General features: G+C 31.4%; 4 protein-coding genes and 1 long non-coding RNA gene across 5 annotated transcripts; all 5 read right to left on the bottom strand.

Moving 5' to 3' along the window:
• Positions 1–15067: 15067 nt before the first annotated feature.
• LOC112791482 (VQ motif-containing protein 4) lies at positions 15068–16123 on the bottom strand. Its single transcript, XM_025834335.3, has one exon. It carries the CDS (start codon positions 15975–15977, stop codon positions 15255–15257), a length of 723 nt encoding a protein of 240 aa, XP_025690120.1. The 5' UTR covers positions 15978–16123; the 3' UTR covers positions 15068–15254.
• A 22056-nt stretch (positions 16124–38179) lies between these two features.
• On the bottom strand, positions 38180–41369 carry LOC140181833 (uncharacterized). Its single transcript, XR_011877337.1, has 3 exons — positions 41026–41369; positions 40120–40185; positions 38180–39401 (listed from the first exon to the last, which is right to left on the bottom strand). It is a non-coding gene; the product is annotated as an uncharacterized lncRNA (long non-coding RNA).
• A 556-nt stretch (positions 41370–41925) lies between these two features.
• Positions 41926–43577, bottom strand: LOC112791481 (non-classical arabinogalactan protein 30). Its single transcript, XM_025834334.3, has 2 exons — positions 43013–43577; positions 41926–42434 (listed from the first exon to the last, which is right to left on the bottom strand). Exons 1-2 carry the CDS (start codon positions 43470–43472, stop codon positions 42139–42141), a joined length of 756 nt encoding a protein of 251 aa, XP_025690119.1. The 5' UTR covers positions 43473–43577; the 3' UTR covers positions 41926–42138.
• Positions 43578–49314: 5737 nt separating this feature from the next.
• Positions 49315–49956, bottom strand: LOC112782290 (protein MAIN-LIKE 1-like). The gene has a single exon (XM_025824638.1). It carries the CDS (start codon positions 49954–49956, stop codon positions 49315–49317), a length of 642 nt encoding a protein of 213 aa, XP_025680423.1.
• Positions 49957–61940: 11984 nt separating this feature from the next.
• On the bottom strand, positions 61941–66009 carry LOC112791480 (serine/threonine/tyrosine-protein kinase HT1). Its single transcript, XM_025834333.3, has 4 exons — positions 65772–66009; positions 64168–65380; positions 63430–63885; positions 61941–62569 (listed from the first exon to the last, which is right to left on the bottom strand). Exons 2-4 carry the CDS (start codon positions 64969–64971, stop codon positions 62297–62299), a joined length of 1533 nt encoding a protein of 510 aa, XP_025690118.1. The 5' UTR covers positions 64972–65380; positions 65772–66009; the 3' UTR covers positions 61941–62296.
• Positions 66010–72089: the final 6080 nt, after the last annotated feature.

Here is a 72089-nt window from a genome sequence, read left to right as displayed (position 1 = left end):
CTGGTCGAGTTGTTCCAATATCATTTTGGATTAGGATGAGATCATTCTCTGTAAAACTTCTCGGCACTACCCTTTGATTATATCTGGAAGCCATTCGGCGCTTTAGAGCTTCTTCCCTGATCCGAGCTCTTTCTTGGATTTCGGGTAACAAGTCGAGCTCTTCTATCTGAAGTTGGGAGTTTGCTTCCACATTGTAGTGAACTACTCTAAGCGACCCTTCCTCAATCTCTACTGGAATCATTGCCTCTATTCCGTATGCTAATCGGAAGGGGGATTCCTTCGTGGTGGAATGTGGCGTTGTTCGATATGCCCATAGGACTTGTGGAAGCTCCTCCGCCCAGGCTCTCTTTGCATCTTGTAATCTCCGTTTTAATCCGGCCAATATGACTTTGTTAGCAGCTTCAGCCTGTCCATTGGCTTGTGGATGTTCAACGGAGGTGTACTGGTGCTTTATATTCAAGTCAGCTACTAGTTTTCTGAAGCCTGTATCTGTGAATTGAGTGCCATTGTCTATGGTTATTGAATATGGAACCCCGAACCTTGTGACAATGTTTCTATATAAGAATTTCCGGCTTCTCTGAGCGGTGGCATTGGCTAGGGGCTCTGCCTCGATCCACTTTGTAAAGTAATCTGCCCCTACTATGAGGAATTTAACTTGTCATGATCCCTGTGGGAAGGGGCCAAGAAGATCGAGTCCCCATTTTGCAAACGGCCAAGGCAAGGTCACGCTAATGAGCTCTTCTGGCGGGGCGATGTGAAAGTTGGCATGTTTCTGGCATGGTAGACATGTCTTTACAAATTTTGTAGCTTTTTTCTGTAGAGTTGGCCAATAAAATCCCGTCCGGAGTACTTTTTTGGCGAGAGCTCGTGCTCCGAGATGATTGCCACAAATGCCGCCGTGTATTTCTTCTAGCACTTCCCTTGTGTTGGAGGTCGGCACGTATTTTAGTAAAGGTGTTGAGATTCCTCTTTTGTACAGGATGTTGTTTATGATGGTGTAGTACTGTGCCTCCCTTTTTAACCTCATTTCCTCCTTTTCTTCTGCGGGGAGCGTTCCTGTTTTGAGGTAGTTGATTATGGGGGTCATCCATCCTTAGTCCTGACTTGTTATAGTCAGGGCTTTTTCTTCTTCCGAGATTGACGGGTTTTGCAATATTTCCTGGATGAGGCTCCTATTGTTGCCCCCTAGTTTGGTGCTAGCTAGTTTCGAGAGTGCATCAGCTCGGGTATTTTGTTCGCGGGGTATGTGGCAGATTTTATACTCCCCGATTTGTCCAAGCTGCTCCTTGGTTTTGTCCAAATATTTTTTCATGATTGGATCTTTGGCTTGGTAACTCCCTGTTATTTGTGATGTGACCACTTGTGAATCACTGTAAATGTTGAGTTTTTGAGCTCCGACCTCTGTAGCCAGCTTCAAGCCAGCTAATAATACTTCATATTCTGCCTGGTTGTTTGAGGCCGGGAACCCAAACTTGAGGGAGAGCTCGACTTGGGTTCCTTGGTTGCTTTCTATTATCACGCCTGCGCCGTTTCCAGTTTTATTTGAAGAACCGTCCACGTAAAGATTCCATTCTGTGGGGGTTTCTAGGGCATCTGTGAATTCTGCAATAAAGTCGGCCAGATACTGTGATTTGATGGCCGTCCGAGCTTCATAATGGAGGTCAAATTCAGACAACTCGACTGCCCATTGTAGAATTCTGCCTGCCAGATCTGTTTTCTGCAATATTCCTTTTATGGGCTGGTAAGTTCGAACCTTAATGGTGTGAGTCTGGAAGTACAGGAAGAGTTGTCGAGATGTTAGAATGAGGGTATAGGCAAATTTTTCTATTTTCTGGTAGTTCAGCTCGGATCCCTGCAGCGCTTTGCTAATAAAGTAGACGGGTTGTTGCCCATGTTCGTCTTCTCTGACTAGTGCTGAGGCTATTGCCCGGCTCCCTACTGTGAGGTATAATATGAGCGGTTCTCCTTCTCGTGGTCGAGATAGGATAGGTGGCCGTCCTAAGAACTCCTTGAAGTCTTGGAAGGCTTGCTCATATTTCGTCGTCCATTTGAACTGTTTTCCCTTTCTTAAAGTATCATAGAAGGGGAGAGATCTTATCGCAGCTCCTGCTAAGAATCGGGATAGGGCGGCCAACCTCCCGTTGAGTTGTTGTACTTCTTTGACACAAGTTGGGCTCTTCATGTTGAGTATGGCTTGACATTTGTCTGGGTTTGCTTCAATTCCCCTTTGTGTGAGCATGAAGCCTAAGAATTTGCCTGCTTCTACTGCGAAGGTGCATTTTGCGGGATTGAGCCGCATGTTGTGCTTCCTTATAGTGTAAAACACTTGAGTCAGGTCGGATAATAATGTATCTTCGCTTTGTGTCTTTACCAACATGTCGTCCACATAAACTTCCATGATTTTTCCGATGTGATCTGAGAAGACTTTATTCATTAGCCTTTGATAAGTAGCTCCTGCGTTCTTGAGACCGAAAGGCATCACAATGTAGCAGTAGTTTGCTTTCGGTGTTAGGAACGAGGTCTTTTCTTGATCTGGTGGGTACATGGGGATTTGATTGTACCCCGAGTATGCGTCCATAAGCGAGAGACATTTGTACCCGGAGGAAGCATCTACTAGAGCGTCAATACTTGGGAGTGGGTATGGATCTTTAAGACAAGCCTTGTTGAGATCGGTGTAATCGGTGCACATTCGCCACTTTCCATTTGATTTTTTCACCAAGACCACGTTGGCTAGCCATAGCGGGTATTTGTCTTCTCTTATGAATCCGGCTTCCAGTAGTGCCTGTACTTGCTCGTCCACGGCTTGGGATCGCTCTGGCCCAAGTTTTCTTTGTCTCTGCTGCACCGGTCGAGATCCTGGGTAGACCGCCAACTTGTGACACATTAGCTTAGGGTCGATACCTGACATGTCTGCGGCTTTCCACGCGAAGAGATCGATGTTGTCTCGCAAGAATTGTATTAGTAATTCTTTTAAATCTCCTTTTAGGATTGTGCCGATATTGGTTGTTTTTTCCGAGGTGTCCCCGATCTGAATCTTTTCTATCTCGCCTTCTGGCTGGGGACGAAGTTCTTCTCGTCGATGAACTCCGCCCAGCTCGATTGCGTGGAACTCTTCTCCTTTGCCTCTAAGGTTTAGGCTTTCGTTATAACAGCGACGTGCCGTCTTTTGATCTGCTTTTATCGTGGCTATCCCTTTTGGGGTTGGGAACTTCATACATAGGTGTGGGGTCGAGACTATTGCGCCGAGTTGGTTGAGTGTTGTCCGTCCTATGAGAGCGTTGTAAGCTGAACTTACAACGACTACGATGTAGTCTATTTTGAGGGTCCTGGATTGGTCTCCTTTTCCGAAGATTGTATGTAGTGGTATGTATTCGAGTGGTCGAACCGGGGTATCTCCTTTTTGCTTCATACTATTGATTGTTTCTTTTTTTTCCCTCATCTCCTTGACTTTGCAATTTATACAAATGAATGCAATGTAGTTTGTTAGCTTGATGAGGTCACATTTTGTGACCGTTGGTCTGTTACTCAGATTCTCAAGTGGATGCATTAGTATTTTACTATTTTCCCCCTCAAAAAGCTTCAAAATTGCTTTTGAAAGAAGAAAAATAATTTAGAGATAAAGTTCAAAGTTTGAAAACACGTTTTTTGAGGAGCTTTTTTCAAATATGACTTTTCTGGCACTCTTTAGAATCGTATATTTGACATGAGTAAAGAAGTGCTTTGTACTTTAATTTTTTACTCAAGGAATTGGCAATAGTAAACTAGTTTAGCTCTACCTTTGTTGAAGCTTTCTAATTCATCAAGTTACTTATGTCTAGCTTTGTTTGACTGTGAACTTGATCTATTTATACTTTATGCTGGGAGGATAATCCCTTGAGAGCAAGTTGGAAACTCCAATCAGTAGAGTTTGGGATGTTGACATCCAAGTTGCAATCGAGGATCTAGATATATTTTTCTTTTAGCAATGCCAATGATAGTGCTTGCTCTTATGAAATGGTGTGTTGTTTTAATTGATACTTTTCTTTTTGCAATTTTTTCTAACTGCAGTGACTTGCATAGGATTTTCTTTCAAGCTTTGTGTTTCTGGCTGTTGGAAGGGTTGGTTCAAAGAAAATAAATCACAAAAGATTTCCTCTGCTTTGTTTTGTTCAATTCAGGTTTTTTCTTTCAACTATTTTCCCTCTTCTATTCGATTGGATGCTCCAGTAAATAATAAATACAACTATTTGTAGAATATAAATTTTGTTCCTCTAATTTCATCTATTATGATGTAGCTAACATAGTGCTTCATTTCTCACTCGATCATTTGTTTATTATGTAGGTGTACTATAATTTTCAATTGAGGAATAAAAGAAATAAAGGTAATAATTCTCTTAAATATGTTCCTATTATTATATCCAAGTACTTCTTCAAAGAGGAGCAAAGCTACAGATTTTCAGAATTTGAAATTTTTTCTTTTCTCTTAGCTAAGCTTTTTATGTGTAGTTTAAATACTAAATGTGCTTTTTATATTGTAATTCACACTGCAGGTGAAGGAAAAATCGTCTGTTGGAAAGGTGGATATTGATGAAATTGCTGAATTCATTAGAGAATCTTATCCAAATAATGAATCAGGAATTGTATATTGCTTCTCTATGAAGGAATGTGATCAAGTACCTCTGATTTTACTTTCTTTTTCTAACATACATTTCATATATTTCAAATGTCAAATTTTGCTGTCAAGAAAACATAATGTGCTCATTTCAAGAGTTTCTAAGATTGAGTAGTATTTACCCTTAGAATGGATTTCACTAGAAAAATTTTTTTCTCAACGGTGTTTTTCACTTATCCTTTACATTAGAGGCGATTTTGTGGTAAATATAAAGTGTTGAGTTATTTATTATAACTACTATAAAGTATTGAATGATTTGGTGCTTGTTTCCATTTGAACTACTACTTTGGTATGAGTTTATAAATGTGATTTTTTAAAGCTCATGTATGAAATTGCGGCAGATCAAAACCATCACATTTTTTTTTAAAACAAAACCTCACATAGATTTGCAGTGGTTTTAAAACCGCCGCAATTTTTTTAAAATACACTGACCAAATAGCGGCGGTTTTGAAACTGCTGCAAAATTAGTTATTTGATTTGCTGTGGTTGTGCCAGCGGTTTCTTAGAACCGTCGCAAAATTAAATCTCCACCCCATAACACACAATTAGGGGTGTACAAGGCCTGATCCGGCCTAAGCCCGAAGGATTTTGGGGCATGTTGGACCGGACCCGAAGTGGCCCAGGGCTGACCCGAGAAAAAAAAATGAAACCAAACGGAGGAATGAAACCGGGACTGGACCATGGCTCGGGTCACCCGCCCCGGCCCGGTGGGGATCATAATTTCTAATTTTCTATTTTCTAGCTAGGGCACGCATTCACTTCACGCAAGCTTCACTGCCTCTGTGCCTCACAAGCCCTCTTTCAAGCACCTTGACCCTGCCACAGTGCCACCCTGAAAGCCCAGTCCCCTCTCAACCCTTCCCCTCATGCCCTGATGGTGCCGCCGCCAGCCCGTCGCAACCCTCTCTATGCCTCTCACCAACCATCGCACTCTTTCCCTCTCTGCCCTCTCTTTGTCTCTCAACAGCCACCATGATGGCGCCAGTCACCGATCCCTATCCTCAGAGTCACAACAGTGGTGCACTGCTTCTCGGTTCCCAGTGACGACATCTCTCGACGACGACGGCAACTGCAAACGGCGACGGAGCTTCTCTGACCCTCAAGGCTTGAATAACGATGGTGACAATGACTGCTTCTGCTGCTGGTCTTCTTCTTCTTCTCTTCTCTAGCCCCTGCTCAAGTTCAGTTCAGGTAAATAATTTTTGTTTTGAATTTCTGATTAGGGATTTGGTTATTAGAATTTCTGATTAGGGATTTGACTATTGGAAGTTATGATTAGGGATTTAAGATTTTGATTATTAGAAATTTAAAATTTCTAATTAAGAATTTTGATAATTGTTCTGATTTTGTTCTTCCTGTTAGTGTTTTGATTAAGTCTTTATTATTCTTTCTGTTATTGGAATTTCTGATTAAAAAATTTGATTATTGAAATTTATGATTTTGATAGGATAGAAAACATAGGAACATTGAGATGGTGTTGACTGAAAAATTATGTGTTATTGTGTATATTTGTCTTGTTTTCAAAACAGATTTGTGTCTTGTAATGTGTATAGAAGTGTTTGGATTTTGGAGTGGAAGAACACTAGAACTTAAGGACAGTGGATATAGATAGTTTAGAGGTTTAAAATTTGGTGGAGAATTCATAAGTTGATAGTAAAAAAACTTTTATATATCAATTTAATCGAATATGTCAAATTACTTATAGATTTTTAACTATTAACCTCTAATGAAGATGCATATGATTTTTTACCTTAAAATTAGGAGATTCTAATTAAATATTGATTTTATTTGTTTAAGATACGAATAATGGGAGGAGAAGATAATTGTGTTCCTCTACCAATCATCGAAGAGAACAAAACAATGGAAATTGAAGCTGAAAATCATGCTATTCCTACTCCTGTTATTGATGCCTCCACAATCACCGAAGATAATTGTGTTCCTTCACCTAATGCACCACAACTAGATGAAGAAAACAAAGATGCAAACAATGAATATCTAGAAGTTATTCGTAAGGGGAAAAATCATATGTTTGGCAGAATTTTACTGAACTTCCGTTGATTGAGACAAAGGGACAACATCAGGCTAAATGTAATCATTGCCAGGAAAATATAGTTATCACCCTGCTAAATAATCTCTTGTATGAAAATGTGTAATTTTATATGTTTTGTAATTTTTAGGTTTTACTAATGTATCCATATCACAAGGAACAAGTTGACAACATTAATAGCAATTGATGGATCATGACTATTCTTCTGTGGTTAATGTTTTGTGTTATAAAGACTATGAATTAAAGTTCTATGTTTAGGAAGTACAAGACTTTAGCATAATATTTTGTGTTATTTGTATGTGACTTAACTATTTGGTCTTATTAGACAATATTAGTATTGATTGTGGTTATGCTTTAATTTTAGATAATGGTTGGTTCTGTTATAATTTTTTAAGTGAATTTTACTATGTGCTTGTGAAATAATGATTGAAAATTTAGAAATTTTTACATGCTAAAGACTCGGTTTTCACCCGGCTCGAATGTGTGTAGGTTTCATTGGGTCTAGGCTCGGATTAGAGTCTAAAAATTAGACCCGGTATATTTTCGGGTCGGGTCTAAATGAGGCCAAACCTGGTGTGGCCCGGCCCATATACATCCCTACCCGCAACGTTTCTGAAAACGTTGATATGTCATTTTGTGACGGTTTAAAACCGCCGCAAATTCATAAAAAAATGTCGCTATTCAACGTGTCTCGCTTAAATTTTATTCATTAGAAAAGTATACAGAACAGGTAGAATCTGCTAAGTTTTACCAACAACAATTAATTATTAATTTTAAAAAGAAAATTTAAATAATTAGTATTAAATAGAATTTGAAAGATAAGGATTAGGCAAATAGTAACCGCCCCATAAACGTCTCCACTCCTTCTCATCGCAACTTCAGAAGTGCCTTGGCTTCCATCGTGCAGACCACTGCATCGCCACCTCTGTAGTGCGCTGTGCACGTCACCACTCTCCTGTCACACCGCTAGCTAATTTGTGTCACTCGCATCCACGCCGCTCGCCTGTCGCATCCTCGCCGCTCGCGGCTTGCATACCCAAGGCCAAGCCCGCATAAGCGCCACTAGATAGGGTGTAGAACCATTCTTTAGCCTTGTCCTCAAGAGAGAAAGGGAAAGCAAACAACCATGTGGCAACCTCATCGGACCCTTCCCGTCTAGTAGTTGAACATATGCGATGGAAGTCCTTGAGATGTCGAATAGGGTCTTGTGCGGGAAGCCCATGAAACTTAGGTAGGAGGTTGATTAAAGCAGTCTTCAATTCAAAGTTAGCATTCAAGTTGGGGTGAGTTACGTGAAGGGGTTGAAGGACATAATCCGGTGCACCCGCTTCCTTGATGGTAACTCTCCTCGGAGCATCCATGGTATTAGTACCTAGAACAAAAGAAGATTTGTTAGTGAGATTGATGGGAGTAGGATTAATGCCTTCTTTGAGTGACGGTTCAATGTTCACTTCTAGTAAGGTGGTTGAGGTGGTGAAAGCCTCTTCCCCTTTTCCAAACTTAAGCCGCCTCCGAGCTTGTCTAATATGAAACAAAGTTCGTTCTATTTCCGGATCAAAAGGGACTAAGCTCGGATTCGGTTGTGAACGCGTCATGCAATGAAGGGGAAATGAAATTCATTGTAACGAATGAGGGGTTAGTCGATTGAGCAATTTACAATGAAGTGCAACTATGTACATATATACATGCTTAATCCAAACAATAACATGGCACACTAAGCAAATTCCCCGGCAACGGCGCCATTTTGACGAATGAATTTTTGCCGGTATAGAATTTATCAAGTGATCAATCGTAGTATAGTCTAAACCAACGCAAAATCCATCATCAAACAAATCTACAATCTATATTCGAGAGCACTAGTCTCCCGAGTCGTTCTCCCTTGGAATTGCCAAAGTGTGCATCTTATTGATTTAGTAAGCCTTGTTGGAATTCTTTGAAGGTTTTAGCAAGGTAATGAGAAACAAACAATCAATTATCAAAAGACTTGGCTTAGGGTTGGCATTAGAAATTCTATCCTTATAATAGTCCATTCAATGTTGACAACAATTAGGCCTTGCTTCATTTAGTTATCCCCTAAGTATGGAGGAAAATCAAATGAAAACAATCAACTTGAGTCACAAGTCCTAGCTTCACCTCGTGGGAATCTAGCTTTAGTGCACTCCAAGCCAACTAGCAATCCCTAATTCCAAATCAACTATTGATACAACTATTCAACTTCTTCTAATGACCAAACCCTATGCCAAGTGTAAAAATTCTACTCCATAGCTAGTGTTGACATTTTATCAAACATGTGATGGGCAAAAAGGAAAGTCATAGTAGAAATGAGAAGAAAAAGAGAATTGAAAGTATTGCAACATAAGAATCTAACAACAAGCCTCAAAGAGTAGCAATGGAAAACAAATTCTCAAAGAGTTGAGGAAATTCAAAATTGCAACATTAAATTCTAGATCTATAAGAGTTGATCAATTACAACTACTTGAATTTGGAGAAGAAAAATCTATGACATGAATAGGATGGAATGAGAATTGTAATGGATCTCACCAAACTTGATTGAAAATTCAGAAAATTGGTAGAGGATAAACCCTAGTGAAAAGCTTGGAATCTTCTCCTCTTCTTCTCTCCTACAAAAGTGAAAACTAACTCTCCTCCCCAAAAATATCTAAAAAATCTAGCAAAATGAACTCCGTGTGTTTAACCCTTCCTCCCTTGGTCTTTTTAAGCCTTTTCCCGCCAAGGCATTTCCCCAAAAGTGGGATTCTCAACTGCCTCCACGCCTAAGTCACGTGACTTCTTAAAAGAAACATATTCGCAATTCGGCGCGCACGCGCAAGGTACGCGTACGCGCTGTTGAGGCGTCTTGTAATGTGCGCGGAGGCGTGATGTACGCGTGCGCGTCCATGAGGATCCTGGCTTAGCCGCTACTCAAGCCGGCTCGTGGCTTGGCTCTTACTCTCGGCTTCATGTTGCTCTTATCCGCGCGGGCGCGCCAGGTGCGCGCACGCGCCCATGCGGGAATTCCCAAAGCTCAATTCTCACGCTTCCTTCCCTTGCACCCGTCTTCCTTCTCTTTTCCTGTCCATTCCTATTCTATATCCTGAAACCACTTAACACACAAGTCACGGCATCGAATGGCATCAAGAGAAGATTAGAAATGTATCTATTTTAGTGCAAAATGAGCATGTTTTCATTCATGAGGCAAAATTAGGAAAGGAATGCAAACTCCTCTATTCTCATATAGAAAGTGTGTGGAATCATTGATAAAACCCCTGAAATCAGCACAAGATAAACCTTCAAAATGGGGTTTGTCATTTAGTTTCATGAATCGTGAACTTTGGGTTGTAGTCAATTATGTTCAGATTATATGACAAATCATTATTTATTTCTTATTTATTTTTGTGGTCTTGATCAAAAGTTGGTCCGCTTTGCTAAAGGTAGGAGTTTGTATTCAAATATTAGATTAGGTGCACCAGAACGAATTAAATCTTACCTGATTTTAAGTAGTTACGAAATTAATGACATATCCAATCAAATTTTAAACAAAAGACACATCCATCACAAAGAAGTTTAAAACACAAGACACATCTATTAAGGACACATCTAACAATTAAAGACACATCCAAACATTAGTCGGTTAAAACAAAACAAGTGTTTAACAAATACAAAAAGACATATCAATGTCTTAACAGAGAAGGCACATTCACACTTAAATTTTTTTTACAAGAGATAACCAAAGAAATTTCACAAGTCTTAAAAAGCAACATCGAAGTTCTAAACAGAGGACACATCCATTAAAAACACATTGAAATAAGTTTTAAACAGAAGACACATCTATTAAAGACACTTCCAATAGAAGACACATTCATTAAAGACATATCCAAACAAATTTTAAACAGACGACACATCCAACAGAAGACACATCCAAGTATAAACCGGCTAAAACAAAACAAGTGTTTAACAAAAGCAAAAAGATATCATCTGGAGAAGCATCTTTAACATATCAAAAAAATTAAATATCTTTGCCGTCTTCATTTCTAACAACTTCTCCTTGTATGCTAATTAATCAAACAAAGCATCTTAAGAAACTACAATAGAATAATTTAACTAAAAATAATGAATCTACTAAGCTAGTACAATTTCTGCCTAAATGAAATCAAAGGAAACAAGGGAATGTTATGACATTCTACTTTTCGTTCCGAAGAACATACAAGTTGGCTTTCAACAAGTTTTTTTAGCATCTAATTATTTGTAAGAACCGGTGAGGCAAGGGTCTTATCAAAAGAATTCTCTATACTGCACAAGCTTTTGTTTCTTCTCCATCTATGCATCTCCCGGAAAATTAGAACAAGCTTCCATGTGATCAATCATTTACAAGTTCTGACTTTGCTCCTAAATCAACAACAGAATAAATTTTCCATAGTTATAAACAAAGACTAGCCATTCATAACTAATTCAACATCTCGTCATAAGCATATAGAGCATATAAGCATACTCTGCAAGTGGATCAATTAGGTAGATATTAGCAATAAAGCTTTCCAAAACAAATAACTTGAACCTTAACTCAAATTGACACATCCCAATAGTCTAAACTAAGCTGCTAGATACTTATCATGATTCATGGTGGTCATTACTTCTCCTTGAATGGTGATGCCATTCAATTTGAATAATACCCAAAAGTTTTCCAGAGAACTTACTCGGAGAAATGTATTCATATGATCCAGCAACCTGGACATGGCACCGGCACCAACACCAGCACCTCTGTCACCCGCCTCACGCTACAAGGTCTTAGCAAGCCCAAAATTTGCTACATGAGGCCTAAACTCATGATCAAGCAATATGTTATTGCTCTTTACATCCGTATGAACTATAGCAGGCACACAATCATAGGAAATTAGTGTTTAGTAATGATAGATTTTCGGTAAATTCAATTCTATGTTGTTTCCATTATAGCATATAACTAATAAAAAGACAATAAACTCATCATAGCATATAGCTAAAAATAGCAAAGTTACACTAAACATACATATAACCAAGTAACAAACACATAGTGGCAAATAAAAATTAAACGAAATTACACGATATGAAAGTCCAGAATCAAAATTCGACCTTAAAATCAATATACATCATTATATTCCCATTAAAATAAGCATGAACTAAAGGAGCTCAATGAACTGCAATTCAGAAAAAAGTTACAAGAAAATTATATGAAACTATCTCAGAAGAAACATCCAACTAAAATCAATGAAAAATTCATGAATCCAACAAAAATCAAGACCATCACATAAGAACCATGAATACCAAAATCGAAACAGCTATTGTTACTTAAAACCCTAATAATATACTAACCAATTGGAGAACACCGGGATGATTGCAGAGAGCAGTGTGCGACGGTCGGCGGCTAAACGTGGCGGAGTGGCGTGGACACAGAGGTTGTTGTTGTTGCAGCCTGGAGGAGGCAATGCGTCGTCGACGCCTTCAGACGAGAAGGACGCCCGCAACAACATCAACCTCCGTGAGAACTAGCATCGGCGGCGTCGACCTCTGTGAGTAGTAGCATCGGCGGGGTTGTGTTGTGGTGTTGAAGACGACGGCGTCCTCGCGGGTGGGCGGAGCAACTCGGGCTGCGCATGTGGCAGGCAGAGGCAGCGCCGAGGAGACCTATCGACAGGGCTGATGGGTATGCGGCACTGGAAAAGGATATGGGGGTTGGAGCTATAGTGTGTCCATGGTAACAACAAAAGAGTATAGGGTAAATTAGAGTTAGTGTGGTAAACTAGTGAAATTAGAATTAATTTGGATTAATTGAGGATGTGACTTTTGAAATTAAGTGAGTTTAGAGTCCAGTCCAATTAATGAGAAGGGTAGTCGATTATGTTGATGATTTTGTTAGGGGAAGGCAAATTATCGCATGCGACAACAAAACAAATTAAACTATACTTCATTTATTGATAGGTAATGAACCCGTATCAATCAATATTGTTATAAATGTAATATACATTGTTTAAAATGTAATTTTATAAATAAATAGGGTATTATTTATAATCAAAATATTATAGAAATCCGTAATGAGTTCTATAAGAAGAAAGGGGGTGGGTACGTCGATAATGGCATAATGCGACCAAGGGCTTCAGAGCAGTGCACATGTTAAGTTTCAAATTCCCAATAAATGTAGCACCAACCAAGAGTTGCAAAGTCCACAAAAATCATGTAACCCTCGGAACCAAACAAACGAACAAACAAACAACAAACACAAAGTTGTCACGTCAATGCCATGTTTTCTGGCTTTCCCATTTCTATCTTTTTCTTTCCTTTCATGATCACAATTTGTAGTCCCACTCGATTCCTCTGATCTTCTTCGCCTTTGAGTAAAAAAATACTGAATCCGAGGGCGGAAAAAAAAAGGAACTATCTATCTTTGCATCATTGCTTTTTACGGCTGCTCAACCTTTTTCCTACTACACCCTGACTCAAATGAAATGGGGTCCCTACTCCCTTCCACAGACGATAAAACAAAATAAAATAAAAATTTCAACGCCCCTTCATCGCTAGATATATTTATGGGTACTAGTAATCATCATTTCATATCTCACACAATCAGGAAGAATAATCCAAACATACTACTCTTCCATATTAAACAGTCATTTACTAAACTTTTAAATGATTTTCCTTTTAAGGATTTAAGTGAATAAATTTTATACACGTATTTAATTATGTATTATTACGAGAATATGTTGAGTCGGAGGGAATTTTAAGTGGTTTACTGTTAATTTGTGATGAAATAATGTTTAAAATGAGTCGTTGTCATAAAGGAGAATTTTGGTCGATTGTTGAAAGGATTTTACTAAAAATAATTTCAATTATACTTTTTGTGGTGTATAAAGTTCATACAAGAGAAGAGAAATTTGCGGTATGGGAGAAATTGAGTTATATTGCAGAGTTATAGGAGATTTCAACGAAATTGTGCAGGTGGAGGGAGAAAGGATGCTGTCAGATTAACAGAGTTTTAGTAAGAATTAGATAAAAAAAATATGCAACTGGTGCACTTCTGTTTTAACGATCTTGCAATTGGATTGACAGAATTTTAGTAAGATTAGAGTGATTAAAGATATTTCCATGAATACAAAATTAGGAGTACAAAATCAAGAATACACTATAAAAAAGAGGAACACAAAAAATGGTTGATGAGTTTTTTTTGTAATTTTTTTAATTTTTTTATTTGCTTGTTCTTCTTGCTCCACTTATTATGTTGAGCTCTCTTGTTAAAAAAATACTTATTTAACATAATGTATCAATTTTTTAATTTTTAAAATAAGCTATACATATTTCTTCATTCTTTTCATATAAAAATCTCTTTATTATTATAAAATTGTCCACATTATTAGTGGGGAGAAACTCATAAAAATTATTAGAGTTCTTTTCGGACAAAGATACAAGTTCAATGACACACATACATGTACTATGTTGCAGTATGCTAAAAAAACTGATTTATTTTTTAGGAGTGATTTATTAAATCAAATTAAACTAATCAATTTTTTTTCATATTACAACTAAATCCTTCTTAAAAAAAACATTTTTTTAGTTAAAGTGTAACATGATAGGTATCAATCGTTGAGCCTATATTTTTACGTTAAAAAATTCTTACTATAAAAAGTCACTTTATTAATTTGTAAGAATCGTTGCAATGCTGAATTATGTACACAAACTACGTTGTATATTAAAAAATAGTGGATGACTCTATTGATTGAAATGAAAACCAGTTTGATTCTCTTTCTCTGTGAACGAAAACCGCCCTGCGCTTTGTTATAACATTCATTATTGTTATATTTATTGTTGCCAATTATTGATGCGTGCCCTCAGATTGAAGCAACCACAGAGACAGAGTTGAATCGCAGAAGAAGAAATTCAAACACGCCCATTAATGCATGCAAACATTTCATCACGCACACTAGTGTAAATTTAAAGTCCCTCTGAATTTCATAGCCACCCTGCACGACCTACATTCAAGAGGCTAGAGAAAGAGAAACCAATTTATGATCGTTGTTTATTTCAAACATTGTCTCTTACAATATTAATTTCCGATTCATCACCATGGCTTCAAATAATAATTATGTGTGTGTTAATTATGGGAATATTATATCATTAATCAGTTTCATATTTTTAAACGAGAACTTGCCTTTGTATTTGTTTTTCTGCATGCCCATTTAAAGAAGGATATAAAAAGAGTCAAAGTTGGGTTCTGCTTTCTCTTTCACTCACTCATTCACTCAGAACAGAGCAGTAAACAGAGCAAAAGAAAGTAAAGAAAATAAAAGGAAACCTAGAGTACTATTTTGCAAATACAATTAATTGCATAATAATAATAATAATAATAATAATAATAATAATAATAATAATTTATTTGATTATCGATCGGCAATGTAAAATAACTCCCCCATTACAATTTTAATCTCTCACCCTGTCTCCTCAGTCCTCGTCCTCATCAATGCCATTGATATAAAAGTCTTAAACAAAATCTAAAGGAGAAACGAAACCCAAAAAGAAATTTAAGAGAGAGGGAATCTAAGGCGATGAAGGAGAAGCTGCAGTTGGGAAGAGAGGGAGGAGGCGGGGTTGAGCCTCCCTAGGAGTGATTGCCGGAGAAGGATGGAGGTAAAACCCTTTCTCGTTTATGGCCCTCTCTTCAGCCTCCCTATCCAAAACAGGAGTGGCGGCGGCGGGGGAAGAGGAACGACCAAACGGGTCCGGATTGAGTGGAGTGACAGGGCTAAGAACCAGAGCAGGGAAATCGAGGATGCTCGGTGACAGCAATTCATGATGATGATGGTGGTGGTGATGATGGTGATGATGATTCCGAGGAGAAATAACGTTAATAACGTTAATGTTGTTATTGGATGAAGCTCGACCAGCTGGGGGGAGCAGAGGATTCAGCTTGAGATTGTTCCTCCTTTCGTAGAGCTTGAAACCCGATTGCTGCTGCTTCTTGTTGGGAAATGTCTTCATCGGAGGGATATGGTGCTGGTGGCAGCTCTTGCTTCCGCTGGGGGTGGCGTCCTTGCGACCGGTTAGCATCTGAACAACGTGCTTGAAGGAATTACGGTCAGCCTGAATGAATGTTGTCGGGAAAGAACTTGCCGGTTCGGATCTCCCGAGGTTCCTCTGAAATGGCGGCAGAGGGGGTGGCGTTGGCGGCAGTTGGAGGAGGGCATTGCTGTTGTTGCTGCTTGTGCTGCTGTTAGGGCTGCCATGGTGGTGGTGGGTGTAGTACCTTCTTGGAGAATCCATAGCTTAAGGTTAAACTCAAACTAACAAAAGAGAGAAAAAAGAGTGTGTTTTGTTTTTGGTTTGGTAAGAAATGTTTTCGTAATCGCAAGGGGTGTAGGGCCCTCTCCTCTATTTTTTTTTTCTTTTTCTTTTTCGCTCTCACTCACTCTGTTCACGAGAATTTTTCTACGCGCCTTTTATAGCGTCACTGCCTCACTGCTGCTAGCTCACCCTTACTCAGCGTTGAACTCATTAAATTTTATTTTTAATTTCTCCTCATTTTCAAATTTAATTCATGGATCTTCCTTCCAATTTTTTCTTCTCCTATTTAATGATCTCTTTGGATTTTTCTTTTCTTCTTTTGACTTCAAAATTAAATCACTCTCTCTCCCCTCCCTCCTATGTTATATATGAATAAATTTAGATCTTTTAAATTTTAAATTTTATTTTAAAAAATAAAATATAATTTTTCATCATTTATTTCATAAGTGAGATAAAAAAATATAAGAGAAATTATATTTTATCAAATAAAAATTTAAAATTCAAATAATCTAAATTCAATATAAATAATATTTGAGATTCATAATTTATTTTTTTAGCTTTTTTTTAAATATATTTATTTTTTATATTTTTTAATTATTGATAAAATAAATGAATAATTTTAGAGGCTACAAAATTTGGAAATAAAATTAGGATGAGTGTTATATACCTTAATATGGTAATTTTGTATGTTTTTTAAAATTATAGGAGGTACAGTGTTTAAAAAATTTTAAAATTTTGATTTGTGTTTAAAAAATAAAAAATTATGGAGTACACAAGATGGTCCGATCTGTGTACTCCAAAATTTTTTTTATTTCTTAAACACAAATCGAACGGTCCGATTTGTACTCCGTAAATTAAATCATCCCACATTTTAAAAAAATTACTACGGTAGATCACAATTTAAAAAAACACCATTATTAACCTAATATTAAAAATAAAAATGTGAATTTTAGAAGTAATAAATATGTAAATTCTAAATGTTATATACAAAGAATAGTATTTGAATCAACAGACCGAATTTCTCAATCATCGAGCATCTTTTAAAAGTTAAAATGCAATAAAAGAAATTATTATTATTATTATTATTATTATTATTATTATTATTATTATTATTATTATTATTATAGGATGATTAAACTCAACAAATATATTAGCAACTAATTACTATTTTTAAAATAACAATATAAAAAAATCAAACAAAGGTTTTTTTTAACTAATAATTTTAATTAGTATAGTTTGGAGAGAGATTTAGATAATATATAATATTTATGAGATTATAAGTTCAAAATTCATTATTGTCGGTCATATAAAAAACAGTTTTCTACTTGAACCAAAATCTATACAGGCAACTAAAATTAAGATGAATTTAATTTTTTTTAGGAAAACAAACTTTGATTATGTTATACAAGAAATTAATAATTTTTTTTACGAAAATATTATTCTTATAACAAAATTATTTATTAAAATCAGCTATCAATGTATTTATATATAAATATGTAATTTAATTTATTTTTTAATGTATATTTATATTCTAATATATATTTTATACTGACAACTAATTTGAAAAACTGACTTTGATATGTATGTAACATAGTAGTCTTTTTATGATAAAGAGGAACATTCTATTATAATATTAATATAGCAGGTAAACAAGATTAATTTCTTTTTCGCTCGCACTCTCTTTACGAGCAAGATAGTAAAAATCTTAGAAGGTTGTCGCCGCCATCTCAACTTACAAGGCGCCGGCAGCCTTCCGTAGTTTCATTTTTTTCCCTCTTACTCTTTCTTTCTTTTATTGTTTCTATCTTTTTTATCTCACTTTTTTTTCTTGTCCTCTCTTTTTTCTTTTTTGTTTTTTTTGTTATTCCTTTCTTTTTTTTCTTTTTTTTTCATTTTCTCTTCTTTCTCCTCTTCCTTTGGTTCATTTGTTTACCGTTCTAGTCTTAGTTTTATGTCCTATAGGTTTTAAATTTAATAATTTTTTTATAATTCATTTGTTTACCGTTCTGGTCTTAGTTTTATGTCGTATAGGTTTTAAATTTAATAATTTTTTTATAGTATATTTCTCTTTTTTGTGAGTTAAGTCCTACTTTAGTACTTGAGATTAGTAAGTTGCATTGATTTAATCCCTACCTTTTCAATTGCTATAATTTGGTTCACTAAATTCAAAAAAGTGCACCAATGTAGTTCCTTGTGTATTTTTCATCGTCGAAATTCAATGCCGTTAGTGATGTGGCTCACACCTTACCATGTTAAACATATTAAAACGACATCGTACGCGTTTTGGCGCTAAAGATGGCACTAAACGACTTCGTTTTAGGGTTTGAATAATATTAAAACGTTACACCCCACTCTTTTGAACAATACTAATTGTTCAAACCCTCAAACAATGCTGTTTAGTGCATTTTTTAGGGCCAAAATGTGTACAACATTGTTTTAATATGTCCAACGTGAAAAGGCTTGAGCCACGTCACTAACAGCGTTAAGTTCTAACGACGGAAAATATATAATGGACTAAATTGGTGCACTTTTTGAATCTGGAGAACTAAATTATAATAATTAAAAAGTTAGGGACTAAATCAGTGCAACTTACCAATCTAAGAGACTAAATTGGGACTTAACTCCCCTTTTGTAGAATTTTTATTTTCATCTATAGATAATTTTGATATGGTTGTACATATCTCTTCAGATCCGAGAGAAAGATATAGTGAGAAATAATATTTTTCTTGCATGAAAATATTTATATATCAAAAAAATGTTCAAATTTATTCGTGTTAGAATTTATGATACTCAAGAGTAATAAACTTGATAATCATATGCTCTTCAAATATGAGATAAGATACCACCTATGTATAGGTGATGAACAATCGAAAAACAATTATATAATAAATATTAATGCCTAATAAATTCATAAACGTACAGATAAGTCAAACAATTATTTAAGCGCATACTGTGTGTTACGAGTTAGAAGTCAATGTCTTAAAACAAATTCCTTTTGAAAATAATGTTTGTAGTGATGACAAAAAGTAACATTATTACATTTAATGAAAACGACTTATATTGGAATAGAATGTAATAAATTTTACATTTAAATTTGTTGGAGAATAATAAAAATGATGCTTTTTGTTTTAGACAAAAAGTTCTTTATTTACCACTTTAATAAAAACTAACATGAATTACATAAATAATCATTACGTTCTAATTTTATAAAATTGCATATGAAATCAAAAGATGAAGTTTTGTTTTTTCATTTTTACAAATAGTGCCAGCGACATTGGATGATTTTTTTCATTTTTGTTTTTTTAATTTTATTTATATCCCTTGTTTGTAAAAATGGCGTGAATTTTATTTCTCATTTTCACAAACTTTATTTATTTCAATGTATGCGTCTTATTTCATAATCTTTATTTATTTCAAACGGAATTGTAGAAATTTGAGGTGCCAACGAAAAGCTTGAAAAACATGTAAAGAATAATATCATAAATGAATTTGAGCAATGAAAAAAAAATCAGAGTTCAAGAATGTTAACAAGGTTCTCATACCATAATAGAATTCATGATAATAATTCAACTATAATAAATTTGATAATCAAATACTACATAAATATGATACAAAGTATCATCTATGTATAGCTAGGTAATGAACAAATAAGAAAATAACTAAATAATAAATGACTAATACCCTATCATGAACAAGAATATTAATCAAGATCAATTTAATTAATATAATATTCTCCAACCATTTTGACAAAAAAAAAAAGAAAAAGCTTTCTCCCAATTTCGCAACACATTTATGGATATTGAAATTGAAGAGACTTGTTAAAATTCTTTATAATCGAAATTTGTATCCACTTTTAGTACATAATTCAATATAAAAAATATTTATTTTATTTAGAATTAAATATAATATTTTTTTATCATCATAAAAATATAATATTTTTCTTTTATCTATAAATGCCATTTTATTTCGCTATATTTTAAACATATTTTTTTCTACAGAAAAAGATAAACACACTTAAAAACAAAAAAAAAAATTCAAAGATACATGTCTACAGAGATAAGCATGGACATGTAATTCCAATTATTTAAAAAGTGTAACAAACTCATAAATATACCTAGGTCACACTACTATCTAAACGTATGTTGCCCCGTAATTTACGATAGAAGTCAATGTCTTATTAAAATGATTTTCTTCTTATGACAATGTTGTAATGATGATAATATATTAGATTATCTTAAAAAATAAATGTAAAAGAGTTGTCTTGGAATAGAATATAATAAGTTCCACATTTAAAATTGTTGGAGAATAATAAAAATAATGTGTTTTTTTTTAATAAAAGATTCTTTATTTACCGCTTGAATAAAAATAACAAGAATTATGCAAACAATTTTTATGTTATAATTTCACAAAAAATGCATATAAAAATGAAGGAGAGAGTTTTGTTTCTTATTTTTACAAAATTGCGAGTGACATTAGATACTTTTTCTCATTTTTGCAACACCTGCTAGTTTTCCATTTTCGCACCCTTTGTCTAGGAAAATGGAGTGAATTTTCTTTTTCATTTTCACAACCTATATTTTATTTCAATGCATGCATTTTATTTTATACTTTGTTTTATCTTATTTTATTTTAGATTTTATTTTATTTTATTTGAACTTTATCATTTTAGAGTAACAGTTCATTTATAAAATATAAATAATTATAGTTAGTCCTATGTTATTATATGGAGATATTAAATTAGGATGCAGACAAAACTGTCAAAATGGCACATAGACTGAACTGACAGAATGGAATGCATACGAAACTATAGAAATAAGGCGTAAACAAAACAGTTAGAATGGGACACAGATGAAACTATCGAAATAAGGCTCAGATGAAAATGGACACACATGAAATTATCGGAATGGAGCACAGACGAAATTGTCGAGATACGGTGCCGATGAAAGTGTTGGGACAGGAAGCAAATTAAGGAGGATACTAAGGCTCTGATACTATATCAGAATTCATGTTTATAACTCAAAAATAATAAGCTTGCAATTTAAATGCTGTACCAACATTATACAAGGTCCCACCTATTTATAGGTGATGAAGAAATAAACAAAGAATTAAATCATAAATGCATAATATCCTATTTATATGGGTAATGATTCATTCATTTTGTATGCAATAACATAAATTTCCTCAGCTTCCTCTCCCAATCATGCATCATCTAGCATCATTAACAAGAGTACCAATTAAGAGCAATTTAATTAATATTCAAATATCCTAATATTCTCTAACAATTTGAAAAAAGGTAAAGAATTTTCACAATATTGCAGCACATCTGTAAATATAGAAACTGAAGAAACTTGTTAAAATTCTCTATATTTGTACACCTTTTCAATACGTGGTTAAACATAGAAAATGTTTATTTTCTTTTGCATTGAATATATTATTTTTTCTTTTATTTGTAAATTTTGTTTTATTTGACTATTTTTATGGATATAACTTTTATTTTAAAAAAGAGAAACGCTCTTAAAAAACAAAAACTTCAAAGACAAGTATCCACATGGATAAGTATGGAGTGATGGACACATAATTCCAATTATTTAACTTATAAAGTGTAACAAATTGATAAATATACGGATAAGTCAAACAATTATCTAAGGGCATACTGTGTCGTAATTTACGAGTTAGAAGTTAGTGTCTTAAAATAACTTTCTTTTGAAAATAATGTTTGTAGTAATGACAAATAATTACATTATTACATTCAATGAAAAAGAATTGTCTTGGTAATAAGTTCCATATTTAAATTTGTTGGAGAATAATGAAAATGATACTTTTTATTTTAAACAAAAAGTTCTTTATTTACTTCTTTAATAAAAAAATAAAAAGAATTACATAAATAATCATTACATTCTAGTTTTATGAAAATTCCATACAAAATCAGAAGGCGAAGTTTTTCTTTTTTCATTTTTACAAATAGGGCAAGTAGCATTAAATAATTTTCACATATTGGTAGCTTTTCTAATTTTTTTATTTGTGCATCAGTTTTTGTGAAAATGGACTGAATTTTATTTCACGGACTTTATTTATTTCAAACCGAATTACAGGAACTTGATATGCCAAAGAAAAACTTAGAAAACATGTAAATAATATCATAAAAGAGTTTGAACATTGAAAAATTTAGAGAGTTCAAGAATGTAACAACGCTCTGATACTATGGTAGAATTCATGATAATAATTCAAGATAATAAATTTAATAATCAAATACTCTACAAATATGATACAAAGTACCACCTATGTATAGGTAATGAGCAAATCAGAAAAAAACTAAATAATAACTGACTAATATCCAATCATGAATAAAAATATTAATCAATATCAATATACTTAATAAAACCTTCTCCAAGATTTTTGACAAAAAGAAAAAGAAAAGATTTTTCCCAATTTCGCAGCACATTTATAGATATTGAAACTGAAGACACTAGTTAAAATTCTTTATAATCAAAATTTGTATCCACTCTCAGTACATAATTCAACATAGAAAATATTTATTTTACATAGAGTTAAATATAACATTTTTTATCTGTAATTGCCGTTATATTTGGCTATATTTTAAACAGATTATTTTTTCTAAAAAAAAAGAGAAACATTCTTAAAACCAAAAAAATTCAAAGATACGTGCCTACATAGATAAGCATGGACATGTAATTCCAAATTTCCAACTATTTAAAAAAGTGTAACAAACTCATAAATATACCTATACGTCATACAACTATCTAAACATATAATGCGCCATGATTTACGATAGAAGTCAATGTCTTATTAAAACGATTTTCTTCTGATGATAATGTTGTAATAGTGACAATACATTAGATTATTTAAAAAAATAATTCTAAAAGAGTTGTCTTGAATAGAATGTAATAAGTTTCACATTTAAAATTGTTGGAGAATAATAAAACGATGTGTTTTTTAAAATAAAAGATTCTTTACTTACTGCTTGAATAAAAATAACAAGAATACGCAAATAATTTTTTTACGTTATAATTTTACAAAAAATGCATATAAAAATGAAGGAGATATTTTTGTTTCTTATTTTTACAAGAAGTGCCAGTGACATTGAATAATTTTTCTCATTTTTGCAACCTCTACTAGTTCTCCATTTTCGCACCCTTTGTCTAGGAAAATGGGGCTAAATTTTTTTTTTCATTTTCACAGTCTATATTTTATTTCAATGCATGCATTTTATTTTATACTTTGTTTTATCTTTGTTTATTCTATACTTTATTTTATTTTAGAGTAAAAGTTCATTTTACTCTCTAAAGTTGTTATATATCCGTGATTAAAATAGTTTTTTATATTTATTTTTTTAGGATCTTAAATTACAAAATATAAATAATTCTAGTTAGTCCTATGTTATTATATGGATATATTAATTTAGGATGACGGAACTGCCAAAATGGCGCCCAGACAAAACTATTAGAACAGGATGTAGACGAAACCATGGAAACAAGGTGTAAACAAAACTGTAAGAATGAGGTACGGATGGAACTATTGAAACAAGGCTTAGATGAAACTGGGCACACACAAAACTATCAGAATGAGACACATGCATAACTATTGGAATGGAAGACATACATAACTACCGAAATAGTAGATTAGCATGGACATGTAATTCCAACTCTTTAAAAAAGTGTAACAAACTCATAAATATATCTATACATCATAAAACTATCTAAACGTATAATGCGCCGTGATTTACGATAGAAGTCAATGCCTTATATATTAAAACAATTTTCTTCTGATGATAATGTTATAATAATGACAATATATTATATTATCTTTAAAAAAATTGTAAAAGAGTTGTCTTAGAATAGAATGTAATAAGTTCCACATTGAAAATTGCTGGAGAATAATAAAATGATGTATTTTTTAAAATAAAAGATTCTTTACTTACCGCTTGAATAAAAATAACAAGAATTACGCAAATAATTTTTACGTTATAATTTCACAAAAAATGCATATACAAATGAAGGAGAGGGTTTTGTTTCTTATTTTTACAAGAAGTGCCAGTGACATCTGCTAGTTTTTCATTTTTGCACCCTTTGTCTAGGAAAATGGATTTAATTTTCTTTTTCATTTTTGCAGCCTATATTTTATTTCAATGCATACATTTTATTTTATACTTTGATTTATATTAGTTTTTCCTAGAATTTTTTTATTTTAGAGTACAAGTTTATTTTACTCTCTAAATTAGTTATATATCTGTGGCTTAAAATAGTTTTTTATATTTATTTTTTTACTATATTAAATTACAAAATATAAATAAGTCTAGTTAGTCTTATGTTATTATACAGATATATTAATTTAGGATACAGACAGAATTGCCAAAATGGCACCCAAACAGAACTATCAAAAATTCAGAATAGGATGTAAACGAAACTATAGAAACAAGGCGTAAACGAAACTACAAGAATGGGGCACAAATGGAACTATAGAAACGAGGCTCAGATGAAACTAGACACAAACAAAACTATCATAATGAGGCACATGCATAACTATCAGAATGGGAGACATGCCAAACTACCGAATTGGGAGATAAACATGGACATATAATTCCAATTATTTAAAAAGGTGTAACAAACTCATAAATATACATGTACGTCATACGACTCTATAAACCTATGTTGCGCCGTGATTTATGATAGCAGTTAATGTTTTATTAAAACAATTTTCTTTTAATGATAATGTTGTAATAATGACAATATATTTGATTATCTTAAAAAAGAATTGTAAAAGAGTTATCTTGGGAATGAATGTAATAAGTTCCACATTTAAAGATGTTGAAGAATAATAAAAATGATGTGTTTTTTTTATTTAATAAAAGATTCTTTATTTATTGCTTGAATAAAAATAACAAGAATAACGCAAATAATTTTTACGTTATAAATTCACAAAAATGCATATAAAAATGAAGCAAAGAGTTTTGTTTCTTATTTTTACAAGAAGTGCCGGTGATTTTAGATAATTTTTCTCATTTTTGTAACCTCTGCTAGTTTTCCATTTTTAGACCCTTTGTCTCGGAAAATGGAGTGAATTTTCTTTTTCATTTTCGCAGCTTATATTTTATTTCAATGTATGCATTTTATTTTATACTTGGTTATATCTTAGTTCATTCTAGAATTTATTTTATTTTAGAGTAAAAGTTTATTTTACTCTCTAAAGTTGTTATATATACATGACTTAAAATTATTTTTTATATTTAATTTTTTAGTATATTAAATTACAAAATATAAATAATACTAGTTAGTCCTATGTTATTATATGGATATATTAATTTAGGATGCAGACGGAACTACCAAAATGGCGCCTAAACAGAACTATCAGAACAGGATGTAGACAAAAGTCACAAAACTATGGAAACAAGGCATAAAAGAAACTATAAGAATGGGAGACAGGGAAAACTACCGAAATGGGAGATAAGCAGGGACATGTAATTCCAATTATTTAAAAAAGTGTAACAAACTCAAAAATATACCTGTACATCATACAACTATCTAAATGTATGTTGTGCCATGATTTACGATATCAGTCAATGTCTTATTAAAACAATTTTTTTCTGATGATAATGTTATATTAATGACAATATATTAGATTATCTTAAAAAGGAACTGTAAAAGAGTTGTCTTGGAATAGAATGTAAGAAGCTCCACATTTAAAATTGTTGGAGAATAAAAAAAATGATGTGTTTTTTTTAAATAAAAGATTCTTTATTTACCGCTTGAATAAAAATAACTATTTCGCAAATAATTTTTACGTTATAATTTCACAAAAAATGCATATAAAGAAGAACGACAGAGTTTTGTTTCTTACTTTTACAAGAAGTGCTAGTGACATTGGATAATTTTTCTCATTGTTGCAACTTTGCTAGTTTTCCATTTTTGCACCTTTTTCTAGGAAAATGGAGTGAATTTTCTTTTTCATTTTCACAACTTATATTTTTTTCAATGCATGCATTTTATTTTATATTTTGTTTTATCTTAGTTTTTCCTAGACTTATTTTTTTTTAGAGTAAAAGTTTATCCTACTCTCAAAATTAGTTATATATCCGTGACTTAAAATAGTTTTTTATATTTATTTTTTTGCTATATTAAATTACTAAATATAAATAATTCTAGGTAGTGCTATGTTATTATATAGATATATTAATTTAGGATTCAGACAGAACTGCCTAAATAGCGTCCAGACAGAACTATAAGAATAAGATGTAGACGAAACTATAGAAACAAGGCGTAAACGAAACTGCAATAATGGGGCACAAATAGAACTATCGAAACAAGGCTCAGATGAAACTGGGCACAAACAAAACTATCAGAATGAGGCACATGCATAACTATCAGAATGGGAGGCATATAGAAATACCAAAATAGGAGATAAGCATGGACATTTAATTTCAATTATTTAAAAAGGTGTAACAAACTCATAAATATACCTATACCTCATACAACTATCGAAACGTATGTTGTGCCGTGATTTACGATAGCGGTCAATGTCTTATTAAAACAATTTTCTTTTGATGATAATGTTATAATAATGACAATAATATATTTGACTATCTTAAAAAAGAATTGTAAAAGAGTTGTTTTGGAAATGAATGTAATAAGTTCCACATTTAAAGTTGTTGCAGAATAATAAAAAATGATGTGTTTCTTTTAATAAAAGATTATTTATTTACTGCTTGAATAAAAATAACAAGAATAACGCAAATAATTTTTACGTTAGAAATTCACAAAAATGCATATAAACATGAAGGCCAGAAGGAGAGAGTTTTGTTTCTTACTTTTACAAGAAATGTTAGTGATTTTGGATAATTTTTCTCATTTTTGTAACATGTGCTAGTTTTCCATTTTTGCACCCTTTGTCTCGAAAAATGGAGTAAATTTTCATTTTCATTTTCGTAGCTTATATTTTATTTCAATGTATACATTTTATTTTATACTTGGTTTTGTCTTGGTTAATTCTAGACTTTATTTTATTTTAAAGGTTCATTTTACTCTCTAAAGTTGTTATATATACGTGACTTAAAATAATTTTTTATATTTATTTTTTTAGTATATTAATTGCAAAATATAAATAATTCTAGTTAGTCCTATGTTATTATATGGATATATTAATTTAGGATGTAGACAGAACTACTAAAATGGCACCCTGACAGAACTATAAGAACAGGGTGTGACAAAACTATTGAAACAAGGCATAAACGAAACTGTAAGAATGGGAGACCGACAGGACATGTAATTCCAAAAAAGTGTAACAAAGTCCTAAATATACCTATACGTCGTACAACTATCTAAACGTATGTTGCGCCGTGATTTTCGATATCAGCCAATGTCTTATTAAAACAATATTCTTGTGACGATAATGTTGTAATAATGACAATATATTAGATTATCTTAAAAAAGAATTGTTAAAGAGTTGTCTTGGAATAGAATGTAACAAGCTCCACATTTAAAATTATTGGAGAATAATAAAAATAATGTGTTTTTTAAATAAAATATTCTTTATTTACCGTTTGAATAAAAATGCATATAAATATGAAGGACAGAGTTTTGTTTCTTTTTTTACAAGAAGTGCCAGTGTCATTGGATAATTTTTCTCATGGTTGCAACCTCTGCTAGTTTCCATTTTTGCACCTTTTGTTTGGGAAAATGGAGTGAATTTTCTTTTTCATTTTCGTAGCTTATATTTTATTTCAATGCATACATTTTATTTTATACTTTGTTTTATCATAGTTCATTCTAGACTTTAATTTCTTTTATTTTAGAGTAAAAGCTCATTTTACTCTCTAAAGTTGTTATATATCCGTAAGTTAAAATATTTTTTATATTTTTCTTTTTAGCATATTAAATTACAAAATATAAATAATTCTAGTTAGTCCTATGTTATTATATGGATATATTAATCTAGGATGCAAATGGAGCTGCCAAAATAGGGCCCAGATAGAACTATCAGAATTGGATATAGACGAAACTATGGAAACAACTAACAAGGCGTAAACGAACTGTAAGAATGGGGCATGAATGGAACTATCGAAACAAGACTCGGATAAAACTGGACACACACAAAAATATCAGAATGAGACACATGCATAACTATCGGAATGCATGGGAGAGAGACAGAACTACTGAAATGGGAGATAAGCATGGACATGTAATTCCAATTATTTTAAAAAGTGTAACAAACTTATAAATATACCTGTACGTCATACAACTATCTAAACGTATGTTGTGCCGTGATTTATCATATTAGCAATGTCTTATTAAAACAATTTTTTTCTGATGATAATGTTTTAATAAAGACAATATATTAGATTATCTTAAAAAGGAATTGTAAAAGAGTTGTCTTGGAATAGAATGTAATAAACTCCACATTTAAAATTGTTGGATAATAATAAAAATAATGTGCTTTTTTAAATAAAAGTTTCTTTATTTACCATTTGAATGAAAATAACTATTGCACAAATAATTTTTACGTTATAATTTCAAATAATAATGTATATAAAAATGACGGACGGAGTTTTGTTTCCTATTTTACAAGAAGTACTAGTGACGGTATAATTTTTCTCATTTTTGCAACCTCTACTAGTTTCCATTTTTGCACCCTTTGTCTAGGAAAATGGAATGGATTTTCTTAGCTTATATTTTATTTCAATGCATGCATTTTATTTTATACTTTGTTTTATCTTAGTTCATTCTAGAGCTTATTTTAATTTAGAGTAAAAGTTCATTTTATTCTCTATTGTTGTTGTATATCCGTGAATAGTTTTTTATATTTATTTTTTTAGCATATTAAATTACAAAATATAAATAATTCTAGTTAGTCCTATGCTATATGCATGGATATATTAATTTAGGATGCACATGGAACTGCCAAGATAGGGCCCAAACAAAACTATCAGAACAAGATATAGACAAAACTATGGAAATTAGTTGTAAACGAAACTGTAAGAATGGGGCACGAATGGAACTATCGAAACAAGGATCAGGTGAAATTTGGCACAAACAAAACTATTAGAATGAGGCACATGCATAACTATCAGAATGGGAGACGGATAGAACTATCGAAATGGGAGATGGACATGTAATTCCAAATATTTTAAAAAGTGTAATAAACTCATAAATATACCTATACGTCATATAACTATCTAAATTTATGTTGCGTTATGATATGATTTACCAGTCAATGTCTTATTAAAATAATTTTCTTCTGATGATAATGTTGTAATAATGACAACATATTAGATTATCTTAAAAAAAATTGTAAAAGAGTTGTCTTGGAATAGAATGTAATAAGTTCCACATTTAAAATTGTTGGAGAATAATAAAAATTATGTGTTTTTTTAAATGAAAGATTTTTTATTTACTGCTTGAATAAAAATAACAAGAATAATTCTGCAAATAATTTTTGCGTTATAAATTTACAAAAATGAAGGAAAGAGTTTTGTTTCTTATTTTTACAAAAAGTGCTGGTAAAAATTGGAAAATTTTTCTTATTTTTGCAACCTCTCCTTGTTTTCCATTTTTGCACCCTTTGTCTAGGAAAGTGGTGTGAATTTTATCTCAATGCATGCATTTTATTTTATACTTTGTTTTATCTTAGTTTATTCTAAACTTTATTTGTTTTTGAGTAAAAGTTCATTTTACTCTCCAAAGTTGTTATATATCCGTGACTTAAAATAGTTTTTTATATTTATTTTTTTAGTATATTAAATTACAAAATGTAAATAATTATAGTTAATCATGTTATTATATGGATATATTAGTTTAGGAGGTGGATGGAATGGCACGTAGATAGAACTATCAAAATAGGATGTATACGATACTATGGAAACAAGGCATAAATGAATATGTAAGAATGGGGGCATGAATAGAACTATCGAAACAAGGCCTAGATGTGAAACTCAGCACAAACAAAACTATCAAAATGAAGCACAAGCATAACTATTAGATTAGGAGGCGTACAACAATACCGAAATAGGAGATAAACATGGACATGTAATTTCAATTATTTAAAAAAGTGTAACAAATTCTAATATACCTATGCGTTATATAACTATCTAAATATATGCTGCGCCGTGATTTATGAAAGCAGTCAATGTCTTGTTAAAATAACTTTCTTCTCATGATAATGTTGTAATAATGACAATATATTATATTATGCTAAAAAAAGAATTATAAAAGAGTTGTCTTAAAATAGAAAATAATAAAAATGACGTGTTTTTTAAATAAAAGGTTCTTTATTTATTATTTGAATAAAAATAACAAGAATTATGCAAATAATTTTTATTACGTTAATGCATGAATTTTATTTTATACTTTATTTTATCTTAGTTTATTCTAGACTTTATTTTATTTTAGAATAAAAGTTTATTTTACTCTCTCAAATTTTTATATATCCGAGATTTAAAATAATTTTTTCTAGTTAGTCCTATGTTGTACGAATGGGGCACGGATAGAACAAATAAAAAAATAATTACATGACAATGCAGTTCAAACTTAAGTTCTTCTTGTTATTGTATACTTCCTTTGATAATGGATTATGTTTTTCCTTATTGTTTTGTACGATAATTATTAATTATATAATAAAAACGTACAATAATTTTATTAGATATTATTTTAATTTTATATTTATTTATATTTAAATTAATAATATTTGTTATTATACATAATTATTAATATAAGTATAAATATTATTAAATATATATAAATAAAAATATTAAATATTTTTTTATTTGTAATTGCTGTTTTATTTGACTATCTTTATTAATAAGATTTTTATTTTAAAAAGAGAGAAACAGACTAAAAAATCTTCTTAAAAGACAGATATCCATAGAGATAAATATGACACCTAATTCTAATTATTTAGCTCATAAAGCGTAACAAAAGTCGGTGCCTAATTCAATATTTTTGGAAGGTTTGGAGTATTAAAATTCTTTTTAAAGAGTTAAACAAAAGTTAACGTATTTGAAGTTTTAGTACTCCTTAATTAAGAAGAGAGAGAAGAATCATCGTTTAATTATTAAGAAAAGAGAAAAGAATTAACATTAAATTCTATTTGGGTTAAATTTTTTGTTTTAATTTAAATTTATTTTATTTTTAAATTGATATTAAATTATTATAAAATTATGATAAAAATAAAAATTTAAAAGAATTAAAAAGATATAATACTCTTATTATTCTAAAATTTTTTTATTTAAACAAACATATTCATATTATTTTAAAATTAATATGAATAAATTTATTTAAAATTTTTAATTTTTAAATAAATATATTCATCTTATTTTAAATAAATGTTCTCGTATTATTTTTTTAAAACGATTAAACATGATTTTTAAATATTTCAACAAAAGAGATAAATATATGTAATCTTTCAAATTAATAATATTAGAGTGTATATATAAATACATAATATCTGAAAAGATTAATAAATCTTACCTAGAAAATATAGTTAGAGATATTTTTTGCTTAAGATAATAAAAATAATACGAATATATTTATTTTTATTAAATTAAATTATTAATTTAAATTATATCTATCTAAATTTTAAATAAAAAATTTTAAAAATTTAAAATTAAAATATGTGAATAAAATTAGATTAATATAAAAAATAAAAATATACGAATACGATTCAAATTGTATATAAATAGGAATAAGTTTGTCAGTAAACAAATTTATTATTTTCAATGAACAAAAAAAGATAATATATTAAATAAACTTTATGAAATAAATTATAATTTTAAATAAATAATTAAAATAAATAAAATATAAAATTATTAATTAATTAGATTTTATTAACTAATTAAATAACTTATATACTAATAGAGCATATTAAATTTCTTATAATAATTATAATTATTATTTATTAAAAATATATTTTATAAGTTGTAATTAATATATTTGTAGTTTTTCAAAAAAAAGTATTAATTGTTTATTAATTTTATCAGTATACATTAAATGTTAACCTAAATCAACATAAAGTAAATTAAATTTTAAATTTTAATAGTATTTTTTTTTTATTAAAATTATATGGAGTTTTAAAACTCCAAACATCAAGAGAGTATTGTAACATCCGCCAACAAACTCATAAATATACGGATAATTCAAACAAGTATCTAAGCGTATAATGCGTTGTAATTTAGGAGTTAGAAGTCAATGGCTTAAAATACACTTCTTTTGAAAATAATGTTTGTAGTAATACAATTAATGATATCATTACATTTATTGAAAAAGACTTGTGTTGGAATAGGATGTAATAAGTTTCACATTTAAATTTGTTGGAGAATAATAAAAATGATGTTTTTTGTTGTAACTAAAAATAACAAAAAGTTCTTTATTTACCGATTTAACTAAAAATAACAAGAATTACATAAATAATCATTACGTTCTAGTTTTGTAAAAAAATTCATATAAAAGCAGAAGTTTTTTTTTTTCATTTTTACAAATAATACGGTGACGTTGGACAATTTTTTTTTCCATTATGTGTTTTTTTCCATTTTTACAAATAGTACGGTGACGTTGTGAAAATGGCATGAATTTTATTTCTCATTTTTACAACCTTTATTTATTTCAATGTATGCATTTTATTTAACACACTTTATTTATTTCAAATGGAATTATAGGAATTTGAGGTGCCATTGAAAAGTTCGGAAAACATGTAAAGAATAATATCATAAAAGAGTTTGAACAATGAAAAAATTCAGCAAGTTCAAAGATGTTAACAAAACTCTCATACCATGATAGAATTCATCATAATAATTCAAGTATAATAAATTTGATAATCAAATACTACACAAATATGATATAAAGCACCACCTACGTATAGATAATAAACAAATTAAATTCGAAAACAACTAAATAATAAATGACTAATATCCTATCATATACAAAAATATTAATCAAGATCAATCTAATTAATATAATATTCTTCAACAATTTGACATAAAAAAAGATTTCTCCCAAAACTATCATAACTCTGCTGTTTATTTGTGTTCTTGTAAAATTTAATTACTCTGTTGATTCCTATAATTTTGTAAAATTTTTAATTAAATCCCTATACTTTTTTCCTTTTAATTAGGTCCCTGCACTAAATTTTTTTTAATTAAATCCTTATCGTAACAAAACCATTTGATTTAACAGAATATTTCATTCCTAAATTGAATATTCTCTCAATTTTTTCTAAATTCATAAATTGTGTCCCCCTTTTTTATTTTGAGAAAGACAAAATTAACCCTTTACTCTTCTTCTACCTTTCCGTCGCCTCCCTCCTCTACTCCAGCCTCTCTCTCTCTCTCTCACCTTCATTCTATCTATTTTTTTCTTGAAAAATCACGAATTTTGGAGCTCTGAACTTCGATAGTCTTGTATTACATGGACGATCGTAGTCAATTGGATTTTACAGTCATAGTCGGAGACAAAAGCTCTGAAATGTCGCCATTATTTGAATTTTAGACATAGATTCACATTTTTGCAGAGCCTAGGAACTGAAATCAGGAAGCTTTCTCCGTCTTATACGACAGGGAAACTAGATTTAGGTGAGAAACTAAACAAAGTTAATTAGAACTGGAACCGTGTGCGTTTGATTCTCCTCATCACAACCTTGCAGCGGTGAATCCAATTTTGATGTTCGTTTCTATCTGCTGGCTATAGCTTCTCTGATTCATCTCTTTTTCTCTCATTCCTTACGTTTTCTTCTTCTGTAGGAAATCAAAAACTCGCTTGTTTATTTTCATTACTCCTTTGCGGTTTTCTCGATCTCTTTTCCTCATTCCTATTTTCGTGACTCTCTTTGTTTTCATTCTTCTTATTCTTTAGTATCAATTAATGGCTTGCAAAAATCTCTTTTCATTTTTCCCTTTTCTATATTTACAACTTCTTCTTCCACCTCCTTGTTCGGTTTTTTCACATTGTCTTGGTTTCAGAATTGGGGGAAAACAATTCGAATTTGGAGGCTCCGATTTTCAATGTAAAATTAGATTACCAAAAATATTTCAATAATATATGCGCCTCCCTCATTTGTTTGCCATCGTCCATCTTTCGATGTTGACTCAGTGAAGCTGTAAAAGATGCTCCCGTCTCACGCCTCACACAATTCTCATCTCTTTTATCCTTTTTCTATTCATTGAAAATCGTAGACACTTGGATTCACATCTCGTAGACTATTAAGTTCAAAATCAAAGCCAATCTCAATTGCTTACTTGAAAAAAGATGTAGCAAAATAATTGTGTTAAAAAATTATGATTATGAGTTCTGATTATATATGTGTTTTGTTTGTAATTAAATGATTATGTCACATGACAAAAATTCTATTTTTGATCATGCTAAAAATTAATTATGACAAAAATTTTAGTTTTGAATTTGTGTTGTATGACCATTTCTGCCATGAAAGAAGGAAACTTATTGGTAGAAGAAGGATGAAGACAGAAAAAGAGGGCAAGAAGATGATGGAAGTGAGAGTGAAAGAAAAAAAGAAGGGATGAGGGTAAATTAAATTTGTAAATTTATATTTTATAAACGTTTTTTTAACTTTTACGGTTAATAAGGACTTAATTAAAAAATTTAACATGGTATAACTAGGGACCCAACTAAAAAGAAAAAAAAGTATAAAAATTTAATTGAAAAATTTACAAAACTATAAGGACTAAGAGAATAATTAAACCTTCTTGTAATGCTTGTATGCTCATCTAAATATGTGTTTTGTTGTATGTCTTTTGGTTTATTTATTGTTATATATTCTTTATTGGGAGTTTTATGAGTAGTGTTTTATCAAAAAAATAAAAAATAAAAGTCAAATTAAAAAATTTAAATACAGAGATAGCGGTTACAAAAATCATATTTGGTTTGTTTGCATCAAAATTCTCTCCCATGCATGTCACTCTTTTGCTTGTAAAGTTATAAAATACAAATAAATAAATGAAAATAAGCAGAAGCATATAAGCATTTCTAAGTTTTATGGTTTCTACTACTTGCGTAAACTAACTCTTCGTCTTCCTCACTGTTATATTTAAGCAACTAATTTTTCTTTTTTATAATCCATTCAAATTCTTAAACACGGTGATTCTTTTCTCTTTTTAATTTATTTTTATTATTTAATTTTCAAATTTCAAAAAAGATTACCATCACCATCTTGTTCTCTTTTATTATCGCATGATAAGTTTCCTAGACTATATTTATGTTCTCATAATTGATTTATTTTGTTAAATTGTTTTTAATCCAATTATCCAACTAAAATATTTATTAATATTTTATTCGATTTAAATAGAAACAAATTATATCGATTTTTTATTTTTTAAATTAGTGCAAATTAAATTATTAATATTTTTTATTATTTTAAAAATTATATTTTTATAATTATAGATACTTATATTTTATTTACAATATAAACGTAAATAAATTAACTATAAACAAAATACATAAAATATATATGTCAATTTTTAATATTACAGTACGTATTTAAAAATTTGTGGTTTATTTTATTTATAGTATAAATAAGATATAAATATTTTTATCTTGTTTATATGATAAATAAAATATGTAATGTAATATAAATTGATAAAAATATTTTAAATTATTTATATTCGTAAATAAAATATTTATTTTATTTAAAAAAATCCGTTTCATTTGATCCTAAGTTGTGAGTTGTGAAAACACGCGCTGAGGGAGAGGTTGGGATTGGTCATTGGTGCAAGAAGGGTTTCCAAATGGTAATGTAACATTAGTGATATTTGAAAGAAAAAGTATATGAACCAACCTCACGTAAGTTAAGAATAGAATAATTTAATTAATTATAAATATAATAATTAATTTTATTTATTTATAATTTTAAATATTAGTTATTAAAATTTTTATTATATTTAAATTAAAAAAATATATTTAGTATTATTGTAATGTAAATTATAAAAGATTTAATTAGTTTTTGTCTTTTTATTTTCTTTTTCTATTTAAAACATAATAAATCAAAAAATAAATTTAGAATTATTTAATTTACAAAAAAAAAACATCTTAATACCTAATATAAATACTATTTCTATAAAAATTTTAAATTTATCCAAAAATATTTGATTAATTTTTGGCCGAAACCATTTTAATTTCCTACCATTATTGTATTCGGAATTTTAGAGAAGCACGGGTGGGGCTATTTCTTTATGTTATAACTTATAAGACAGAGAAAACATAAATTGTCAAATTGAGTTTAATATTTGGCGTTGACTCTCTCTCTCTCTATGATATCATGCCTCTGACGACGGCTAAGCAAAGGCATTGCATCCATTGTGCAATGTTTCCCACTTTTTCAATCTTTATCTTCCCCTTCTGCATTAATTATCTATCATCTCTGTTTATACAAATCGGCTAACTGTCTTAACCATATTATATACTAATTTTATTTTCTTTCTTTTGACCAATATCAGATCATTCTTATTCTTATTCTTAATATAATAATAAAATAAAAAGACTTTAAAAATATTAATAAAAAGCGACACATCTTAAAGATTCTTAGAAATTAATGTCCCCACCATCCCGCTATATGATAATTTTAGATACTAAAGTTTGAAAACCATGCTATATCTGGCTTTGTTATGTAAAGATGAAGAAAGTTGTGAATTCGGATAAAAAGTCAAAGATTAATGGGAGATTATATTAGACAAATGTAGAATTTGTTTTTACACCTCTAAATGTTAACGCTAGAAGCATCATTAACTTCAATTCCTAGTATTACAATAGCATATATAGTATATTAGGTTTGAGGTTTCTAATAATTATTACTTAGCAACATCCATGACTAAATTATTCATCATAACTAGATGAAGGATAAAATTACCATAAGTCAACAAGTAATGATAACTCTTCAAGAATTTAGTTAGGATGTCAATATGCAGAATGTATTCTTTCTAAGTCGCTTTCTTTTTCTGTTCTTTTTTTTTTTTGTTATTATTCTAGAATGTAACGTGTGTATAGTCTTTTTTTCTCGTATTAGTAAAAGAACTACTCTTATATATACTTTTAATACATCTTTAAAAAACAAAACCTTCGTTTCAACTTTCAAGTCTTGATTTTCACAAGGTGCGCGAATGAACTTGAAACCAAACCTAATAAGAATGGCATTATGGGACTTTGTGTTACATAATCTCTTAAATTCTAAGCTCTAATAATTCATCAATGGCATTATGGGTGGGAGTTGAGAGTTGATACTTAATGGTAATTCCTAGTTTTAGCATCCTAAGTGATGAAAGAAGGCTAGAAGGCAAGAAAAAGTGATGAAGGTGAGTGAGTAGACGTAGCTAATCCAAGAATTCCCTACTTTTTATGTAAAAAGGGAGGGATCGGAAAGACTCCATAATGGTACGAGGGAATTAAAGGGAAGGGACCACAATCTATGAACGATGAAACAAATTGCAATTTGCAACACTTAGCAGCATATGGAGCTCCTCTAATCATAAAAAATGACTCCGTTATTTATGTCTGGACAAGTACAACATTTATTCAAATGAATTGACAAGCCCTCACGCATTAACAAAACTCAAAGTTCTTGCATTCATGTTGCTGCACATGCTTTTTATTCATACTTCTTTTCTTTCTTTTCCTGATGGGATGGATGATTTATTACAAATGCCATCATCTATGTTTTTCTTTTTTCGTTTAAGCAAACTAATGAACTAATCACTAATCACTAATCACTGAACCAACTCAATTTTTTATGATCTTTGCACCATGTTTTTTGGTTCACTGACCAAACATTTTACCGAACCAGTCATTATGAATCTAATTGTTATACATTATGCGCTTGTTTGTACGTCGTTTAAAACCATAAAAAAAATCTTTTTTCAATGAATTTTTTTAGTGTGTTTAACAAATTTTTAATAGTAAAAGTTAAAGTACTAGAAAAATTAAAAAAAAAACATCTTTTTTGATAAATAACAATTTACATTTTTTTAAAGATTTTTTTCTTTAAAAAAAGACATTTTTCACATAGTAAATAAACAAAAAATACTTTTATCTTATTTTATCCAAACATAATTAATAAATAAAAAGATCTTTTTACATGAGATATCCAAACATAAAATCACTTTTACTTTTGTAAAAAATTTTTTAAAAAAATATTATTTAAAAAAAATCTTTTTCAAAAATAACACCCAAGTCCATATATTAACAGCATAAAAGAGTTTCATATTATTTATTATTTAAACAAATTTTTGTACAATAATAACCTAGAATATCTTTGTTGTACAATACATAATCAAATAAAGATCTCAAATTTTAGTGAGTTTTAGATAAGGATTCATGTATTTCAAAACGGAATGAGCTAGAGCTAGAGCTAGAGCTAGAGCTAAGTAGGAGTTGACATTTCCCTTATCTTAGGCTCCCTTATTGCCTCATTTAGCCTATTCTACATTATCCTGCTCCTCCAGTCCCACATATACATGTCGGCCAACAATCATGGAACATGCCAACTGTTTATTGTACTTTATTAATGAAATTGTTGGTGCATCAAGGTCAACCTTCAGGCTTCGGAATCATGGGAGTATAATTTCCATTACTAACTTGCTTTGCTAATTGGTTGAGTTTCCTTCATCACAATTGACACACCTGTCATGGATAACAGGTTCATGTAGAGTCTCAACGATATATATATAACATTATGACAAGTACTCCTTCTCAATCCAAACATTCTGATGAGAACTATTTTGTATCAGTTCATAAGAAAAAGGAATCAACACATTACACCTTTTCTTAATCACATTTAATAACACATTGCAGCAATGGAGCGTTCGTGTTCTGCCATCTCTGTTTAGTGCAGTATGCAGTACGAGTGAAAATAGTTCATAGTCGTGTTTCAACTTTCAAGATTACTGTTTATTTTGAATAATCCACCTCTGAACATATATGGTACCATCATGAGTAGCAGTGGATGAACTGTTAGTGTTTAACTGACAGAGTGACACTTCAGAACCTTTGTCAATGATTAAAACCATGTGGGGGGTGACAGAAGTAAATATAATCTTGAAAGCTTCCCTTTCTCTTGAACACTGAAAATAATTCCACGAAGAAAGACATTGGTGGGAACACATAGAACACAAGGCCTATCAAAAGTAACAGGGATTGCACCCTTTGTTAGACACAGGCCCAGATTCATTTCCATTATAATTCTTGAACACCACTATGCTTCTATTTATGTAGAATCAAATGCTTCCCAAAGAAACATACTGCATGTGCACTTAGGCAATTGTCGATTTTGGCCCTTGATCCCAAAATTTGTGAGTGAACAAACCAAAATTATGTCCTACTGTTCCTCCTGTGCTACATTGACTTCCCTATTGGAGTGTTGAGCTGTTCTACTATTATAAGGATTGTTGGAATTATCATCATTCTGCACAAAATTACTGTCAGTTGAGTTGTCAAAGCAACCAAAATAGCAAAGTAGAAGCTACACATATGCCAAAACTTGGGCACAGTTCCATTGCTTCCCGGCCCCTTCTGCCTACATTATTTTATAGTACTGCCTGCTAAATTCTAGCATAAGAATAGATTGAATTAGCATTTATTCTGTGACATCACCGTGAAACTTGAAAGATTAACCTGACATATCATCTCTCAATCTTGAGGTCCATTCATACAATTAGCCAAAAAGAAAATTTAGTACCTAATCCACCTATCTTGGATTTTGGTCTGGACTCCCCCGCTCCAATACCTAAACTATTGGTTTTCAACCCATTGACACCTACTTTTTTTTCATCTCAAAATATATCAGTCAGCCCAAAAATAAAAGAAGCTAGAAAAGATGGGTATACTTCCACATGCATGATACATCCTACTAGGAATATCATTGTGGGAGAACTTTATTTCGTGTTCCTCCTAATTCAGAATACTAGTAACTGATAATGTATAAGAATAGGCCATTTAACACATTCAGCAACTTGAATTGATGAATTTCAATGTTTTGTATCCCATGATTTCTTGTTATTTACATATTGAGTGACAGATCTAAAAGTAGAGGCATTATCAGAAAAAATTCCTACATTTGAACACAACCAATACGAATATTCGCATCACCACACCATCTAACCAGATAAAGCAAATCAGCATACCTTTTTAACGAGACCATGAGCTGCCATAACTCCGTAAAGCTTGTGCATAAGCATTTCTTCCTCTACCTAATAACCAGAACACTAAAATTCAGGACATTCAAGATTTTGTAGATGCTCAGACGAATTTATATTACTCACCAAAGTAAAAAATGACATCACTTCATTATGTCCCAGAATATTAACAAACGAAGAGAAAAAAAAAATAACAAAATTAAATTAAAACAACATGACAGTAAACAGCATTAGAAGAGGGGACAAATTCTAATAGGAAATAGATAAGAGACCGAAATTGCAAGATCAAGAGTATATGGAGGTCTAAAACTCGAGCTAGTTAACACTTAACACACAATTTTTAAAGGCTTTGGTATCTGCCTCCATCGACTAAACAGTAAACACGTATGCAATCACGGCAAATTGAACAATTTCGAAATGATATCATAATCATGAATGGCTTCCCAACAAATCATGCAAGAGACTTAAATGAAATGCTCTAAATGCATGGGGTGCTGAATTTACTATCAGATAATGCAAATACAAAGAAGCCATGTATATTGTTTTTTTTTTGGTTTCCACAGTATTCTCAACCGACAGACCAAAGACTAATTCGTCGCAGATCGAAGTTCTATTTAAGGTTTGCCATAGCCAATTGGTTGTTGCATATACAAGGCGGGATTTGAACCCAACACTTAAGCGGACTAGTGAGCTAACCACTAGAACAACACAACTTGGTTTAAACCATGTATACCGTAATATAAGCATAATAGACAAATGAGACAGAGAGCTGATAAACCAAGATGATATTAAAATCAAAGCCGCCACAATTCTAGGTTACGAATTTAGCATCACAAAACAAAATAATATTCCAAAAGACAAAACCATCGTAAAATTAGAGGAAGGTAGAAGAACCTGAAGCTTTTGGGCTTGATGCAACATTGATCTATATGCTTCCGTAAGGACATGGTTGTGCTTCTCCATATATAAAGAACTAATTTAAAGGGGAAAATGAAAAGATGAAGTAGAAAGGGGGAATTTACTTGAACAAGTCCCCTGAGTAAGCTGGATTAAATTTTCCATGAGGATTCAGGTGTGGAAAAGGGAAGCGAGTTCATGAAAAATGCAAAAAGCTTTCACCTTTGTTGCACCCTCCAACCTTCTTTCTATTTTTGGGCTCCTCTTATTATTCTTATCGTTTAATGAATTTAATATCATCTGCAAAACAAAAATGAAAAGAAAACCAACATTTATCTTTCATTAGCATATTCAATTAGTATACTATATATTAATTGTGCTGAAATTTGGCTATTTGCACGATTAGTATATTCAAGAATACTTTTATGAATATTTTACTATTCTAATACATTTCTAGTAAATTTTAAGTATTTTAATACTCTATGGTAAGAGATTTGTTGGTACTTCCTAAATTTTTTTTTAAATAAATGTAATGAGTCCAACAGTTATCGCCGTAACACTATTGCACAAGCATGTGATCCACGAATCATGTATTTGGTATATGACAATTTTTTATTACAAAGATTTTCATATTCATTCAGACAAAATTAAGTGATTAGCAGATAAGATTTCGAGCTATTAAGTATTGTTTTCGTACTATAGTCTATAAAGTATAAACTATACATACTATGGTATTAATTAATAAATGCTATCTTAGATTAGAGATAGAGTAGATCATATGAAAACAGGGTTTTGATTTGGGAAGGCATTAATAAAATAGACAAAAGAAACTTCGAATGCAACAATAGCTTATAGACAAAAGATAAATGAGAAATATAAAGTAGACGCTGCGGCAGATTAAACAAAAGACAACAAGAGTTTTTTATACGAAATATAATCACAACCAGATCCATCTATTACTATCACTCTTATTGTATAGTAATAATCGAAACCCAGAAACACTACACTAGAATACAAACATAATTATTCTAGCACTAGAAAATGGAAACACCATATGCCGAAAAGAGGCAAAAACACCATATGCGACTTAGACTAATTTAATTTGTTGGTTCATTTTGGGCAATTGGGCTGAAAAGCAAGAGGCCCAACAGTGTAGAGGAAGAAGGGAAGCTTGGAGTCTGAGACATAGGGTTTCTGTGGCCTTAGAAGAGCACCGGTGATACCGCCATGGAGGTTAGAGGGTTTGAGCCCATTGGGCGCACTGACCAACACGACATTGCACTTGTGAGCACCGTAGGTGGTTATGGACTTTGGTGCCTCGAGGAAGAAGTAACCGTTCTTGTCAGTCTTGGCTGTTTGGACCAACTTGTACCTTGTGTTGTTGCATTGGAGCTTCACAGTGGCATCTGCAAACACAAAGGGCACACACGTCATTTGCCGTTTTGTTGTCGTTTTGCTCTCAACGACAATGTACTATAGATGCAGCTTTAATGAAACCACTTAAATAGACAAAGCTTCTGCTGTACCAACACTACCTACCATTCTCTCTCTCACAGTTCCCATACCCTCACTCAATTACGGAAAAAAGGTACTTTATAAAAATAATTGTAATTACTTACATAAAAACAAATAAAAATATGGTTGGATAGTGGTCACGCTTGACTGGAGTCTTTGTCATGCGCATTTAACTCTTAACTATTATCATAAGGACTATTTTAAGTTCTAACCGTTATATTAAAAATAACGCTATATATTTGTCTACTTTAACGGCCTTTTTTGTGCGCATAAGGCATAACTGCATAATACTTGCATTAAAAAAAATTATTATGGGAAAAAAGATTTTGATTTTGATTTGTCGAAAGTAATTTGTTAGATCTGCGTATATAGAAGAGGAGGAAGGTAAAAGTTATAAGGAAAGATAAAAGTAGTTGTAGTTGATGAATAAAGTGTTAAAATGAAGAAAAGGCTGAAACTTTGGACTAACCAAGGAGAGGTAGGGCTCCCAAGAGAGTGTCAACAGAAGCATACTTGCAGGACTTGACATAGACAACACCTTGAACTGCTACAAAGCTTCTTGGAACAGGAGAAACCGGAGGGTGTGCCACTGGAGCTGGCGAGTGAACAGGAGGGTGTGCAGGTGCAGGTGCAGGGGTGGGACTGTAATGTGGGTGGAGAGGAGTGGGGGTCGGTGTGGGTGGAAGGTGGTGATGGGCCACTGGAGCCGGTGCTGGTGAGTGGTGGTGGTGGTGGTGGTGGTGTGGTGGGTAAGCAGGAGAGTGGAGTGGTGCTGAAGTAGGAGAGAGAGGGTGTGGGTGGTGGGGATGGTGGTGGTGATGAGGTGATGCAGCAGGTTGTTGAGTGGGAGAAGAGGATGGGAGAGTGTGAAGGTCTTGAGCAAAAACAGTGAGGAAGGAGCTCAGAAGGAGTAGCACTGGTACTGCCATTTTCTTAAGCTAACAAAGAGAGTGAGTGAGTAAGTAAGTGAAGAAGTGAAGCAGTGTATGTTGGAAGTATGGGTGGGTTTCATTTATAGGGGTTGATGCCATTCTCTGCGCTTTTTAATCATCCAATATTATTTGAACAAACAATTTTATAAAGTAAAATGTTAATTATCATTAATTTTATAATTTTTATAAAATATATATTTTATTATCTTAATTTATGAGCGATAAATTTGGCTCAATTTTTTGTTATGGAGGAGGGGCAGATGTTGTGCCGGGTTATAGAATGAGGGATGTTACACCGAAATATAGGACAGCTTTTGGCTGAGATATGACAGGAAGAAGTTGGACTTTCTGAGTTTTTTGATTTGAAAATTTTGTAAGTAAATCGGAGGGTCCGTTTTGCTCGTAGTATACGAAATGCACATAGAAAAAATCGGACCGTGCGATATGTCCTCACCAAAACAGATGGTCTGTTTTCTTTGTTGGATTTTTTTTAATTTGGTTATACTAGTCGCTGGTTTCGATTTTTGCTTGAGAATTTTTTTTAATTTACAGTAAATGAAATCAGACGGTCCGTTTTCATTATTATATAATTTTTTCAAATTAGGTTACAGAACTCGGTTGGTCCGACTTGTGTGTGTATATATATACTTGCTAAGGTATGCGAACCAAAGACAGCCGACCAGATCCAACTTTCTTCATCTTGTTCGAGTTCTCTTCTTCTTTCTCTGGATCTGGTGTGGGGTTACTTGGGTTGGGAAAAAAAAGTTGATGGTGAAGTTGCTATTTTTGTTTAAGTGAGTGGGAAGAATGGATGATAGAGTCCTTTTGAAAGTGTATTATTTTGGTTAGATTTTGTTGCAGACACCTGAAAGAGTAAATTTTGTTTGTGAAGATCTGTTAGATGTTGTTATTCCCTTCACAATTTCATTTGAAGAGCTTAAAGGCGTGATTTCTGAGAAGATAGATTTGGAGATGTCAAGAAAAATATAATGTATTTTATACAGATATCCGGAACCAGTATTTGGTGGATTCGTCCAATTTCAGACCAAATATGTAACGGACGAAGCAAGCATGCAAGAGATGTTTTCAATGTATATTGAAAGTCGTGCTCAAATTTCGTTCATCAAGTTGTACATTGAATTCGAACAATCTGAGACCGACCGAAATATTTTATGAGAAGACTACGATAGTGAAAGTGAGGAAGAGTTCAAAAGCAATTACGAAGTTGTTGGTGAAGATGGAGATGAAAAACAAGCCGACGACAGTGTGGCTCCGAATGTGACAGACGTTGCAAATGCACTCGCGAACGAAGAGCCATTTGAGGAGCCATCTTTCATGCGAATTTTAGATTTGAAAGCCATGCATGCTCCGGAGTTTCCGGACTATATGAGTGCAAGTACTCGTTTAGCATTTATAAAAGAGGTTATTTAGACAAGTTTAAAATAAAAAGAGTTTGAGTTAATTAGTATTTAAGGTCCAGTATTCATTTAGTTAATATGTTGAATAGGATTTATTAATAAGTATTTGTTAGAGTATTTACGAAGTTATTTAGGCGATTGTTACTTATTTTTAGTTATTTAGTTAATTTATATTTGTTTAGCTACTTAGTTAATTGGAGTTTATTTATTAGTTTATTTATTAATGAGTATTTATTATAGTCTTGATGAAGTTGACGAAGTTATGTAGGCGATTAGTATTTATTTTTAGTTATTTAGTTAATTTGTATTTATTTAGCTAATTAGGATTTATTAATGAGCATTTGTTATAGTATTTATTTTTAGTTGTTTAGGTGATTAATAATTATTTTTAGTTATTTAGTTAATTTGTATTTATTTAGTTATTTAGTTAATACAGGATTTATAACTGATTGTTTGTTATAGTATTTATGAAGTTATCTAAAAGATTAGTATTTATTTTTAGTTATTGAGCATAATTTGTATTAATGTGTTTGTATTTTTATGTAATTGAGATTTAGATAATAACGTAATGTAAACCTTATCTATATAGTTATTGATGATGTGAGTGATGATTTAATATTTAATTTTGGTCATTAAACAATCGTGTATTAAATACTTATAGTATCGCTGCCTTTCTGGCAGAAGTTCCTTTTGTCGCATATGGTGAGTTCGCCGTGGGGATGGAATTCAGTTCCAGTGAAGCTGTTATTAAGGCGATGAAGGAGTATACCCTCCGAATATCTGTAGACTACCGTGTGTATGAGTCAGAGCTGTTGACATTTTATGCGAAGTGTACACAGTACGAGTCAGGGTGTGATTGGCTTATCAGAGTTAGCATGATCAGCAAAAAGTACTGTTGGGTTATTAGGAGGTACAACGGCAGTCACATTGTACCAGAGCAACCATTTCTCAAGATCATTCGAAGCTGGATTCAAATACGATTGCCGAAGCCATAAAACCGTTGGTTGAGGCTGACCCCTCTTTAAAGGTAAAATCAGTTATTGCAGAAGAGCAGTCGAAGTTCAACTACACCGTCAGCTATCAGAAAGCATGGTTGGCAAAACAAAAGTACGTTGAAAAAATATTTGGAGATTGGGAAGTGTCCTACGAAGCGTTGCCCATATGGTTCGAGGCCATATGTCATAAGGAGTCATCAGCTGTCGTACATTTTGAGACTATGCCTGCATATCAAGGGGATGACTTGGTAAGTGATATTCGGGTATTGCATCAAGTCTTTTGGAGCTATTACCCCTGCATTAGAGCGTTCAGACACTGTAAGCTAGTTGTCCAGGTGGACGGGACTCAGTTGTACGGAAAGTACAAGGGTTGCTTGTTAGTGGCCGTTTCGCAGGATGGTAACAACAATATCGTCCCGATTGCATTTGCTATTGTCGAGGGAGAGACCTCTGATGCTTGGCACTTTTTTCTTAGTAACCCGCGTCAACATGTTGTGACTCGGGATGGTGTGGGGCTTATATCGGACCGACATGAGTCCATAAATGCAGTTGTGAAACGTAGTCACGGAGCTTGGTCACCTCTTAGAGCTTTTCACATGTTTTGCATCAAGCATATAGAGTCAAACTTTCTGAGGAAATTCAAGGCACCCTACATGCAAAAGCTAGTCGTCAACATAGGTACCATTGATTCCTTTAAAGTTTGTTATTAATGAAACTTATTTCCTGTTTGGTATATGATATTGTTTAGGATATTCGCGGACGGTTCGCGAGTATGAAGTGCGTTACCAGCGTTTACGAGAGCGGGGCGAGGCGTACACTAACTGGTTAAACCGTATTTCCCGTGAACAGTATGTGTTGGTCTTCGACGGTGGCTACCGATGGGGTCACATGACAACTAATCTAGTGGAATGTATCAACTTAGACGCGTTTATCGGGCTAGGTTTAGGCCACTAGGGAATCATACTATGTGGCCTTCTTACAATGGTCCTCGATTCGTACCGAACCCGTACCTGAAACGCATTTCTAAAGGTCGGCCCAGGATGATGCGCTTTTTGAATGAGATGGACACACGTATCTTACGCCGTCCGAGGCGATGTAGACAATGTGGAGCTGAGGGACACAGTCGTATTAGATGCCATCAGGGAGGTGGTTCAGGTACCGACAATAATGCGCAGTAGATGTATATGATATTTGAAGCATTGTAACCTATGTAATGCCTTGTATGATAAATGAATCATTGCTACTTGTGTCATTGTACTTTATGATAATTGAACCATCGTAACATGTTTTAATGTACTTTATGATAACTGAACCAGTGTAACATTTGTGAATGTACTTTATGGTGATCGAATCATTGTAACATGTGTCAACGTACTTTATTATATTTGAACCATCGTACATAGTTGTCAGAACCGAACTGGTGATCGAACCGGTCAGACTACTGGGTCATTGGGTTTTCAACGGTTCATTATGAGTTTGACCTTTGGTCGAACCGGCCAGTCCGGTCCGATTCACTAGTTTTCCGGTCGAACCGATCGGTCCGGTCTAGTTCACCAGTTTTCTGAGCGAACCGGCTGGTCCGGTCCGGTTTTGATAACACTGCCATCGTAACCTGCGTCATTGTACTTTAATGAACAGAAGGAACATCAACTGAAACATACAATACAAGACTTAGTTGGGACTTAGGAGACTTTAGTCATACATAAATAGTTAAAGTTTACATTAAGAAAGATAACTGATACATAGATAAAACTAACTACAACACAACTACTTTCTCGCTGTCCACTTTCCAAAGTTCTCGATGTTCTTGCATTTCTTTGCGGCGTTTTTGAACACAGATGGAGTGTATCGACTCGCGCTACGACGCGGTGGATCAATCCTGAGATTGTAGCATTTGCCTGTCTCACCTAGAGTACAGGTGTCACCTGTACATAAAACCATCAAACCAAGCAAGTATATAGTATAATCAACCATAACCAACATACCATACATGAATATAATATCATCAACTGAGAAAGTTAAAGTATGCAGTATAATCAACCGTACATAAACATACCATACATAAACATACTATCATCAATTGACCAAATAGGTTTAAAGTTTAATCAACCTTAACCAACGTACCATACATGAGCATAATAATTGTACCTGCATCATTATGGGATTCTTCATCCTAGTCCATGTCCTCATCCTCTTCCTCTTCCATGTCTTCCTCCTCATCCCCCTCGTCTTCTTCGTCATCTGGCTCATCCACTAAGTACTCATCAGATGCATGCTCAACAGTCTTAGCATTTTCTTCAATCAGAGTCATTGAAACACGGTTCGAGTTTTGACTATTAAAAACTTCTCGACCATCATCACTCCTACTAGAATCAACAGAAACAATCCCTCCAGAAGCACCCGAGTAGGTATAAAATGAATACCTCACGTCAAACGAATACCTACCCACCATGAAGTCGGCCTGGTGGCTATATTATGCTTGGCCAGCATCTGAGGCCATGAACCCAAGCAACTGGCTAAAAGAACCTCCCTCTCTTGAGTCAAAATGTGGCTGATGTATCGGGAACGACGTAGGAAATTGTGTCTGATATACATACTGGCTTGTGGAATGAGGTTATTCTTCTGGCGGTGGAGGTGGAGGCGGTGGTGACTGTGGCTCTTGCTCTTCATTATCATCATCCATAACCTGGTCACCCTCAATATTCTCTTGGACCGCAAGATCCGACAAGTTCAAGTGATCGCCATAATTTGAACGGTACCAGTACATATAAGTATCTAATGGCTGCTATGGAGCCATGGGTTCCTTAGTAAAAACGTGATTATACCTGTTTGTCTACTGCATCACCCAAAATGAATGAGTCGTGGCTGTAGCCCAGTTCATATTCTTAGGACCACTTAACACTTCTCCGTGTGCGCGGTCTAGATTTTGTTCCTGATGAGGAACTCCCTGAACGAAACCGAATTGTCGTCTAAACCTGTCGGTAGCATGCCATTCAATACACTCAAAAGATACCAGTGGCACCGTTGCACTACAAATCACCGAGTGCATGTAGATGTCAGTAGGAATTATGTCCAAATCAACACGATCAACAGAATATGCAACCCACAAAAACTGGTAATAGTAAAGCAAGCAAATAATTAAAATCCAAATAAGTAAATCACTAGACCTGACCCACATACAATGTTAATGCAAACACACCTGGCCTTCCTGAAGTTCATCCAAGGCCTTCCTAAAATGAGCAAGCTTAAGATATGTATAGACTCGGTCTCCACGCTCCCAGTTTTGCCACCTAATATAATGCATCTCATTAACACAATTGGTTTCTAAACATGAAGATACCAGGTAAATGGAAGATAGTCTAACCTGTTTGCAAGCAGAAAACTGTGAGGTTCCCTAAGAACCGGTGCTAGATATGGTAGGCGCATCTATGCCCAACACAGTAGAAGTGTCAGCGGACCATCGATTTTCTTACAATCAAAACGTGAGGCCCTGCATAAACTCTTGTACAGGTTTGCTAGGAAGGCTGATCCCCAGCTATACTGTCCAATACTAGCAAAATCACTCAGTAGAGACAGAAATTTCCAGTGGACAGATGCCCCAGACTTGTCTCCAAACAAGATCGTACCGAACAAAAACATGATGTGGCACTTAATGTACACCTGTATATTGTTCTCATCGGTCAACTGTAACCGTTCTTTTAAATCCCGTAGCCACGTCAATTTTATGCCGCTTCTTCGACAATCCGACTTTCTCGGTGCGACCTCAAATTGATGCAGACACTCCGCCTCTGAGGCCTCAAAACTACTCAAAGTTATACCTGTCACTGGAAGGCCGTCGATTGGAAGACCAAAGATCATAGCCACGTCTTCTAGTGTCACAACACATTCACCAACTGGAAGGTGAAAGGTATGTGTGTCCGGGTGCCACCTTTCCACTAAAGCATTTACCAGTGCTTTCTGACATTGAACTACTCCAATCTGACTAACATGGTAAAACCCAGTTGATTGTAGATACTCCTCCACTCTCTCATTGTACCGATCCGGAAGGACATGGTGATCACATGTCATCATCCGTGAAGCCTACAAAAGCATAGCAAAAGCACGATGCAAATTACACAATTATCATACATAATTTTAAAAATCTCATTAAAACTGATGAGTTTGGAAAACTCTAAATTAATATTTGTGATGACTAAACATTATTAATTATATTAATTACAAAATTATTAATTTGATTTTCATTTAACACATGTTAATTAATAATTTTGTGATGCAGTTTATTATTGGGCCGAAAACAAAATTCTGGTGCAAGCCCAATTACATTCAGCTTTTGTTTAATGCAAAAAACATATGATGAGTGTAGCTGAATTGTTGTGATACTTATTAGGCCATAATGAATTTCATTGCTCCAAAACCCAACTATGTTCCATGTTTAGTAATCCAATGCTTGATCCAAAAATTCATCAGGAAAGCAAATGTTATCATTTGCTCATGGCTGAAATCATTTTCATTCATTGGGCTAGTTTTATCCATTATTGATACAAGCCCAAAAAAAAATTTGTCCTCATGCATGGTCCGAAACCATGAAGCAAAGAAAACAAAGCTTCAAATGCTTCCAACGGATTCCATCTCACTCTTTGGATGGATTTCAAATTCAATTTTCTAGCATTAGAAACATGAGAGAGAATTTGACTTTGATTTGATGGAAATCATTATGCTTCACGCTACTCTACCTAAAGGAAGTAAAAGCAACATCTTCTCAATTAATTTTTGTTTATTTCATTAAATTGCTTTTCTTCCAAGATTGTTTCTTCTCTCTCATCTCTTTCTTCTCTTTGGTCATTAACCAGAAAACAATGGATGCCATGGAAGCTACACCTACTCACCGAAAAGAAGATGGAGTACGTCTCAAGACCATCATGATGATGGCAAGAAAACATAACAAAATAAAAGTATGCTGTGGCTGAGATTTTTACCAAAAGTGGTAAGATTTGGTGAGGTAATCTCGAGCTCTTCATACCTAAAAAGAAAGAAAGAGATTCGGCCAGCAAGTAGGAGATATTTGGAGGCATGGCTTGTCTCTGTTTCTGCTCAACCACCATAGGAAGTAGCTAGAGTGGCGAAGTGATAGAAGAGGCAGAGATTGGAGCAGATGAAGCCATCATCATCATGAAGCATCAAGGGCCAGAAATCCATCTTGGAAAGCAAGCCAAGGATGGAGCGTTCGGATTGATGAAGAGTGATGACCAAAGAAGAACTAGATGTATTTGCATGTTGGGTTTTGCATGAGTTACCTCTTCTCTCTCTGTGGTCGAACCGGTTTTGTTTTGAAGAAAAAGAAGTTAAGCTTGGTTTTGTTTCAACTGTGAAGGCTTCTCTTCTCTATAAAAGGGGTGAACAGTCACGGTTTGATTCAAGGGAGAAAATTTGAGAGTTCAAGGCACAGAAGTCTCATAGCTACCTAAGCTTACAGATTTTCTTCTCCTTCAATGTATTCTATTTTGTAATTTTTCTGTTTAATTTTGTCATGTCTTGAGTCTCATGGAAAAAAGGCAAACAGTGAGGTTTGTATGAAAAAGGCATAGAGCGAAAAAAGGCAGATAGTACAAAATTAAAAGAAAAAGCCATAGATGTCTTAGAGTTCATTTGTTCATCTATGTTGTGTTTCATGATTCTGTGGGAATCCCCTTGTAAGTTGGGTTAGCACTTTACAGTTTGTAATCAGATTGATTATAGTGAAATTTCATCATAGTTGTGATGGAGACTGGATGTAGGCTGCATTGCACTTAGCAGCTGAACCAGGATATATCTGGGTGTAATATTCTTCCTCTACTATTCCATTTCTGTTTCTACTGCACAGGAGCTAAAACAAAAAATATCTCGTTCCAAGTAACGAGACAAAAATAAAAAGTCTCGTGGCTAGGGACGAGATAAAAACAGAAAAGTCTCTTCCAAGACCAGAAAGTGTAATCAAGAAAAAAGGGGCTAAGATTCAACCCCCTTCTCTTAGCCACTGAAACCATCAAAAACATATAATTATATTGAATCCGATTTACTAAGTAATAACATTTTCATCTCTAATTTTAATTAATGTACATAGAGCCTATATCTAAGTTGCTGCAGATAATAGTTACTAATACATAGTTTCACTTTCTATCTAACTAATAATGTTCCAATGTAATAATAATAAAACTCAACTAAAATAACATACTTCTATACATTAAAAGGCTAACAGGAAACAAGTTATTACTACCAAAACCGTAAATAAATTATACTTTACAGATCGTAATTTACTATTTGAAATTATCAACATTGTTCTGAAAAAATATACACCGAAAGTATCCTAAAATTATAATTTTTAGAATTAATTATAACAATTAACTAATTAATTATTATTTCTAAAATTATTATAAAAAATTATAAACAAATTATTTTTAATACTAATCTATTATATTGAATTTAATTACAACAGTTAACAACTATAATTTCTAATATTAATTTTTTTACTTCTAATCTATTATTAAAAAAGAATCTAAACAACAATTAACTACATTTAAACATATATTCCTAAATTTCTACAATTAACCATATCTTCTAAAATTATTCCAAAATTTTTTAAAAACTAATTTTTTTAATAATCTATTATATTACAAACAACTCTAAACAAGAACCAACTACACTTACACCTTCTTTAACCATTTATTTTTAAATTTCTATCAATAAATCTATACACTAATTCATATATATGTTCTTTAGATCAACTCCTAACAACCATAAATATTCTAACAACCATAAATATAATTAAATTTCTAAAAAAAATAAAAAATCTGCAAAAAATAAAAAGAAATTCAAAAAAAAACTTAAATAGCTCAAATATTTTACAATGTAAAGTTCTGAACGATCAACATTTCTAGGTTTTGATTTCCTTGACATTTTAGCTTTTTTTTTCTCAAACCACCAGAAGCTCAGAACGTTGAGGGAGGAAGAAGATGGAGTTCTGTGTGTTGGGTGGGGAAGGAAGGGAAAGTAAATTTGGTTGGTACGCATGCAATGACTCGGTTTGATAGTGTTAAAGGGGCACCATTTGTGGGGAGCAAGCATTCAGCGACACGTGACTTGGACAAGCGCAAATCGGATGGTCCGCTTTTAGATCAGAAAATTAGAGAGTCTGAGTTCTCATCATCAAGTCGCAGGATCCGATTACTGTGTTCCTGATACCACAGTCCGATAAAATTTTTCTACTCTCCATATTCGCGTCCTACACTAACATTGCCATTTTCTTAAGCTAACAAAGAGAGTGAGCGAGTAAATGAGTGAAAAAGTGAAGCAGTATATGTTGAAAATATGGGTGAGTTTTATTTATAGGGGTTGATGCCCAAATTCTCTATGCTTTTTAATCATCCAATAATATTTGAACGAACAATTTTATAAAATAAGATATTAATTATCATTAATTTTATAATTTTTATAAAATATATATTTTATTATCTTAATTTAAGAGCGATAAACTTTTGGCTTTATTATCTAACTAATTTTTTAGTAAAATGTCCATAGTACATAACGTTTACATACAAAAGTACAACAATCAAACAAATAGCTTTCATTATAGATATTGTCTCTCTTAATTTTGCATCGATCATCACACCTTTTATCAAATGTTTTTAGCTGCATCAGAAAACAAAATGTTTTCATGAAATAACTCAACAAATAATTTGATGACCAATCTAAATTCTCAAAGCAACTTTTAAGTAAAAAATGGAGAACTAAAAATAAATGAAAACATGATGTGGTTAGACAAATGCCATAAGAAGTGCACATGCATAGGTGCTTGTTGGGCAATATTTGGAATTTTTCACTACTTGCTAGGCAGATGTACAAGTTTCCAAGGTCTTCGGTAATAGCACTGTGCTTATTTAGTAATTAAAAAAAAAAAACCCTTACATCAAATAATTTGCCTAACCTCATCATCACAATCATCAAACCAAGACAAAATAAAAGACAAATTACTTAATAAAATCCCATGGATTTAAAAAGTACTAAAAGCAAAAGTTAGAAATAAAGAGAGTGGGGACATGGAACAAAGCATGTTCAAAGCAGAGAAGTGAGAAAAATCAGGGGTTCTGAAAAGAAGGCGGGTTTTCTATAAAAATGGAGTCCAAGTTAGCATAATGCATAATCTGTGTTTGGTCACTTGTGAGAGTTTTCAAAGAGAGAGAGAATATCTTAGACACACATGCATGGTCTTACGACCCTATATTTACGTAATAAAAGTAGGGGTAATTAGAAGGAAACCACTCAGATATAGGATTAGAATTTAAAATTTTTAAAATTAATATATAATAAAAATATTTTAGTTATTTTTATAAAAATAATATTAATTTAGATTAATTTAAAATTTAATTTATTATTTTTTTATTAAATTAATTTGTCTGATCTAATTTTAACAAAAATAATATAATTTAACTAATTATATATGTTAAATTTTAATTATTAAAAAATATTTTTAAAAAAATATTTTAAATAATTTTATTTAAATAATTTCTTAATTATAAATACAAATTTTGATAATAAATATCTTAAGAATACTACTTCAAGATACATAAGTGGAGATTTTCTATTAAAAACAGTATTGTTAAATATTAAGTTTCAATTACATTGAATAAAAGAAATTGCTTTATTAAATAAATAATTGATTATTAAATTCTTGAAGAATGCCATTATGCGCATGTTAGCAGACATTTATAAATACTTGATGGGATAGATTATCATTCGTAATTTTTACCAAAATCCCCCCACATGCTCGTTTCAAATATGTAAATAACTCTAGTCTACAAAGCGATCAAATGATAATATTAAATAATTTTCTATTTTCCAAGAATACTCTCATTTTATCAGATTTATTTATTTTAGATATATATTTTATATTTATCTCTTAAATATTTATATAATTTATTTTTATATTTAAAAAATTTAATATTAAATATTTTTTATTTAAAATATATTTTTTATATTATTTTTTAAATTGATATATTAGTCTCTTTTTTAAAATAATATAAAAAATAATTTTTTTTATAAAAATAATTTATTTAATTATTAATTTTAATAATATATTTATTTTTTAAATAATTTATATATGATAAAAAATATGCTTACTTGTTTAGAGTATAAATTTATTATTATATTTGTATGTTTATGATTTTAATTATACTTTTAAGTATTTTGAATAGATTTATTTTATTATAGGTAAAACTCAGGTGAAATCAACTTCACGTGAAGTTGATATCTGAGAGCCGTTAGATAAAAATTTAGTCAAATCAGTCAAATCATCTAACGGCTCTCAGGTACTGCACTTGAATTTCCATCTTTATTATATTATATTTTACATATAAATATATATTTCATTAGGTAATTAAATAAAGATATATTTTTTAATAAAAAATTTAATAACCAACTAACCATTAATTTTGTTGGTAAGGAGTGATCCACGATAGAAAGAGAAATCGAGTGAGAGGACATGAGATAGTGATGACATCGACGTTAGGACAGCGAAGTTACGGACGAATTTAATGACGTCGTTAAGAGATGATGTACTTAAAAAGAGAGATTATGTGAGAGGACAGTAGATCACGACGACGTTGATGCTGTTTCTTATCACGACTGCGATGACGATGCTTAGAAAGATCGAAACTACATGATGAAGAACGAATGGAGGAGTGGAAATGTGTTTTAATTAACGGGAGTAGAATTTTGATATTTTAAAAAATTATACCATTATCATCTTAAATAATAAATTACAAAATAATCCAATTAAAATATGACAGATAATTTACATATTATTTTTAAAAAAATTAGATAGAATTTACCTCAATTTTAATATCTGTCATATATCTATAATATAATTCGGTGTTTTGTTTGAAAGATTTAGTTTGGTGTCATTACAATACAAAAGAGCTTTTTGATGGCAACGTTGAAAATAGCTTTCGTTGCCCCCTTACAATTAAACTCTTTTAATTTCTCCCCTCCTTTTGAGTAGAATAATAACAATATGTAAAACCAATCGTAAAAAAAAAAAAAATTAATTTGTATCTTTCAAGCTTTTCATTGCATGTGTTAAATAACCAAACATTTTTGTTCTAAAATATTTATAAGTGATCATTTAAAATATGCTATGTAAGGGGAAACATGGGAAGGGTGAGAGAGTCCAATGAAGCAACAATAAAATGGAGAAGGAATACTGATTACAAGGATTCAATGAGGGGATTGATGCCAAATAAATTCAGTGCTTAAAATGTGTGCATTGGTTTGAACTTTGGAGTCTACAACAAGAAATGACTTATTATAAACAATTCAGTTTCTTATTGCTTCTTGATTCGTTACGTTACACTTATGAAGTTGACTTACTTGACTAGCTAGTACATTCATTTATTAGACTTCTCTCAATCTTTATATATATACAGTAAAATATTAAATTGGTTAATTTAATTATACCGGATTGACCCTTCCACGTGAGTCCAATCAGATGGATCAAGAACTGGTTCTACCTAAACTGGTGCAATTATATTATTATTATTATTGACGTTAATTGTTATAAATTTTATATTCAGTAAATAAATATAAAGATCTTTTGAAATTGAACTCTTACTCTAAATTGGGTTCAAGTTCACAAGAAAACTATATGAAAAGGTTCAGAAGTTACTATGGATATACAAAGTAGTGATGGTGCAAGAAATGAGAAAGAGACTAGGTCAATTAAACTTTGGATTCTTGAAATTTCAAATAGGATTGAGAATGGTTAGAATAGGATAGGGTTTAGATTTTATCTGTGGATCGAAAATTTTTTTAAAATTTTATCTTATTTTATATGTAAGTTGAAAATTTTTCAATTCTAATCTTATTTGTATCCTAAAGTTCTAAATTCTATTTTATCATACTCTACTCGCAGAAAAATATAATTTTTTCAAAGTAAATATAAAATTCAATCATTCCAAATTTTATATATATTAATAAAATTCAATCATTTTAAATTACTAAATTAACTAATTAACTTAGTTGATTATTCACTTACTTTAAGCTATTATATGAGAGAAATCATGGATTTAACTCTCACCTCTTTTACTATATATATAGTTTTTAAAATATATGTGTTATATATTAATAATACGGATAAAATAGAATATGGTAGGATATACCCTAAATCCGCACCCAACCATATCCGTAAACAAACCCTAACCACTCTTTACCCTACTCGCGGATACGTATTGCCAGCCTTAAAATGATTCTAAGCGGATATATTTTAAGCCATAAAAATTAATACTATTATCTATAAATTAAACGACAAAGAAAATAATTTAAATTATTTAAAATGAAAAAAATAATAAAATAATAAAATAAATTAATCACTATTAAACTTATAATTCTTATGATACGTGAATCTTACTATTTTAAATTAAAAATGAATATCCTCTCATTTAGTACTTAACTAATTAACTCTATTAAATTAGAAGATTTTGATCCCTATAAAAAGGCTCTCTCTGTATACTGGTTTAAGGTAATAGTTAAATTATTGTAACAAATATTGATAATAAAAGTAAAGTTGGAAAAAAGAAAATCAAGCTTTATTTTGTCGGATCAATTTTGGAAGAGTAAAGGAAATGACAATGCTGAGCCCCATGTTAAACAAATAAATAAGTTCAATATAACATTTAAAAAATAAAATTTTCCCACTTAAAATAAATAGTTAAGTAATCATTTCCTATGTTACATGAATATTTTCTATATATGTGTTGGTAGCAATGGTCGAAAAAGTGGCAACCGACACGGACATATTTTGTTTGAAAGATTTGTCCAAAATTACACTCCTAACATTTCATCATTGTATGAGGACCATAGGAAAAAAAAAATTAAAGCTTTTTTCACTATATGAATGCGACGAGCAAGAAAAAGATATAGACATTCATGATTGTACCGCTCAAAATCAAATTGCTTTTGTAAATTTTCCAAACAACAACGGCCACATATATATCTCTCTTTGGCATCCATCAAAGTATTTAGAAAACAACAGTAACAAATATATAGATTGTGACCCCACACTACAAATTTAATGGCTTATCCAAATCTTTTCGAGTTGTAATTTAATTTGCGATCATGTGCCTCTTTTACCTTGGAAACACTATAAATGAATTTTGTGGGGCTACCCTCGCAATATCTACAAGTTTAGACTGGAATATTCTTTCATGTCAACATAGGTAAATTTTTCTTATCAATATTGTTAAGTTATAAGGACAAAAACATTCCAAAACGAAATTAATTAACTAATTAATTAATTAATTTAAAATTGTTGGGATATATTGATAGAGCTAGGGCTGACAATGGGTATGGTAGAGTAGGGTTAATTTTATTCGCGAGTTAAAAATTTTATTAAAATCAGAGGCGGAGCTACATTGTGAAAAAGAGGTGCAATGACCCTCTTAATTTTAATTTTTTACATATAAATTATATGTAAATTTTAGTTTAATCCCCTCAAAATTTTATTTTAGTATTATTTTATTGTGTAAATATTTTTAGTCTCTTTCTAATATTTTATCTAGTTTTACCCCTGATTGAAACTCTACCCTATTTTATTCGTGGATTAAGAATCTCTCGATCCTAACCCTACCCATACCCTAAAGTTCTAAACCTTACCTTACCCTACCATACCCGCAGAAATATTAAAATTTTCAAAACAAATATAAAATTCAATCATTCCAAATTTCATACATATTAATAAAATAAAAAATAAAAAACTAAATTCAAATTAAAATTAAAAATAATAAAATCTTAAAAAAATCTAACATAAAATTATAAACATACATATTATTATAAATATACAAATGCTTTAAATTACTTATTTAACTAACTAGTTTAGTGGTTGCTCACTTATTGCAAGTTATTACATGAAAGAGGTTGTAAATTCAAATTCAAAGTCAACTCTTACCTCCTTTACTATATACATAATTTTTATAAAATATGTGTTATATATGAGATGCGGATACGATAGGGTAGGGTACACCTTAAACCCATACCTTACTCAACCCGTAGGCATATCCGACCCGAACGAGTTGGACCGGATTAGATACCCGCGAGTAGGGTATGTATTGTCAGCCCTAGATAGAGCACTTGAATACAAGATTATTTGACTTTAGAATTCAAAAGAAATTCAGTGATTAGAATGACGAATCTGAAAAAAATTGACAAGAAAAATATCTATAAAAAATTTGAAAATTTTATGTTGGCAACTAAGCACGAGGGTTGCGCTCGTTGCGGGACTTAACCCAACACCTTACGGCACGAGCTGACGACAGCCATGCACCACTTGTGTCTGCGTTCTCGAATGCACCCCTCTCTTTTAAGAGGATTCGCGGCATGTCAAGTCTTGATAAGGTTCTTCGCTTTGCATCGAATTAAACTACATGCTCTACAACTTGTGCGGGCCCCATCAATTCTTTTAAGTTTCATTCTTGCCAACATTAAGAGTTTTTATGTAAGGTATTAGAATTATAATTATCAGAAGATGAATTATATGCTAAAAGTTGTTAAGGCCTCCTATTTATACTATTTGATTCGTTAAGAGATTTTCGAATTTAAGGGTGTCCATGGATCGGATCCGATCCGCATACCCGCGGTGTTTATCCGAATCCGATCCGAAAATTGCGGATATGGATCCGATCCGCACACTAATCGGATCGGATTGCGATTTTGTGTTGGTATCCGCATATCCGATCCGCATATCCGCGTATCCGCAAAATTAAAGAAATAAATAAGTAAATATTCTTTTTATGTTTTATTTCAATTAATAATTATCATATATGTTATATTATTTTAATTTATTATTTAAAAAAAGTATGTTAAATATTATTTTAAAGTAAACATATTTTAAAGAATAGAAAAAATAAATTTTATTGATATTTTTTAATAAACATATGTTTTTTAAAATATTTTTTATGTTTTACGGATATATCCGATATCCGATCCGATCTGCAAATGTGCGGATCGGATCGGATCGGATCCAACCTTAAAAGCTGCGGATATTGGATCCGATCCGATGATTTTAATGCGGATCGAATCTAATTTTTAGCCATATCCGATCCGATCCGATCCGCGGACACTCCTATTCGAATTTATAATTATTAACTCATATAACAACTTATCTAGAATTTTAGAACATTTAGATAAGATACTATTTAATCCATGTTATATTTAAGGATTCATATTCAATACTTGGTGCATTCGCTAAGATTTGAATTTAAGTACAGTGTATTAAAAGGTATACAATTTTATCAATTGAGCTAGGTCTCATTATTAGAACCTCTAATTTGTGTTTGACTTGGACAGCAGAATAATCTTAAACATTATGAGATTCTTCAAAAAAAAATTAAAATAAAAATTTATATGTATTTATTTTTATATAAAATTAATTGTTAATAATCGTTAAATAATAATTTATTAAATATGTTTAATCATTTAATAATTCGTAACTATTAATTTTATATAAAGATATCTGAATGTGCATCTTTACCAAATAATAAATTCCCAAGCTTTGGTATATTATGTAGAAATCATGCTCAATTTATTACTAATTAAGCAACCAAAATCTTGGCCAACATGATTTATTAGTGCAAGGTTAATGTGGAAGTATGAAGGAATGATAATGAAAAGGAAGGTATATACAAAGTGGCTTTGGGCCCTCATCATGAAAAAAAACGATAACATGAAAAGCCTACTATTTCTTTATTGTTTCCATGTCAAAAGATAATTAAGGGAATGCCGAAAAGCCCAAATCTATGGAAGTTTTTTTCCCATTGTAAAAGCCCAGCAATGAGAATCACCAGTCCAGAAAAGACTCCTAGCCCAAAATAAAAAAAGAAAAAGAAAAATAAAAGAAAAGTAAATACATTGAATTTTCTACAAGATGATAGTCAACTCTGACGCCTTGACGTTGACAACAATCATCTATCATAATCACATTGAATCACGTTCGCTTAATTTGAAAATTACAACTAACATGCTTAGTCACGTTGTTACTTGTTACATGGCATCTAAACAAAGAAAGTTAGGCTTTAATTTACTCAAACGTGGATAGAGTAGTCATGTAAACCTATTAAAAAAAATGAAAAGCATAATACTAAATTCTTAACTAGTCCAACTGATCCAATTCAATTTAACAAAGTCACGTGAAATCATCTCCTATAGATTCATTGCACATACTTATCTTATGTAATATTAAACATTGTTAAAATCCGAGAACATGACTTCATCACAAAGTGAGAAAAGTGTCATGAATGTGACTTGTTCACAGTGATCAACTTTTTTCCACAATTTAGCATTAAATGAGAGAATAACATATTTTGAATAAAGTTAGTTGATGCCACACGGAATTAACAAAAGCGAAAAGAACTCATAGGTTTTGATGGTAACATACATGCATGAGAAGAAACCTACATGTGAATTAAGTTACTCTGAATACTCTCTCATATTGCTAAGTTAGAGAGGAACAAAAATATCAAATATCTCATAATTTACTTTAATATCCTCAAAAATATATACTAATCATGCTATGCTTATGGTCCTTTTGTCTTTTCCGCATTTTTTGCTCCCTTCACTTTCATCCTCTCTTCAAGTTGCAATTGAATTTTGCTAACTGTGCTAGGCACATAATCGAAATGTATAATAAATTCGGCTTTCAAATCTTAAAACATCTAGAGAGTTAGGTGTACTAGGCTAAAACTGGTAAATTACACTAAAAATAATCTAATCATACAAGTTTAAACAATCTTCATATAATATTTATCACATAATTCAAATCTATACACCAAATTTTATTGTATGCATCACAACATTGTCCAATTTAATTTTATTCAGCCATGCTGAAATAGTACCTCAAATTCAATAAGCACAAAGTAGAGTTAACTAATTAATCTTTGCCGGTTTGTTATGCAGATTTCATTGCATCAACAAGTTTCCTTTAAAAATAAATGACTAAAAGAATGTAGAGCTGGGAGATATTAGACTATAAAGAAACAAAAGAAATATGAGTATTTTATAACTGTATTAACAACAAACAAAAACAGGAAACTGTGGTCAAGAAGAATGACTGCTCCTAACCCATTGCCATAGCTTCAATATAATTAGTGTGTATGCACAATAGGGCAAATAAACACGCTTTCGCCTCAATGTACACAAATCAATTTACCCTCCATAAGAATTTCATAAAGATTACTACAACCAGAGCATTTAAAAAAAGTAATAAAAAACTTTCTTTTCTTTTCTCCTTTTTCTTCTTGTCCTTTTTTACACTCCAAACTTACCATTTTTTAATTACAATGGACCTGGGGTGCTATCACTACTACAAAAGCCAGGCTACTCAGAAGATTCATGAGAATCTAGGTTTAAGTGCTGGACCACTATTTGGATGAGAAGGACTAAGCTTTTGAATCCAATGAAGAAGCCCTTTCTTATGATCCTGGTACAAAGGGTTTTGCAGCAGAGTCAAGGTTCCGTCCAATGCAAGTGATGATTCGAATTGTTCTAACACCTTAACAACCTGCCAGAACTCAGGCCTCTTGTCTGGATGCACGGACCAACATTGCTCGATTAAAGCGCGCATTGCAGGTGGGCAATTGGAAGGAATAACAGGCCTTGAATTCTGAATAAATACAAACATCACAGAAGTGTTAGAATTGCTTGGGCAAATCCTATAGTTTGAAATGTCATAATAAGAGAGAAGGAAAATCTATGAACACGAAGGCCGGTCACCCTCAAATTTAATAAGCTCCATTCGTGGTAATCGGTATCAGCAAGAATGAAGAAGCCATTTGTGTAAAATTATAATGCAAGTTATTTCATTTTCTAACTAGTGGACCTTCCCTGCCAACTTTGCCAAGTATAGATGAATATAGTTTCTACCACTCCACCACTATTTTAAAAGTCATGCAGCCAAAGAGGTACCTCACCTAGGAATTTTGCTATAAAATATAGGGTGTTTTCAGGCCATCAATGGGATACAAACATAGATTAAAAAAGTGTAAACAGTCGTCTTAAAGACTAGAGGAAGCTTAGAAAAAATAAGAAAATGTATCATCAACTACGTGATAAAATCTTGGAGAAAAACAAGGCAAAAACCACGTAAGCATTGACAATAATAAAAGCCATATTGATAAAAGGCAATTTAGATATTAGCATATTACAAAACATATCAGTTAATGGAGCATGCATCGTCTAGCTGAAAGTGAAGTGAATCAGTTACACAAATCCAGTTTTCAATACTCTTACATGGTTGCTATTCAAACAGATCCAAAACAACCACTAACCCCAAATGATACTAAGTGATCATAGCAGAAGTGGGATTTGGATGAAAGAAAAGGGGCAATCATGCTTTTCCCATCCAATTATTGAACAATATTAAATCCCAATGTGCACAGAAGTCTATACATGAAAGAGAAATAAACTTGAGGAACTTTACAAAGAGGTTATGCATTAAAAAGACTTAATTGCAAAGGAGCATACCTTATTTACCACTGCAAAAGCAGCCTGGATGGGAGTCATATCCTCATATGGTATTGTTCCGGTTACCATTTCCCACAGGATAAGCCCAAAACTATATACATCAACCTTTCTCCCATAGGATTTACGTTTGATCATCTCAGGTGCCATCCAGCGGTACGTACCAGGGTCGTCAGCTAATAAGTCGCAATATGCTTCCTCACAAGCAATCCCAAAATCAGCAATTTTAAGGTGAAAGTCTTCGCTAATAAGGACATTCTCTGGTTTAAGGTCTCTATGAATGACACCTTGAGAGTGTATATATTCCATCCCACGCGCAATATCCAGAGCAAAAGCAATTAATTTCTGCATAGAAATAGTCTTTTTCTCCAATTTATGCAAATATGCTCTTAAGGAACCTTCTGCTAGATATTCAGTGATAACACAATAAACAGGTGGTTTTCTGCACGCTGCTACAAACTGTTGAATCAGAAAAAAATATATATATTAGACAGTTCTCTAAATTACCAGCCTTGATATTACATTAACTTTCTCAACAATATGTGAGCCAACAATCAAACTAAAATACAAGAAAGAGGATGCATAAAGTAGTGTCCTTATTTCTACATCACTGAAGGATCAAGGAACTAATGGATTTGCCTTTCTTGCATTCAACAGAATAACAGATAGTACTCTGTACTTTCACAACCAGAATTTGTGAACATGATGTAAAAAAGAAGGGAAATGGATCAACTTGGTTACCTTTATAACATTCTGATGGTGGAGGCGAGACAAAAGCGAGACCTCTCTAATGAACTGATTCTCCAACCGATAAGCCATGTTTCCATTTTCGTCGTCATCTGGCACGCGGATAATCTTCACAGCAACAGGCTCTTCGTTATACATACCATGGTAAAGCCGACTGTGAGCCCCATAAGCGAATCTGACACCAAGGAACAGCTTAGAGAGGTCCACAGTCCACTCTTCAGCTGTTTCCACAGCAGTGACCCTTCCTCCACCATGGTCAAAGTACTTCGTCCACGCAGATTCCTTGCGGTGCTTTGACTTCTCTCCCAATTTCATTGATGCAAGTTGCCCAATTGGACTACCTTGAGGCGATTTTGAATTCGACAACGCCTTAGTTCCTCTACAGTCCTTAGAGTCCTGGTTCATTAACTTCCCCATAATTCTCTTCTCCTGGTCTTTCCTCCGAGGAGTGGTTGGAGTTGAGAACCTCTTCTGCTCATGCTGGGCTTCCTTAAACGCATCGGAGAGAAGAGTTACCGGCAAAGGGGACAAAGATCTCTGCCTATTCGTTATTGGATTTCTCTGAACCTGTGACACGTTAGATACAGAGTTTGGATTATAAGGAACTGCAGGTGCCGCAGCCGGCGCCGGCGCTGGCGCTGGTTGTGCTGCTGCGGGCCTTGATTTCAGAGTCCCTGAGTTCTGCTGCCGCTGAATGCTGTTAGGAAAAGAGCCCAATCTGGAATACTCCAATCGGTGACAAACTGTGTGAGAGAACTTAGCCCTCCTTATCCAAGAGCTGCTGCTATCTTCATCCATCTTATAACCCCAAAGATCCCCCCCTAAGAGACAAACTCTAGAACACCTTGCAGGCACAAATGAAAACTATCTTTGAAGAAGGCTCAACGCTAAAGAGACCAATTTTCCTCAGACCCATCAATCAAAGACAACAGAGTTTGGAGAGTTTTGAATTATAAAAAACCAAACTTGTGAACAGTAAAAATGAGGAACCATTCAAACCAGAGAAAACGAGGCAAAGGGGAGCTGCTGATCTTGTATGAAAGATCCAGCTCCATTCAGTGAAGGAAGATTCCAAAAGACATGAAGAAGAGAAATGCTTTATGAAATCAAAGAAGAAGACTTGGCCTTTGGTAGCGTCCACAGCCAACAACACCCTCTTACCATCCAAATTATGAAAGTCAAAGACCTCCCCACCTTCCGTAAAAGCCTGAAAAATCCCACACAGATACCAGAATAAACTAATCCATCGAAACAATGTATTTAACTTCAAATCAAATTTACTTTTTATTTAAAAAAATATATATTTCTTTTTTAATATTGACAATGAAGACACAGGCATGATTGCGTCCCCCATTGACTACACTAATCAGTAATAATTACTATTAAATAATCACGAGACCATTGAGATCTTATAGCAGATAAACAATTCCCAGATACAGAAACAAAACAAACTACGTCACACACAAAAAAAAGTCGTCTTTTTATTAGAAAAAAACGGAAAATTAATTAATAGGGAGAAGAAAAGGTTGCTGCTTTGTTACAGTGTTAGAACTGCTAATATTTTTTTTTTTAAAGGAGTCGTGAGAGAGATATTTTACCTTGAAATGGATAAAAGAAAGGGCTTTCACAAAGGTGGAGAAATTGAACCGGCGTGTGCTACAAGAATTGATGTTTCTGTATTCTGTTAAGAATATGCTGGCGATGCCAGAGAATTCCTGCACCTAATTCCATTTTCCGCAAAGAGAAAGACAGACAGAAAGAAAGAAAGAAGGAGACGAGGGACTCTCTTTTTCATTATTATTATTATTATTATTATTATTAATTAATTAATTAATTAAATTAAACGAATCATAGTATAGTACTATATAATACGGTGTAAACTAGTATTTTTATGTAAAGTTATTAATTAAAAATTATTAAATAATTTAATATATTTGACTAAAATTAAAAATATAAATATAGTTAATTTTATGTAAAGTTTATAATTTAAAATTATTAGATAAAAATTTAGTTAAATTATTTAAATTATTTAACGGTTTTCAACTATTAACTTTATGTGTTCACTATTAATTTGTACTAATAATGTTAGAACTTAGAATGGTCAACGTAAAGAAGCCCTGAAAATAATGACCATAGATTCTGAGATGGACAATATGTTTCAGAATTAGTAACGGTCATGATTAGTTTTGTGGCGTTGATGGGGATTAGGCCTATCTTGTGAGTAATTGAAAACATTACTAATTTAGTAGTATCTTTAGTTTCAACTTTCAGGGATACGTAGACGTATTTAGATATTTGTTGATTTTCACAATACTAATATTTTGATTTGATTTGATTTTAAATATAAATTGGATTGGATTATGCCTATATGATCTTCTGCTTTGTTATAATAACCAAACTAGAAAAGCTTATCAGACTAATGTAAATTGAACTAAATATGTTCTATGAAAAAATAACTATTAATGATATATATAGATTTGTTTAAAATTATCGAGATGGTCATAATACAATAACGCTTTGTTAATGGGGTAAACTAACCTTCTGTCTATAATAGATTTTTTCCTCGTAAACTTAGAGAATATTTTTTGTTTATTTACATGTGATTGTAATAAATAATGTATTTTAAAAATAATTCTTTAGTAGGCACAAATTATTGTAGCACGTGAAATATTGTTGTAATGTGTATAAAGTTGGTTAAGGACACAAAATAGAAATGTCAAATTATTAAGAAGAACCATAATAAGGAGAATAAGAGAATGAATTCTCTTAATTGTTTTTTTAATTATTTTATTAAGTATGATATTTAATTTTTTTATTTTTTATTTTTAATCTTATTTAAAACAATGTATAATAAAAAATAATATTTAATAAAATAACTGAAAAAAATTAAAAAGATTTATTTTTGAGAATAATAAATAAAATTATCTTAAATATTATACAGTTTTTCTTTATTTTTTAAAAATTTATTTTAAATAAAAAATGTTTTTTTATTTATTTATGTTTTTTCTAGGATGAGATTTGAATATAAAACTTGAAAAATTGGAAACAATTTGACTATTACTAGGACTGACTAGGTCAAACTGCTTGTTGTTATTTATTATGTATTTGATTAAATATATTAAATAATTATATATTATAGATTTAGTTATTCGGTTAGTCTTTATAATTTTATAAAATTTATAATTAAATTTTTATATTTTATAATTAAATTTTTATATTATTTTTAATTTTGTAATTAGGTTATTTTTATGTCAAAAATATTAAAATTAGTGAAATATTTGTTCTAAAAAATATATGATCAAAAATCTAATTAGATTTTTAATTGTGAATACTTTTAGTTTGTAGAAAAATATTCAGTTAATTCTAATATTTTTTACATTAACAATGACTTAATTATAAAATTAAAAATAATATAAATTTAATTAAAAAAATATATAAAAAACCTTAATTATAAGTTTAAGAAAATTATAGAGACTAACAGAATATTTAAATTTATATTATATTTTTTAATTGATATATATAATTTCAAAAATTTTCAATTAAATATTATTTTTATATTTATTTAATTTTATTTCTATTTGTATTGATTTATTCTTAAATTAAATATTTTTAATTATACAAAATTATTAAAATAAATATTAAATTTTATTAAACAGTGAGAGATAAATAAAAGAGTTCGAAAAGATGTTATACAATAACTAATAACTGATTAATCAGTTAATATAACAAGTGATGAGAGATTTCAACTACAGTTGAATGAGATATTTAGAAAAAAAAAAATATTTCGCTAACAAAAAATAAAAAAATACCTACGTATATTTATTTAAAATTGTCCAACACTCCTGTGATAATAATTTAAAACGAAAATCATTGTGCCATATTACTTATGCGTGACATAATCAATTTAATAATCAGCCTACAAACTTTAATCTATAATTTTTTATGTATAACGTAAGAGCATTATCATACATTAAGGAAATATAATTACAAGTTGTTTTCAATAATTTTGTGAAGGCTGAAATACATGAATTATTGTTGATTTGAATAAAAAAATCTTGGAGCGGATGAGGGCCCTAAGAGGTAGGAAACCACAGAATAAAAAGTCAGAAGAGACGGAGAGAGAGAACTTTTGGTTTTGGTTTTTTGTTTCTTGTTTTTGTTGTGTTCTGAATGAGTGAATGAGAGATTGGTAAGTGGAGGAATCCAAGTGTCGCTATCGGAGAGAATAAGGTACGGATAGGATTTCATTTGAATTCACGGTAACGCTATTGCTTAATTCGTGAAATACAATACTATTATAATATTTCAACTAACCACGAAGCTACGTTCGTTGTGCTTGGTTTGGTACGGTTTGCACGGTTCGTTTGGGCTTCGTTCTTCGCCGGATTAGTGGATCCCACTTGTTAATGGGCCTCTATTGATATTTAATAAAAACAGAATATAAGAGAAGGACAAATTAATATGTGGACGTGATTGATGACTTCCTTGGTTTCAAATTGAGAAAATAATAAAAATATTCAACTTTCATATTATTAACGGGTTTTGGGATATTTTATTTACAAATATGTGTATGCTAAATGTATTTAGGTTTTACATTGTCATTATACATCTCTGAGTATACATACCAAAAAACTAAAAGAGTATATAAACCGAAAGCGGTGTACTTTCATAATATATAAGAGAATATTTCATATTTCGGAGGCAACATTGACAGTTTGCATTTTGAAGTTTTTTTTTGGGTATTTAAATAGGGCTAAAGCCCAAAATTACAAGACACTCATCAATCCAGAGTAAGAAAGTTCCTCTACAATCATCAAACAAAATTTGTCTCAAAAGTGCTGGTGGCACATCAACAAATTTTGAAGTTTTTCAATTGGTAATGGTAAGTTTATTTTTTTTGGCAGTACTAGACGGTTTGCACTTTATTGCTATTTGCTAGAGCCTAGTACTAATGGAGTAAAGAGTAAAAACAAAACGTAGCTGGCAGAATGTACTAATGCTGTTTGGTCTATTTCATATTTTCATTGGTTGGTCTAATTGGGCTTATTAGTAGCAAAAGCCTAGTCATGTTTTCGAATGGGCCCAATCAGTTTATAAACGCTGTCATTTTATAAGTGCCTTCAGCTGATATTAAATGGGCCTGCTTCTGCACTTCACATATCGCCCTCGCTAAGAGAGCTTGCCCAATTGACCAAATTGGATATGAAAAAAACACGCAAATCAAGAGCACCAGATTAGAGAAAACTTCCTGACCCAATTAAAAAAATGTTTTTTTGACAAAACTATGAGAGGACGTGACCAAAAATTAAAAACGAAAAAGCTCAAGAAGTCGCCTGACATAAATGATCTTTGTCCTGCAATAGATGCACTCGGATTCAAGAATTGAATGAGGCCAATAATAAGAAATAGAAACTCTTAGTGTTAATTGCGTGAATGTATAGTATATAGGGAGGTATTCTCGGATACGGATCATTCGATCATCAACCGACCAAAATTGTTCAAACCTAATTATACTAATTTTGTGCCTAACGGATAATCGGGTATCCAAACCAACCGGCTTATCCGATTAGGTTTAATTTATATTAATTCAAGAAAATATTTACTCCTCCATTTGAGAGACCAAGAGTGACAAGCTCGACCATAATGGAACATGTGCGGACAACCATAAGTATGGCATTTGAAAAATAATTTTGTTACGTTATCAACAGTGTCTGTCAATTTTACTGTTCAATTTTTACTAACTCTTATTTATGACTGTATTTAATAGAAGTGTCTTTGTAAATATGTCTAATAAAATATTTTTTTTATGATTGTGTCTAATAAAATTATAAAAGTATTTTTATATATATTTTATAGATGTGTCTCTTTATATATGTATTTAAAATATAATAATTAATTATTATTAATAATAAATTAATAAATAATATATTGGTATCCTGTACTTTTCCTTTAAAAAATAGATAGAGCAGGAGAAAAATAAAAGAGGAGCTAATGTGCATGAACATGGCTAATGTGGGACATTGCAGCGCATATATATTAGAAAATTAAAAGAGGAGCTTATTTTTTTGGTGAAAGAGAGTCTTAACAAATTATCTGAATTCATTTTGTGAATTGTCCTTATGGTAACTTAAGTTTAATTTTGGTTTTTTTTTTGTGACTAAGTTTAATTTTGGTTTAATTACTCTATTGGTTCCTATAGTTTCGTGAAATTTTCAATTAGATTTTTATATTTTTTTTTAATTGGGTCTCTATACTAATTTTTTTTAATTGGGTCTTTATACTAATCTTTTTAGTTGGTTTTCTATAAAATTAAGCCAATTATTATTAAAAGAGACTTAATTAAAAAAACTTAGTATAAAAATCCAATTAAAAAAAATATAAAAATCTAATTAAAAATTTCATAAAATTATAAGAACCAACAGAATAATTAAACCTTTAATGTTAGAAGATGATGATGTAAGAGATTGTGTCAACCCTAAAGTTGCTGCATTATAATTCTTTTTTGGGCGCTAAGTGCCCATGATATACAAAATATATATAATCTTATTTCTCTTCAATCCAAACTATGATATTTATTTAAATATAATTTTGATGATGTATTATTTTTTATTTTTTTCTATTACATATTTTTATATTAACTTTTTTATTTCTTTATTTTTATAATTTTTTAGATTTTATTTTTAATTGGATACACAATTACCAAAATCGATGTAATTCGAATTTAATTAGTTTGAATTCATTCAAAAAAAACTATCTAATCTGAACCAAATGGAATCAATTAAAATTTAACCAAATGTGATTCTTATTATTCGAATCAACCTGTTGCTTAAATACATCTAATGGGGTGCGTGATTATTGTGCTAACAAACATGAAAAAGTAAATATTAATTGTTTATTAGCTAAAAAAATATTAAATTCCAATCTTTTTCCATTTTTTATAACAAGACCTAAGTTTCAGGAATAGTCGATTTTTCAATACAAAACACCACTTCGGTGAAACTTATTGCTATCAAAATTTATAGATAATAGATAAATAAAAAAATAATTTCGCTACATTATTAACAGTATTTTTATCAATTCTTATTTTTAATTGTATTTAATAAAAATATTTTTATAAATATATCTATTAAAAATATTTTTTTTATAATTATATCTAATAAAAATATTTTTATAAATATATTTTCTTATACATATATTTAAAATATAAAAATTAATTATTATTAACAATAAATTAATAAATAGTATATTATACCCTATACTTTTCCATAAAAAAATTTTAACCCAAAAGATAACTACTCATTTAAGAGAATAAATAAATAATTGCTGTGATCACTAAAGGATATATAGTATACAATATACGCAAAAAGCTTTGTTTGGTCGAGACTACGTATTCGTTTTATTTGAGTATGAAAGATCTAAATTCTCCCAATAATATTTTTTTATACTAAAAGATTTACTAGAAATCTAGAACTACTGATCCATACCTTTATATAATAATGCAACACTATTTTGTAACTTCGCCTTAGATTTTATTTTATTTTATTGGCAATCATCCACTTCTTTTTCCCTCATAATTTAAAACGAAAAAAAAGGCCAGTTAGTACCACTATTAAAAAGTTGAAAAATTTTTATTTTAAATAGAGAACATTATAATGTGTTTTGACAGACATTATTAATGCCCCTAACACGCTCATTCCAATAATAGTTTTATTATTGTGCAATATAGAATGGTCAAATTACAAAATAACTGAACTGTCAACAGTTTAATTAGATACAAATTTTTAATGAAAATTTATATAAATTATTAAACCTGCTACACATACAAGTCTTATTTTTTTTTTTACTTATAAATCATATAAATTTGGTAAAACCTAATAAAAACGACTCTCACCCATATGAAATCTTTTAAGAAATTG

The sequence above is a fragment of the Arachis hypogaea genome, chromosome 3 (genome assembly GCF_003086295.3).
Source record: "Arachis hypogaea cultivar Tifrunner chromosome 3, arahy.Tifrunner.gnm2.J5K5, whole genome shotgun sequence".
NCBI classification, from domain to species: domain Eukaryota; kingdom Viridiplantae; phylum Streptophyta; class Magnoliopsida; order Fabales; family Fabaceae; genus Arachis; species Arachis hypogaea.
This window is presented reverse-complemented; position numbering and strand designations above follow the sequence as displayed.

Coding starts and splice junctions, on each gene's coding strand:
- LOC112791482 (XM_025834335.3), bottom strand. CDS start 15,977: ATGGATTCTCCAAGAAGGTACTACACCCACCACCACCATGGCAGCCCT.
- LOC112791481 (XM_025834334.3), bottom strand. CDS start 43,472: ATGGCAGTACCAGTGCTACTCCTTCTGAGCTCCTTCCTCACTGTTTTT. Junction 42,435..43,012: donor GGGAGCCCTACCTCTCCTTG/GTTAGTCCAAAG, acceptor TTGTGTTTGCAG/ATGCCACTGTGAAGCTCCAA.
- LOC112782290 (XM_025824638.1), bottom strand. CDS start 49,956: ATGACATGTGATCACCATGTCCTTCCGGATCGGTACAATGAGAGAGTG.
- LOC112791480 (XM_025834333.3), bottom strand. CDS start 64,971: ATGGATGAAGATAGCAGCAGCTCTTGGATAAGGAGGGCTAAGTTCTCT. Junction 63,886..64,167: donor ACCATCAGAATGTTATAAAG/GTAACCAAGTTG, acceptor CTGATTCAACAG/TTTGTAGCAGCGTGCAGAAA. Junction 62,570..63,429: donor CTTTTGCAGTGGTAAATAAG/GTATGCTCCTTT, acceptor GTATTTATTCAG/AATTCAAGGCCTGTTATTCC.